Consider the following 72,089-nt stretch of genomic DNA (forward strand, 5'->3'; position numbering starts at 1 on the left):
GGATTAACCGTGTTATCGACTCTTGCCGTAGATATTCACGATCCACGGATTCACAAGGGTCTCCCTTACCCCGTCATAGTCGTTAGTGAGGTGGGTGGGGGGGTGACCTTAAGAGACTGGTCAGTGCTGATTGGTGTGCAGGTTGTCGGATGGGAAGCCAGCGGTCACTTGATAAAGCCTAATAATTCGGACTTTTAGAATTATTTTTTTTATTAATTATGCTGCGCTCCTATATATTTTTTGTTTTTGCACTATTTGCTGTTGTAACTCGCCGACCCGCCCATATTAGACGTGTAAAGTGAAAGAGCTTCATTGCTCATCGGATTCCTCCAGTCCAAATAAAGATTATAATTCTGAATATCGCTCGCACGAATTTAAGACCTCACTATAAATGACCGGGTGACAGGTTGATGTTAGAACGTTGATTAAATGATATCCTTGTCTTCGCCTATACATAATCATAATTATAGTAACAAAATGTTAATTGCTGTGTGGGTTTAGGAATTAAAACGCAGTGTGGTAAAGCGTTCGAAATAAAATGTACATTTTCCGAATAGATAAAAATCTCCAATGTTTTTTTTTATTTTAAGAACCAGACAAATATGTTTAGCAAACTAAAATAAATGCACATTTCCATGCCCACGTGCTCTAACAAAACAATAAATGACACAAAGACAAAGAAACCCCCATTGCCTTTGTAAAGAGGCAAGTGTTGTCAGCAAGCACCTACTTAGGCCGGTGCTGCGCACGATGAGTTGTTGGGGGGTGGCAAGGATCACCCCCGGTTGCCTTTGTCTCCCCATTTGTGATGCTTCCACACCGTGCAAGGGTACACACACTTTTGGCTGAGTCAACCTAGGGGAGGCCTGGAACCGGTTCAGAAGATCACGCGCCACTCATGCTAGCCGCGGCTGGTAATCGAACTCACGTTGCCAGATTCCGAAGAGCAGTGCGCTGACCGCTACGCATCCGCTCGCACAAAGAGTCAGTGGTCCCCTTTTACAAAGACGAAGATCCCCCGTATAGCCTTCAACAGACTGTTGGGGCAGATGCTGTTTGCGAGCACCTATAAAGGCCGACATTGCACGCGAGGGAGGTGGGTGGCCACTATATACAAACATAAACATCGCCTGCAAAGACTTAACGGACATTGTGGGCAAGTGCTGTTAGCGAGCACCTATTATGGCCGGAACGGCACACGAGGAGGTGGAGTGGCCAGATTGCACACACGCACACTTACATTTGCTTGGTACATGATCTAGGTCTGCACACGTATTCGTGAAGGGTACAAAGAAATGAAAGCCAATTTTAGGGCAAAGCCGTGCCGATAGAAAACACATTCCGCACACAAGCTCCTGGCTATATCCCCTCCTGTTTGAGAAACGGCACATATTACCAAGTGGAACGCATTTAATCTATATTTTTACGGTGGTCTCACCGAAATTTCATTGGAAAAATACGCGCAGGTGTGTGTGTGTGTGTTTATATATATGCACGTGCATATACACGATATATAAAACATCCGTTTGTTTCATTACCCACACGCACAGATGACATTGCACGCGGCGCTGTAGCCTATACAGTACGCTGTAGGTGATGATAATGATGATAGGCCATCTCAACAACAAGAAGTGTCTCTCGCGCGAATTACATCTTAACATCTGCCCGGGATGCGCTCTCTTTCGACTCCTTTTTTTTTAATTTGCACTAATCTCCGTGGCATTACTTTTTTTTATGTCGGCCTGAAATACACACGCTCTGCGTGGGACCCGGCGGTAAGCTGCCGGTGTATATGGCGTGTCAGGAGGTGTTTCAAATTTCTCCACGGTGCATAACCCCAATTGTAAAACTATGGGAGCGTATGAAGTTTTAAAAAACGTCCTTGTGCTAAACCCGCGCTGCGTTTTCATCCCGTTCCTTTTAAGGCGCTGGGGGGTATGGAGGGGGCTGTGTCCCCCCCCCCCACCCCGCGTAACTCTACCTTGGCGTCCTCCTGACTCGCAAGTGCAAGCAATAAAATTTTATTTTATATATATAAATATAAGTTATAAAATAAAAATACACGTGAAATTGGCCAGACACGTTCTCGAATATGATGCCCAAAAACGGTGGCTGTGGTGGTGGTTGCGGTGGTTGTTGTTGTTATTGAGATGGAGGGCTGCAGGGTGGTTGATTCCCTGTTTTGTGGTTAGCACGCTGAACTTCAATCTCACGGCAAGGTTGTTTGAGCTATGCCGTGGACAATTTTCTTAAATCGTCCCCCCCCCCCCCCCCCCCGCTCTATTTAGCCAAAAATCCAACCATGTCCACCCGGAAGCATTCATGGTTAGTCGATTGGCCGGTCTCGTTCGGTAGGGTCAAATGTGGGTACTCTCACTTATTCCAAAAACGTCTGGCCACTGTGGAAGAGTAGACCAAAATACCATCCAGAGGGGCTCTCTCCAACGCTCTCTTGTGGAGGGGTCTTCCACCAGCAGTAAAACGTGAGAAACTAATTGCAGGGCTGCGCCTTTGCATTAAAAAATCTACGCAAACGTGAATCTGATGAGATGTTCGCACAGAGGTTGCCCCATCGCCGTGGAGGACGCGATATTGATGCGGTGCCGGGGTGGATGTGGCCGTAGTGGTGGTACAGTGCCAGGGTGGACGTGGTGGTGGAGCGGTTAGCGTGCTGCGCTATGAACCCGGCCACCCGAGTTCGATTCCCGTTCACGGCCAACACCAGTGACAATGATCTAAACCGGTCCTGGGCCTCCCCCAGGTCGACTCAGCGTCAAATGAGTACCTGGTGCAGTCTGTAAATATCGCCACTAGGGAGGCAAAGGCGGCCGGGCGTGGTGCTGACCACCCACTGCCTCGTGTGCCGTGCCGGCCTACAGAGGTCGGCCTAGGGGAGGCTCAGGACAGGTTCAGAAAATTATTAATGGTGTTGGCCGTGAGCTGGAATCAAGCTGGAATCGAAGTGGGTCGCCGGGTTCGTAGCACAGCGCGCTAACCGCTGCGCTACCGCCTCCGTAAATAAAAAGACAAAAGATCTCCTTATAACAGCACTTGCCCCAACAGTCTGTTTTGGCTATACGGGGGATATTTGTATTTGGTGGTGGAGTGGCGTGGTGGACGTGGAGGTGGTGGGCTTGGTGGTGGTGATGGTTGCAGTGCCGTGGTGGTTATTTAGTTTGTTGTGTTTGCAGTAGAGATGTATGCTGCCTTCCCAAAGGTATACTGCGCGTGCACTGCATGTAACCTGCGTGACTGCCAGGACCCCATCGCCTCTTGTGCAGGTGGCTCCAAGCTCGATCGTTTGGAATCACGGGACAATGAGCGATGGCCCGTGGCTTGGAGAGAGGCCTTCATCCAGCGATGGATAGATCACGGCTGATGATACTATTATATTATTGTGCATGGCAGCGATATGCTCAAGAATTGAATGCCATGTGTCAAGGTCTGCTGGCCACAACGAGAGGGCTTCAGCAGAGAGAGGGAGAGAGAGTTCGTGTCGTTCTTCTGTTCCTCCTCCTCCGTTGAAGGAGCGCAGACCACATTGGGTTTACTATTCGGTCTATGGTCTGGGTTTGCATGGTGACATCCGCATTGCCGTGGCTCATGCCTTAAATTCCCCAACCGATGTTGCTGCTGGCCGTGAATGGATGCGACGCGCGTGGTGTCGACGGTTCGCGCCTCTTCAATCGGAGTGTTCGTGCGCAAAAACTGCGCTCGATGTCTCGACGCCAATGACACGGCGGGGAGTCCCAAATGCGACGTGGCGTCAACAACGCGAATCTCGTTCGAAAAACTCCCTCCTCGCCCACGACAAATAAATGTATTATTCTGCCAAGTGTTGACATTTAACTAGCAAATTGCGTCCACCTCCGAGAAAAGTCAAACTTAGCGGCTCTATAATATATTAAAATCGATTTTTCAACGTGGATAATTAAAAGGCTTTACAGAAAACGGAACTGCAAGTTGACAGTGTACGTGATAATAACAATGTAATTCGATACATTTATAGATACTACACTAATAGAGATACATTATAGATTTAAAAAATATATATTTTAAAACCTCTACACATCTCCAACAATCTCATGTCATTTATATCAAATATCGTAACACTCTGCCAAAAAACACAGAGCTATCGATTTTCAACAATATTCAACCACGTGCAGAGAAGAAAGTAATAAAAGAGGTCGTTATAAATCAGTGGGGTATCTATAAATCAGAATCATAATACTGGAGGAATCTGATGAGCTATAAAGCTCTTTTTCACAGATGTCCAGTAGGGGCGGGTAGTAAGAAAGTTACAACAGCAAACAGTACAAACACAAGATAGGAGTACAAAGTATAGGAGGTAAAGAAATGAAAACAAATTAAACTATTTCGTAATAAACGTTCTTGGGTTAGATCGCGTAAGTATAAATGTGTTGAAACCCTTCACCACCCGACAGACAATTAGTAAGGGCTTTGTTACGTAAACAAAGCGTCGAATAGTTACTACTTCAGCCCACCAGTGTGTTGGAGAGTAAATCTACAACATCTACAATTCGAGTATTCAAATTTACATTTACTCAAATTGTAAATGTTGAGTACTCAAATTGTAACTTGTTGAAAAATCGGACTTGTATGCCGTTTTTTTTAAATTAATGTAGTGGCTTGCTTTACAATTTTTCTCTATTTTTGCACTCCCATCGTTTGTTGTTTTTGTATTGCTTGTTGTTGTTGCGACTCGCTGACCCGCCCCTACAAGACATCTATGGGGGGGGGGGGGAGCTTCATAGCTCATCGGATTCCTCCCCAGTCTAAATAAAGATGTGGTATTGCAAGAGGGCTTTGGTCACCCGTGGAGCAGAAATGGCTCTCACAAAGCCACCTCCTAAAAGTAAAATTCGCCAGCGGCAGCTGCAATTTAATTCTTCCGTCCGTTTTATTTTTAAGATTATATTTTATATATATAAAAAATGCATATCAAAGCTTTTGAAATACGATATCACCCTGTGCTTACCGCTGTCGCACAGACAACCGACTTTTATGCCCGCAATAAAAAAAAACATCAAAAAAGCGTTTCCAGATTGAGAAATCGACACCATTCTTTGAAGGAGCGTGGTCAGCCAGGTGGGGCGTTGGCTGTTGTGTTGTCCGGCTCTCTGTGTTGTGTTGCATTGTGTTTCTAAGTTTACCGTGTTTTTTCTCATTCATTCTTACCTGATGACGGTTGCTTGTGTTGCAATCGAAACGTCACATTCTATTATTATTTTATTTTCTACGTGACTTTACCGAAAGAACCAAAGAGTATTAATAATAAGTTATTAAATAAATATTTGGAAAGATGTCGCCCGTTACGTGACCGCTCACAATGTTAGCGAGCGCCTATTAAAGCCGGCGTGACTCGCGAGGGGTGTGGCCTGGCCAGCACCAGGGGGAGAATCATTGAAGGCCGAGTCGATCTCACGGTGTGGAGCCTTTGACAAGCTCACCTTCCTACGTATATTTTGTATGTATACATACACAGTATATGCTATGCGCAATGGATACATATTCTACTTGTAAATTGTTTGTGTTGTACTACCATGGGACGCCTGGTGTATGGAACGATATTGTATTTCTGTATTACCTTTAAAATAAGTCGTTCAAAGTAAGTGTTTATTTTATTTGAAATATCGCCTGCTGTTTAATTACGATGCAATTATTCTTGGAATACTTGTATGCCCTATGCCGCGAATATACAACGACATATGCAATAGTATTATTGTTGTTGAATATAGCGTTGAGTAACATTCTTAAAGCGTATTGTTTTCAACCTTTTTATAAATCCGATGCGAGATGAAGGGTTCTAGTAATCATGGCGGGGAGAGAGAGGGGGGAGGGTGTGTTTGACCATACTTCATCATGCTGGTCAGTGCGGGTTAGTGAACGGGGAAACCCAGGAGGCCGATTCAGATATCACTCGCCACTGATGTTAGCCGTGGCAGGGGAAACGACATTAGGTGGCCAGATAAACAGTTCAGTGTGCGAACCACTGCCCCACCGCTCCTCCGTAAGTCCTTAACTGCTGTAATGTATTGCCCATTGTTCTTTCACGATAATTTATTACCCATTGTTGCTTTACGGTCATATTGATATTGCGACTATTTTGTTGCAATGTTTACTGTGTCCCGGATCTCCCCTAAACAAAAAACGAGACGATTGGTCTCAATTATCCCGTGGCCAGGTGAAACGATTTACAGTATATATTACGACTGTTTGGGTGGCGATCGCAGACACGAACACATCGAGCGTAGCCTCCTCGTATAATTAACGAGGAAACCTCAACACGCATCACATTAGTCATTGAAGAAGGGCCCTTGCCCGAAACGTCACCTGTTATATATTTATATTTCCTTACAAGGACACGCAATGTTATTGACGAATGTGTTGATTTGTGTTTGCTAACTGTGTGCCACTGTCAACGCAGCAGCAGCAGCAGCGGCATCATCAATTAATTAGTTTAATATGATTTACGAGTGCTGTATACATGTAATTATTATATGTTGGGAGTGGGATGCTTAACTTGGCAACCTGAGTTCGAATCCTGGCCACGGCTCGCGTCAGAAGGAGGTGGGGGGTGATATCTGGAACCTAGCCTGGGTGTTTGCCCCCCACCCCCCGCAACTCCTCCACCACCGTCACCAACAGGCGTGGTGAAGTATGGTCAAACAACCTCGGAGAGAACCCTTTTCTCTGCAACGGCAAAAAAAAATGACAGCTGTCATGTCCATGCTCTTAACACAATCCTCGTGTACTCGAAGCACTCAAAGTAACCTGATTTTCTATGTAAGAATAAAATGCCATGGTGATGTGTATTGCGAGCTTTATTTTTATATTCTTCAGGATTTGACGAATACGCTGACAAAAGAATCACAATTAATCGGAGCACAAATTGAAAAGTTAGAGCAATTTCAATGAGCCGCGTGGTCAGTCTTCTGTATTCATTCCCATCACCACTTCGGTGTTGCCATCTATTATTGTTATTATGAATTGTCTTCCATACGTCTTCTTCCGCCGGTTCAATGCAATGTTAATTTGTTACACGAAAAATCCCGTGTAGCCAGTTACCCAGCTAGTTTCTGTGGCAACTGCCCGCAGCAGCCACGAACAACGGAGCTATTGCTGGGGGTGGCGGAGAGTAGCCCAGCCAGCCGCCAGCCAGGAAACTCGTGGCATATGTCACTTTTTACCTGCACATTATGTACTCTTTGTAATTGTTCATGGTACAAAGTCCTACTCCTCACAACCGTACCGCACCTGCAGAGTTCGTTCGAGGGGGGTCAATAATGGAAACAGTTTGAAGATTCCAACAGCTGTAAAGGGTAACGTTGCTCTTGTGCGGAATTATTACCCAAGACGACGACAACAACAACAACAAAACAACACGCTGGCGCATGTCACGTTAAGGCGCGCGTGGTCTTTGCTTAATAGGCACGGAGAAGCCCGTGACCAAACGCACTCGTTTCGCGTTGTCTTTTTGCAGAGCGCCTCGCAAATCTTTATTTTATTTTTTGGGGGGCATCAAGGCGCTTAGCCGGCCGCTAAACCGAACCACATTTGAGGGCGACGCCTACTCGCATTTATAAGCGGCTGAAATATAATTTCGCGTGGCAAAAAAATTATTGCCTTAAGATGTGACCTCCCTCCCCACCCCTATCGCCACTCTCCCCCGCGCGTATGGAGCTTAACCTATTTTTTATGCAAATTTACAGAGGGGGTGGTGGGGGGAGGTGTGTGAAATTACGATCACCGAAAAACAAATTTGGGCGTTAAGCCGGATTGTTTTCGGAGTGGGAAATGTCATTGTTTTTGTGTGTCGCTGCCTTTGTTTGACGCGCTCCGGACAGATCATGATTTTGGGGCGTAAAGAATAGCCTCCGAGGCGTCCATTACTCTCGTGCTCCTTGGCACTGCGTCTCTGCGCGCGGACTTCATTTCACACCGTATTACACACACGTAGCCTTAAAGCACATTTTCCTCGACCTGCTCGTGCCGTGCGCTGGCGGAGAGAGAAGGAGAGTTGGGGAGGGAGGGGGCGGGAGAGATGGGGGGGGGGGGGGAGAGATCAAGTAAACGAGAGAGCGAGCGTGAGATAGAGCAGCAGCAACAACAACAGCCAACCAAAAAAATCACACAAGGGGAAGGAAAGGAACCGATGAACATAAAATATATAGAGGCGCCGCCTACCACCCCTCCAACTCCCCCGAAAAAAAGAAATTTTCAATTCCAAAGCAGGCGCATTTGCCCGCGCAACCATGCAAAGCCACGCATTAAAATGAAAAGTCAGCGAGTCAGAAAGAACAAGTTAACAGTGTGCATGATGGATGGTGGTGTTATTTCTGAGGAGCGACTGCTATGACACAGCCCGTGACATCACCGCTAGATTTTGCCTTTCTATTGGCCGTGACTGACCGCGAATGTGCGTGCGCGTGTGCTTGTGCGTGTTCGTGTGTGTGCGTGTGTGTACGTGTGTGTGCTTGTGTGTGCGTGCTTGTGTGCGTGCTTGTGAGTGTTCGTGCCTGTGTGTAGTCTGTGTGTGTGTGTATGTAAACGTATGTCCGCGATTGTATGTACGCGTGTGTGCGTACGTGCGTGTGCGCTTATGTACGCGTATGTGTGTGCAGTAGGGAGCGGTATAGCGTGGTCGTTTAGCGCACTGCAAATCCGGTTAACAGCGTTCGATTCCCGGCCACGGTTAACATGAGTGGCGAGTGATACTTGAATCGGTTCAAGTATCACATCGTGAGACCGCACCTGCCTTAATAGGTGCTCGCAAATATCAATTGCCCCACACCGGCCTGTGAAAGGCTATACGGGGGGGGGGGGGGGTAGGTGGGGTGGGAGGAGAGATCTTTGTCTTTTGCGTGTGCAGAAATAAAAAGACACAAGTGTTGCTTACCCGTGGAGGGCCGCGTACAGACGCCGGCAAATGACTGCAATAGATCAGAGGCAAAAGGATGGAACGCTATTGATATTAAAACGCAACACCGCTTTACCCGAAGACTTAACTATGCTAATTAAATCGATAAACCACACAATTGGATTTATCCTCCTGCTTATAGCACCGGACGTAGTTGACCTTCAACTCAGACGCATAAAGGAGGCATTACCCAGGACCGTGCAATCAAATTAAGACCAGCCGGAGCTTCATTTGAAATTTATAATTATGGTTATTATTATTATTATTGTTGTTGTAATGGGGGAAAAAAGAGAGACTAATTTATAATTTTTAATTTTCGCTTAATTATTTGCGCGCGTAATTTTGTAAGCAAAACAGTAAATAATTGGAAGAGCTTTGACCACGGACGCGACGCAACGGCGTCGCCTTTAGTCGCGCCCGCTGCAAACACAATTCACATTGGGCGCACAATCCACGAGCATTGTACGCAGACCCGACTCAACGCTGAACAGGAATACACACACGCGCTCGCACACCACGCCTGTCACGACAACGTCCACACGCGCGCGCGCGTATTCATCGCGGCGTACGATTATCGCCAGTCACGTGGCACTTCTTAAAGCCCTCTTCCCCCTGCTGTGTGTCTAACAGCGAGGGGAGGAGCCTGCGAGGTGACCAGCAGGCGACAGTGCTGAGTGTTGTCACTCCCCTCGTTTATAGCGCGCTGTGCCGGCGCTTAATCCGGGGTACTCCGGTTCCCTCCAACACGGAGGCAAACGCCACAATTCATTGATGGAATTCATTGTCAAACACCACAGTACATTAGTGCCCTTCCGACAAAAAGGGAATCTTGATAACTGCAATACACCTCTCCTCCAGGTAAATGTTTGGCATTATTGCAGGAGGATTGTTAACCAGCTGACGGGTTCGTGGAGATTCTTAACTGCTCTCGCAAGGGAGATCTGTGTGGATCTGGCATTTTGTAGGGATAATTGGTTGGTTACTTCTGACAGTTTCGTTGTATATACTGTATATATATAACATGGTTGAACTGATACACAACGCCCCATATGTATTCACACACACACACAGATTAATTAATAATGTAGTGTGTATACATAACTTCATATGCCTGTGACCCAATAACCCGCAATGCGCCCCATCTTGCCAGATCTCGGGAAGGCAGCGTTGAGCCTGGACAATTCTTGAAGGGGCAGGTGGTCATGCATACAAAAAATAGGTGCTATCGGCTGCGAGGCTACACCCCGCTGGTCAGTACAGGTTGGGATGGGAGAGTGGAGCGAGCGGTGAAGGCAGGGCACGGTTCTGGTGTCACTCGCCACTGACGAGAGCCATGTACAGATTTCGAACTCAGGTCAACTGGCTCGTAGACACAGCGCACAATCCACTGCGCTACTGCTTAAATAATAATCGTCATGCACGCATTTCGAACTTTATTCGCACCGTGCTAATCGGAGGTGCGGCATCAGCCACGATAACCTCTTGACCTTGAGACGCAAATTCATCGATGCACCAAATGAAGTGTATTATTAAGCTCATGCTACCGGTGTTGAATCGGAGGTGCGGGGCAAGGACACGCGACCACGGGGCGGACATGCAAACTCCAAATATACAGCAGGCGTGAGGGTTGGGATCGAACCCACGACCCCCTGTACACCAGGCGAGATAGTTAACATCTCACCACCGTGGCAGTTATCATCAATAGTAGCAGCTATGATCGATCCACTGCTGAATGAAGACCTCCCTATGCAACCGCCTATACAATGTATATGCACATATATACAGGGTGATTCAAAGAGACGTTAACACTTAAATGGGACCGTCGTTTTTCATGGGAAAATGACGGATAATAAATTGTAACATGATAACAAATGTATATTAAAAGCTTCAAAAAGTCAAAGAGTCTCCCACTTGTTCGCCATCGTTGTCAACGCGTGGCCTAGAATCTTCTCCAGGTGGTCTCCAGAGCCCCCAGACACATTTCTCGTGGTTATTGTTGCAAATTTCTCAAAGTGTAAAAAAAAAATTAAACACCCTCTATATATATTTTCCTAAGTAAACACGTCCCGCCCTTACGTGGCACAGAAAGGGGCCACACCCTTCTCGCCCCGTGCCGCGCACCTCCGTAATTACAGTGAAATGTCACCTTTTTTTTATATTCCGAGCCACACTCGAGGCCATGCTGATGGCGGGGCCGGGCCGCGCGACTCCCTGGCCTTGTCTCCCTATCAATCGCTCCCCTCCGCACTCATCGTGTAGCTCTTTCCCTTTGCAATTTTCTGCTCCACAGCTCAGTGATTGGAATGTCACTCGCCTTTCGCTGGGAGAGACCACGTTTGGTGGGAGGTTGGGGTGGTGATGGTGGTGGTGGGGGGGGGGTGCGCAGCGGGGGAGTGTGGTGGGGTGCGATGGGGGAGGAGGCTGGGTGAGCACGGAGTGATGGGTGAGCTTGTTGGGCTCTACGGTGTGGAGTTGTATTCCGGGTTAGGGCGCGTTGGGTGTGTGGCCGTGGAGGAGAAGGTGGAGTTACCGATATGGGCGGGCTCCAGTGTTGATGTTTTAATGGGTGGTGTACCTATATTACACACTTATTTAGTTTGACCGGAGGGATGTAAACATGTATATATATGATCCGCATATTCTGCCCTGGTTTTTTGGAACAATAATAAACCAAATGTGTTCTGCTCTCACGCCTTGGGTAAAGAAAAAAAACGCGGTACGAATGTGTATCCATGACGCGCAAGGAAAACACTCCAACGAATATTAAGCCGGATTAGATTATTGGTAAATGGCACTGCTAAAGGGCATAATTAGACAAATAAGTATTGTAATACAAACTATTGATTCCTCCGAAAACATTAAACTGCCGTTTATGTTTGTACATTATATATAATTTTTTGTTCACGAAAGAGAATATTCGTTAATATACGGCATTTAATTACGAGAGTTATGTTTATTTGGGGGAAATTCGGCACAAATTAAATAATGATTGCGGACGAAAGGTGGAATTAAACAACTGTAATCAAACAAACCGCCACGTGGTACGGTGACGCCATCATCCAGCAGTGGATAAATTAAACTGGCTGTGCGTGTCTATGGCCAACCTGCATTACATGCCACCCAAAAAATAATTTAATGACGTGCAATGCAGACAAATAATTAATATAGTCCATCAACAACAGCACGTACACAACAAAACGATTCAAAATAATTGCATCTCAATAAAACAATGCAATTTATAGACATTACATCCATATTATTGGTTCTTTCGGTAAAGTCACGTAGAAAGGAAACAATAAAATGATAAAAATATAAAACAATACAATTCTCACGACGTTTCGACTGCAACACAAGCAATCATCATCATCATCATGTGTAAAAATCACAGCAGACCCGACTCACACCTGATGATGATTGCTTGTGTTGCAGTCGAAACGTTGTGAGAATTTTATTGTTTTATATTTTTATTATTTTATTGTTTCCCTTCTACGTGACTTTACCGAAAAAACCCATAATATGAATCCCTGCAGTCATGAAAGCTTTAAATCAAGATATTACATCCGTTACAGAGATGGAGGCTCTGTGCTGTCGTTGCAATGTTAGCGCGCATCGCATAAAGAGGACGATGGTTTGCAGAGGCCTTAATCCAGCAGTGGATAGATCACGGCTGTAGATTGTTCTAATTATTACGCAGGATGATTTTTATGCGATGTTAAATTCTCGTGTGATAAACGCGCACTGGCAGTGTAGGTACGAGTCCTTAAAAGATCGGCCTTGACTAAGATAATGTATCCGGTTTGTATGTATGCATGCATGTACATATATACACACGTTTATTTACAGGGTGGCTTAAAGGTCATGACACATCGGGTTATTATATTTATTTTAACAAATCACATAGGGTTATCTCGTTTATTTTAACAAATGTTCAAACTGACAACCATTAACGTGATTGCATGATGCATTAATTATCTTCCTAAATGAATGCAGGACTTTTATTTCCAGATCGCACGTGTCATCTTTGAACATTCAACAAATATGTTTCTTGGCCGAGGTTTGTAAACGACGCATTTGAGGTGATCCTCACATGAAGAATAAAACAAAAAAGATATAAAAACAAGGATTATAGTAAAGATGAAAGATTAACTTAATGAATAAACGATTAAAATATGTTCATGCCAGCGCTGAAATAAATTTAATAACCCTATGTGTCCCGGCGCTTGTGCCACCCTGTACACTGTACACACATGCGCTCCGAACCGAACCATCGCAGTTCGACACCCGCTCAGTGCCAACACCAGTGACGGTTATCTCAACAAAGGTCCCCCGTGTAGCCTTCACAGACCTTTGGGGCAAGTGCTGTTAGCGAGTAGAACCTATGAAGGCCGGAACGGCACACGAGGGTGGTGGGCGTTTAGGCACCACGCCCGGCCGCCTTTGTTTCCCCAGCGGCGATAATTGCACATCGCACCAGGTACTCATTTGAGGCTGAGTCGACCTCGGGGAGGCCCAGGATAGATTCAGATAATGCGTCCCAGCAATCTCGCACGCAGGGCCGCACACGCACAATTAAAATATATTGCATATAAATTACGTTTTCATTATATTCTTGGTTCTTTCGGTAAAGTCACGTAGAAGGGAAACAATGAAATAATAAAAATATAAAACAATATCGTTTCCCTTCTACGTGACTTTACCGAAAGAACCAAGAATATGAATTCCTGCAGTCACGAAAGCTTTAAATCAAAATTTACGTTTTCATTATTTATAATATTGCATTATGTGAAAGTAGTTATTGAGATGTATCACATATGTCGAGAATTATCATGCGTAAAAATGCAACAGCAATTGACACAATTATGGTTACGGTATTTATGTGTTGGTATATCCTGTGTACGTAACGTGCATTATCATCATTATCACCCATTGTCAATCTACTGCTGAATTAATGCTTCCCCAAGCCGCAGCCACCACCACCATCCTACGATGAAATAATCCACCTGAGCGCCTATACACGAACTCATAGCATCGCTCCATCTCCTGGGGAGAGAGGTGTGGGGGGGGAGGGCGTTCTATCGGACGCGTTCCATCCCTTGGCTTCCGCTCCGTTATTATCCTTGACCATCGCTGTGTATATGAATGTGTGTATGTATATTAACACATGCCCACGTGTTTATTTACTCGTGTTTCACCGTCCCTGTGGAGCTGCATATTGCATTGCCCCGCCACCCCTAGGCCATACCCAGCGTTGCTCACTCCTCATCATCACATCAACCCACGAGTGGCGCTAAATGAAATGGTGACCTCTGGCTTATAAAAATGACACAGTACACGAGCATATCTAATTTGTATTATAAAACATTAATATTAGCATCATTATTTTCGAAACGGTTCAACGCGTATCGATTAGAATTCGATTTCACAACCTCCAATCCTCGCCACCGACCACCACGATCCGTCTTTCCGCGTCGACCAATTTACTCCTCCTATTCATATACAAAAATTGACTCGTTCCACGCTGAACGCGCCCGATGATTGTTAAACACGTCCCACGTGACGCGCTAAGCAATTAACGCAGCATGCGTGAGGAGAGAGCCGCTTTAAATTAATATTGAGATCTCAGTGTGCGCGTGTATGTACACGTGTTTCGAGCGTTACACTTAATGCATACAGCGTTAATTGGTTAGCACGTCAGGTGGTATGTGTTTAACAATCATCGGGCGCGTGCAGCACGGCACGAGTTAATTTGAATGAGGAGTCAATTGGTAGACTCGGAAATACTGTCGCTTCCTTCTCCAATGCACAACGCATACATCATCATCATCAGCTATGCTTAATCCACTGCTGGATAAAGGCCTCTTCCAATCCGCCTCGCTGTCTGTCGCGATCCTGACAAGCAGTTACTCACTTCGCACCCAGTGACACACGGGGCTGATGTTATGGCTACAACGCATACAGCAGATTTAAACAATATATGTGTATACACGTGTATGTGCGGTGCTTTGGTCAATGTAGTGCCGTGTTATGGCCTCTCCCACACGCCAAGCGGGTCAGTGGGGGCCTATTTGACCAAGTAGGGTTTGCTCAGGACTGGTTCAGCTTGCGCTCGCCATTGATGTTAGTTGTGGCCAGGTTCACCGCGCAGTGTGCTAACCACTGCGCCACCGCTCCTCTCAATATACGATGAACAAACAGTATGTACTATGCTATATGTCATCGCAAGTATGACGGGACGGATAAGCTCGATGGCGTGTTTTTTAAATGCTGTTTTAAATGTTTTATCTATGAAAAACGTGCATTATTAGCCTATTGCGCAATCATAGGAAATACGTGCCGAGTTCAGAATCAGAGTATTTGGCTACTGTAAATATCCACGTGATAAGCCACTTTCGCTGAGCTATAATTTGTGATCGCCAGGTCACTGCTAAAAATAAAAAAAAACAGCTATACAGCTCAGTGGGCCTTACCCGGTAAAATAAACACACACAAAGTTGATAGTTTAGTCGTCGAAAATAAAAAAAAAACTCCTCTGTAAATGTAGCAGTTCAATTGGTGAACAGTTGCTGTGCGAAGAGACGGCGCCCGCTTGTATAAATCTATTTGTGACTCATATAAAATAGGTGTCGTGTCAGGTGGACTGGTGGCTCCGAGGTCAGAGCGCCGAGCTGGCATTGCTGCTGAGATTCTGGGATTCGATTCCAGGCAGCCGCCCGAAAAAAATAACCCAGGGTTCTGAAGTGTTCGCGAGTTCAATGGTCTTAGCCCCGGTTATCGATAAATGCAAAGACAAAGATCCCCCGCATAGCCTGAACAGACTGTTTGGGCAAGTGCTGTGAGCGAGCACCTATAAAGGCCGGCACGGCACACGAGGGGTTGGGTGGCCAGCACCACGCCCGACCGCCTTTGTCTCCCCAGTGGCGATGTTTACACATCGCACCAGATACTCATTTGAGGCCGAGTCGACCTAGGAGACGCCCAGGACCAGTTAAAATAATGGTCACAGGGTGTTGGCCGTGAGCGGGAATCGAACCCGGGTGGCGAGGTTCGTAGCACAGCGCGTTAACCGCTACACTACCGCTCCCCACCGATGACTGCATACATCCCACACACACATGCACACGCGCGTATGCGCGTGCGAAATCCCATCGCGTTAAATTTTTGGTTCTGCACTTAATTTGTCTAAATCCCAGCTCTGAGAATTAAACGATCGATTTTACTGTCACGCGATGAACATTACTCTCGATGACAGAGCGGGTGAGACGGTGCTACCCCCTACTGCGTGGTGGACAAAGAGGCCACTTGAAGTGATCTCATCGGCAGCTCTGTGATACTCACTTCCGTGGGCCGCTCTCTATCCACACGAGTGGGGTTTTCACTGCTTTGCGAGAGCTCTCAGAATGGCTTCTCCGTCTCGTCAAACGGTGCCGACAGCACAGGACCCCGTGATTACAACAACAACAACAACAACAACAATGCATATACCTGTACATATATATGTCGTGTACACTTCATGACATTGCAACAAATAAACGCTACTATGGTCCACATCACGGGCTTATACCGTACGTCAGCTCAAAGCGTCGACGCAAAGCAGCATCCGCACTTTCCTCCGCACCGTGCGCAATTTTCCGCGGCGTCTTTGCGAATGCGCCGTGCACGTCGCAGAGGGAACGCGGATTCGTGTCAGTCTCGCGCGCCGCGGCCGCCGAATGCGAGCAACGCTTCCACGGAGGGTTCAAAGGCTACGTCGCTCATAACGCGTGAATATCAACAACAACAAAAACAGCAACAAGCGAGAGCGCGCGTCCATTGATCTCGGTCAAAACGCAAGGAGCAGTTCATCTCAACTCACGGCGAGATTGCGAGGTAATAACGGGGGAATATCAAAACACAATCTGGTGCCTGACACCGCATTGCATGTTGGACATGCTGATTATTGTTACATTACTGCCAGCGTTCTCTTTGCAAATAGTCCACTGGGACCAGCGCAGCGGGGGTTGATATGTGCTGCCCAGACGAGGCCAGAAAAATAAAATAATAAAAAATACGACGTATAATATTTTTTTACTATGACAAAGAAATATACTTCCAACGTACAAAATTTCATTTTCTTCTTCTTATTTCTTTCCTATTGTGTGTCCTGATCTTATTTCAATGCTGCCATTCTGCTCAGAGACACAGCCAAATAGTATTGCCCTGGCAATTCCTCACGCAGGCCGGGCTTGCGTGAGCCCATGCGCACACAGAACACATTCTCCGCCTCTCCCCCCCCCCCTTTCTTCCCCACCATAAGGAATATAATCCCATTAGAGAAGTGCCGCCGCTCTTCGCGAACGCTCGAACATTTACGAGGAGCTTCCATCGTGGGTGTGCACACAGAACACGCAGAGCGGAGTTCACCGCACTGCGGGTCACAGAGCTTCCTCTGCCTTGCGTCGTTCTTGCCTCGCCGCCACCGCAACGATTCAGTCATTCCCAAGACAAATTGTCTCTGCCACCCCAAAGTTCGTATGGCCTTGCTCAACGCAAGAAACGTGGTTTCCATTGCAAACTTTGATAGCACTGTTTGTTGCTGACCGCCTGTCATTTTAGTCATTTGGGGCTGCGCGCAGCTACTGTAAATATATAAACACATAAATACATGTCTATGAGGATACTGTATAGACTTTCCAGACCAATATTTACAAGCAAACTCTGGGCCGGTTTTGACCTTGTGGGCCTCATCGGTAGAGTCGGGCTTGGCTTCCTGAAAATATGGGATCGATTTTCATTGGCCAGAGCACTCCATCTAAACCAGCGGTTCTTAATCTTTACTGCAGCCGTGCACCCCTTTGGTTCTCAATCGTGAAACATTGTATAATGTTAATACATACAGAGGTTTGAAGAAACAAAATAGTTGTACTTACGTGCCCGTGCTTAATTTGTGTTTCGATGATTTAACTTCAAAAAAAATAATCTAGCCATGTCTCGCACCCCCAGGGGATGCGTGCACCCCAGGTTAAGAAGCAGAACCACAGATCTAAACTATGGGACGCAAAAAGCAATGCCGTGGGTTTGTGATTCAGAATCGTGCTCTGGTCCCCCCCTCTCTCTCTCTCGCTTCCCGTGGCTCGTTCGTCGAGTGAGATTGTAAGAGAGGAAGGTGACGGTTTCGCCAAGGGGACCCAAATTCAATTCCCGCTCACGCCCAACACCAGTGACGATTATCTGAACCGGTCCTGGGCCTCCCCTAGGTCGACTCAGCCTCAAATGAGTACCTGGTGCGGTGTGTAAACATCGCCACTAGGGAGACAAAGGCGAACGGGCATGGTCCTGGCCACCGACCCCCTCGTGCACCGTTCCGGTCTTCATAGGTGCTCGCTAAGAGCACTTTCCCCAACAGTCTGTTAAGGCTATACGGGGGGATCTTTGTCTTTGTCTGGGTTCTTGTGAGCGTTAGGTTCTTGTGAGTGTTGCGTGTTGTGAGCGTTGTGTGTACTGTCAAATTGTGTTGTGAATTGTGTTGCGAGTGTTTTTATTGTGTTGTGAATGTCGTGACGACACGTCGAGGACAATATGATGGGTGCGAATTCGTCAATATTTTATTCAAATTATCAAAGAAAACGAGAGGCAGAACGCACGAAAGGTGAGGCTTGCTGAACGACGCGCACGAACATGCAGAGAGAGAGAGGTCTCTGTCAATCTCCTGCAGGATGCGGGCCACCCCATGCCATCATGATAATACACATATGCACATCACAACCACAGCGATACACGCACATATATATGTACATTATGTAATAAATATATATGTACATTATGTAATAACTGTAGCATAAAACATTTTTAAAACGATATTTTTCCTGCCACGTGTGTCACTCCGCTGCTGGTTGAAAGATTCGGTCGTGGGGTGGGGGGGGGGGGCTGTTTGACCATACTTCACCACATTGTTCAGCGTGGGCGGTTAAAGAGAGCAGGGTTGAGACCGGTTCAGATATCACTCGCCACTGACGTTAGTCGTGACGGGGAAGTCAACCTCAGCTTGCCGGGTTCAAAGGGGTTTGTGTGATCATACTTCACGACCTGGGTCAATATGCCCAGTTGGTGAATGGACCAGGTCGGGGGGGGGGGAAGGGTGATCGAAGAGAAGTTAATGCATCACTCGCCATTGACGTTATAGCAGTGGCCGGGAATCGAACTCGGGTGGCCAGGTTCGTAGTGCAGGGCGCTATACATGACGCCACCACTCCACGTGCCCCATCATCCTGCTAATGATGACAATTGATTACACAGGACAGCGTCACTGAGTCCCAATAGTCCTTTTTGCTGTGAGCTCTGCATTCGAATGTTTGGCCAATATCATTTGGGGCCATCCATTTAGTCGGTACGCAAAAATCTGTCAAAATTTGACCCCTCCCCCACTTCCTGTACGCACGCGGACTTTTTACCCCCCCCCCCCCACCTGCGTACGGACGCCTGACGCCCTCCCCCCGCCCCCCCCCCCCCACCGAATCGTATAGAACGGACGATATTTTATCCACGCAGAAACGGTCAAGAATGAATAATATTAACGTGATTCATATTCTTGGTTCTTTCGGTAAAGTCACGTTGAAGGGAAACAATAAAATAATAAAATATATAAAACAATAAAATTATCACGACGTTTCGACTGTAACACAAGCAATCATCATCAGGTGACTTTCAAGGGCCCCGCGCTAAATGCTTTCAAGCCATCAAATCCGGTTCAGTGATTCTGCACTTGCTCTATTACTATAGTACTGTACCGCCTTCAAATTTTGGTGACTGATGATGACTGTTTGTGTTACAGTCGAAACGTCGTGAGAATTTTATTGTTTTATATGTATTTTATTATTTTATTGTTTCCCTTCAACGTGACTTTACCGAAAGAACCAAGAATATGAATCACTGCAGTCACGAAAGCTTTCAATCAAAATATTAACGTGTTTAAGCAAACAGATAGTCCACCGCCGGACTATCTAACTCATTTGAAGGCCAATGTAGACAAATTATTATCGAGGCTTCACCCCCCCCCCGCCCATTTCCTATGCGTACGCGCATTGTCAGTAGACCCCCCATACGCAAGCTACGCATTTGGGCTAACCCTCCCCCTCCATGCGCACGTGCTAAATGGATGGCCCCTTTATGAGTCTTTGGCCTCGGCATTATGGTGGAATTAAGTTAATTGCATGTGTATAGGACATATATAGATTACTATCGGTATGGGGCATATATGTAAATACATTGAGGGAGCGATAAGGCAGAGTAGGTAGCTGCCCGCTGCACTACGAACTCGAGCCGTGTCGGATTCACAGCCACGCGTAACATCAGTAGCCGGTGGTATGTACGTTGAACTTCTTTCGCACCGTACGCAGCCGACCGTGATATCTGAAGCGGTCCTGGGCCCCATATTCACCAACCCGCGAATGATAAGCGTGGTCAATTATGGCCGAAGCTACATATGTAGCTACGGGCCACGTACTTTCAAGAGCCCCGCGCTAAACGCTTTCAAGCCATCAATTCCGGTTCAATAATTCTGCACTTGCTCTATTACTATAGTACTATACTGCCTTCAACTTTTACGAACGACTGGGTGTTTAATGGTAGCGATCTGTCGTATTATCTAGCTGTATAGAAAATGAAAAAATACAATTACATCACTATGCAAGTGAAACATTTTATTTATTTAGGGCCCCTTTATAACATATGTTACAGGCCCCGCATTAACTTAATCTGCGTATAGACAAGACGAAGATCCCCCGTGTAGCCTTAACAGACTGCTGGGGCAAGTGCTGTGAAAGTGATTTAAAGTATAATCGTACATCTCGAAAAACTACTGCCATAATTTTTTTGAAGTAATTTTTGTGTTACTTTAGTATACATACATGTTAATTTTGATTCATATGTTGTTGTTTAACTTTGTGTGAACAAATAAGACACAAATTCGCCCGTTTACTCATTGAAAATAATGAAATTTTAAAATTTCACTGTTCTGGTTACAAAAGCAAAGTTTGTGGGGAATAATAGCCATTTTCTGTACTTTTGAGGCATAAGCAATTAGGAAAAAACACTACTACCCAGGAGCAATAAATAAATAATTGGTACACGGTGTAATCGTTACCGGTGTTGGCCGTGAGCAGGAATTGAACTCGGGTACCCGGGTTTGTAGCGCAGCGTGCTATCCGCTACACTACCGCTGAGTGTACTGTAGGACGCACAGACAGAGCATACTGCACAGCCCACATCTCAGAACGTAATACAAATACACAGGTGCAACGAACAACAACAAAACACCCCTTGAAAACATTTCAATTTAACCGCATAACCCGTTTATACTCGAACATGAAAGCGGTCCAACCCGCCAAAACAAACGACAGAGGTGAGCTTATTGATTTAAAATAAAAAAAAATAACGGAATACAGCGATGGCGCAAAGTTTGCTCCAATCGCAAGGCGCTTCACGTGGCGTAATCAAATTCGAGGAATAGAGGGGGGGTGGGGGAGATGGGGAGGGAGTGTTCATGGGGAAATGTGCTGCAAGCAAGTGGAGAGTGGATGACGATGACAATGCTGCTGATGATGATAATGCTGCTGCTGATTATGATAATGTTGCTGATGATGATAATGCTGCTGATGATGATAATGCTATCCATCAATGATGATAATAATGATAATGCTGCTGATGATGGTGATGATGATGGTAATGATAATGCTGTCCATCAATGCTGATGATGATAATGGTGATGATAATGATGATGATGATAATGATGATGATAATGGTGATGATAATGCTGACGATGATAATGCTATCCATCAATGATGACGATTATGATAATGCTGCTGATGATGATAATGCTGATGATGATAATGCGGATGATGAGAATGTTGGCCATCAATGCGGGCAACAGTCCTCATTGTGCCGGTGGTGGCGGTGGTGGTGATGGTGGTGATGATAATGATGATGGTGATGATGATGGTGATGATGATGGTGGAGCGGTGGCTACGAACCCAGCGGAAGCGAGTTCGATTCCTGCTCGCGACCAACACCAGTGGCGATTATTGAAACCAGTCATGGGCCTCCCCTAGGTCGACTCAGCCTTACTGGTGCGGTGTGTAAAACCATCGCCACTGGGGAGACCAAGGCGATCGGGCGTGGTGCTGGCCACCCACTCCCTCGTGTGCCGTGCCGACCTTCATAGATTCTCGCGGAGCACTTGCCCAAACAGTCTGTTAAGGCTATACGGGGAGTCTTCGTCTGTTTTTGTTTCATGGTAATGGTGATGATTGTTTCTTTCGCTGAGAAAAATGGTCAAGGGCCCCCGAAAACGCCGGACGACCAGCAACAACCGGCACTGTCGAATATGTATTTGGGTTAATACGCGTCTTGCATTGAGCGATGTATGAACTTGTGGGAAAAGAGATGATAGGAGGCAATTCCAAAGTATGAATGGTTATTTGTTGAATGTATTTCACACCGTGCTAATAGGAGGTGCGGGGGAAGGACAACAAACTAAACACAAAGAAGCAGGACCTAAATAAATTAGTTTTTCAATCTCGATTATTTAAAAGTTGCATAGTTCCCAGTGGTTTCATAATATCGTAAGGAAGAGCGTTCCAGACGGCCGCAGAAGTGCGAGGAAAGACGAGGTAGAGACTTGCGTTGACTGCAGCGTTGGCGGCTGAGCAGAGTGTGGATGGTGATCACGATTGGGACGCGTTGCTGGGACTAAGGCTGGGGGAGAGATAATGGCGGAGGTGAATCGAGTTTACGATTATGAAGATTACAATAACAGTAATTAATAATGTCAACCTCTCACTCTCGAGAGGACGGCTCAGAGGCGCGAGCGACAACAGACGAGGGCAAAGGCAGCAGGCGGGCTGTGAGCCGGTTCAAAATAACAAATTCCCAAGCTCTGCGGTCCTCTAAATATTAAGGTGTTTTCTAGTGTGCATACAAGCAGGAGGACGCCGGAGAAACCCGGATAAACTTTACACGCGTGCGAGAGGACAACTCTCCATCCCATACAGACGGAAGAGATGATGAACATTAGTCCACGTTGTTTTGTCCATCGCCTTCCCCTGCGAAACCACCATGGTATGTGGCTCCTCGTCCACAGGGGGGGGGGGGGGCGGGGTGGGGGTTCTGTTTGACCCACCAACCCTAGGAGCATTCAGCAGTGCTGAATCACAGCCTCGCAGAGTCTCAAGTCTCTCTTTCAGGCGGGTCCTGCTCCACTGGGACGTTTGGTAAATTACAGTAAGTGGTGGATTGACGTCGCGTGCGAGATGACCGGAGGAGCCAACATAAACGCGACCACGCACACGAGGTGGGGAGGAGGGGAGGGGGGGAACACTCAGCACTGCCATCTCATCACCAATCACACACCTACAACACCTGGCAAGCCCTGGCGATCATCATCCAAAAACTCACCAGCCTCCAGCCGGGTTAACCACCCACACCTGACCAGATTGCCACATTTAAGCCGATTTGTGTGTAGGATAAGGATGACTGTGGTGATGATGATGATGAGCTGAGTGTCTGAGGCTATAGAGCTGTGGGGTAGTGGCAGTGGTGGCGATCTGCTGGTGTCGGTGGGAGTGCGGGGAGCGGTACTTTCGTGGTTGGCGCACTGCGCTTCAAACCCGAAGTCCCGAGTTCGATTCCCATTCACAGCAACCAGGTGTTGGGCTTCCCCTAGCTCGGCTCATCTTTTAATGAGTACCTGGTGCGGTGTGTAAGCATCTTCAACACTGGGGAGACAAGGCGCCCGCGCGTGGTGCTTACCCCCCTCTCCCCACCCACTCGTGTGCTGTTCCAGCCTTCTAAGATATTCGCTAACAGCACTTCCTCCAACAGTTCGTTAAAAGTTACAGGGGGCATCTTTGTATTTGGTTGTGGTGGTGGTAGTCGTGGCGATAGTGGTGGTGGTCGTAGTTGGTGGTCGTGGAGGCGGTTTGTGAGCGATGCAGCGGGGTAGGATACGGGGATTTGCCGAGGCTTGAGCTGAGAGGGCTGTCGGGTGGGGGCGGTGGCTGCGCTCACGGCCACCAACACCGGTGAGGATTATCATTATCCGAAGCGGTCCTGGACCTCCCCCTAGGTCGACTCAGCCTCAAACGAGTACCTGGTGCGATGTGTAAAGATCGCCACTAGGGAGACAAAGGCGGCCGGTGGTGGTGTTGGCCATCCACCCCCTCGTGTGCCGTGCTGGCCTTTATAGGTGCTGCTCGCTGACAGCACTTGCCCCTGCAGTCTGTTAAGGCTATACGGGGGCTCTTTGTCTTTGTGGTTGCAGTGGTGGGGGAACGGCGCTAACCGCTACGCTGCCCTAGGAACCTAACGACCCAAGTTCGATTCCCGCTCACGGCCAACCCCAGTGACGATTATCTGAACCGGTCCTGGGCCTCCCCTAGGTCGACTCAGCCTCAAATGAGTACCTGGTGCGGTGTGTAAACATTGCTACTGGGGAGACAAAGGCGGTCGGGCGTGGTGCCGGCCTTCATAGGTGCTCACGAACAGCACTTTCCCCAACAGTCTAATAAGGCTATACGGGGGATCTTTGTCTTTGGTGGTGGTGGTGGTGGTGCGAAGCAGGGGTTGGGAGGCTCCTCTCCCTGCCCCCCCCACCCACCACACCACTTCCCAGCACCACCCCAACACCAACCGCCTCCCCTCCCCGCTCGAGTCGCAGGCATTGTCTGAAGCTGCAAGCACCGCGCAGGCAAAAAGAGTCATCCATCATCCGCGTGCTGACATGCCTTAATTACTTCGGCGCGCCCGGGGCCCGCCCTCGCTCCATTTGTCTCATCATCGGCCGCTTTATCGCATCATCGAGCGCGGGTGTCGGCGCGGGGCAGGCGACCGTCACTGGGGCTACGGCCGAGGAGGAGGAGGGGGACGTGGAGGCGGTGGAGGGCGAGGGGTGGGTGGGTTGGGTCGAGTCGAAGGGATGGAGACGGGAAAGATGAAGGGGACTTGGACAGATGAAGACCTTGCGCGCACGCGCACACGCGTACAGACGCGCGCGCGCGCATACGTCCAGCAAAGACAAAGATCCCCCCTATGGAATTAACAGACTTGGGGCAAGTGCTGTTCGCGAGAAGCAATATTAAGGCCAGAACGGCACACGAGGGGGTGGGTAGCCAGCACCCACGGCAGCACGTCCGCATTTGTCTCCCTAGTGGTGATGTATACAAAACCGCGCTAGGGTACTCAGTCGAGGCTGAGTCGACCATGGGGGGAAGCCCAGGACCTGTTCAGATAAATTGTCACCGTGAGCGGTGGTCGAGTTCGGATCGTAGCGCTCGTAGGAAAAAGCGCGCTAACCGCTGCGCCACCGCTTCCCACTCGTATATACACAGAGACGCGTGCAGGTGCGGGCGGACACACAGAGACGCGTGCAGGTGCGGGCGGACACACAGAGACGCGTGCAGGTGCGGGCGGACACACGCGCCCGCAGGGAGCGTGTCCGGAGGACAATGAGATGCCCCGCGGGCATATATTTGTTCGGGCGGCCTGACACGTGTGTCCTGCTTTAGTGACTTGAGTGGCAGATAGTGACAGTCGTCGCTTGTCTGCAGCAGCAGCAGCCCACAGAGGCTGATGATGCGACTGGTGATAATTAGCAGCGGTATAATCTCCATCATGAAATATTGTGGTTCATTATCATGATCACTTGCAGCATTGTGTACAATTCCCCAATTATGATAATGATCAAGGTACTGCTGCTGATTAGCGGTATCATCAGCATCCCTACGCTTATTATTCATCAACTTTTCATCGGCATCATTATCGCCTCTACTGCCCATACGTCAAGGCAGCGGGAACACATCACGCAACTCTGTTTCCGATGTCATTACCCCTAATTGCTGGCTGTTACCCACATCAACACAATTATAATTCGAATCACCGATGTCGCAATCACCATCATAGTCAACAATACCAATACTAATTCTACAATGACCATTTCCAATATCACAATCAGGTATCGCAATGCGTGCGTCGTCCATTCAGGACGATCGTCGACATCTACGCGATCACGAACATATCGGGCGTGGCTTCGTCATCGCGAAGTGTACGAGACACCAAACGCCACTCCACCCATCATCCCAGACTCTCGTTTCTGAATCAATCATTTACGCATCACGTCGATGCGCGAACTATCCGCACCCCCCTCCATCCTCACCCACAGCCCTCGCTCTCCAACCTTTGCACCGCAATAAACGAGCGCCGCAGCCATCCCATTATGCCCCCCACCCCCCACCCATCCCAACCCGTCACTGCCCCCCCACCACACCCCCGCTGCCCCCCGCTGCCCCTCGCCGCCCATCCCATCACCCGGACCCAATCCCCCCACCCCCTCTTCACCACCCACACCGCCCCGCCCCTCGGGGGAAGAGACCCCGGGTTTGTCGGGAGAAGGCGACGCGGCTTCCGCGCGCGTCGCCGCGTGAGCACCAGATGTTTGCGCGTTTAATGGCGTTGTTAATTTAGCCACCTTGGTGATTAGTGGATGTGTCGCGTTGATGGACTACGGCGTCGTTTTCTCTCCCCCCCCCCACCCACCCACCCACCCCCACCGCCTAACCGCTCCCCCACCCGCCCCGGTGCACCCCTACACCTCCAAGCCCACCTCCCCACAAAGGCCCCATCCTCTCACCCCACCATCCGCCCTCCCGTCCCCACTTACACCCCTCCAACAACCCCCACCGCCACACGAGCCACGGAGCCCAATCTCCTCCAATCCCCACCCCCAATGCCATCTCACTCTCCGGCGTGGTGGGTGAGGAGCGGATGAGCAGCCCCTGTCAGCCCATCGTGTGACTTGTGGGTTAGCGAGGGGAATAGAGGATGCGCGGGGGGGGGGGGATGGTGGGAGAGAGAGAGAGTGGCGTGAAAGGGATGGTCGAGGGCGAGAGGCAGAAATACATTTTAATAATAGACTCATCATCAGCTATGGTCAATCCACTGCTGGATGAAGGCTTAGGATGCAGTCCATACTCTACACTGTTCCTGGAATCGGCTCTGGCAGACCCATACAAGCAATGTGCTCGTTTGTGATCATAAACAAATACACATCGATCATTGTATTTACTATACACGGTACATGGCTTGGATAAGGTCCTGCAAGAGCCTGGGCCTCTAGGACCCAGGACTGCATCCTAGTAGCTGGGGTAGAGATGAAGAAAGGAGCAGGTAATGAGATGAATCTGAAGGGAGAGGGAGGAAGACAGCACATTGTGGGAGAGACACGGGGAGAGGAGCGAAAGTTGAAAGGGGAGACAGGGCATGGAACAAGGGCCAACGGCTACGCGAGAGTTGGAAGGGAAATACTTTTTAGAAAGTGCACGGAAAAATAGACCCGATGCGTTAGATCAATCAATGGCCTCGGGGTTTTTCTCGTCATTTAGTCATCGTCTATCTGGCGAGGGAAATCACTTTCAAGCTTAGCGTGCATTCCAAGGCTCATCTATTCACGTAGACGTGTATACGTCAATGTAAATACACACACATGTTTGATATTGGCAGATTTATTTTCATCAACCAAGTTTAGATAAGACATAAAACATGCAAGATCATTATTATCATGTCAATGTACATACCCATTATTATTTCCCGCTCACGCCGCTACTAGCGGTAAAGGGCCTCCAATAGAGGGAGCTCGAGTAGAGACACTTCGAGAGGGGGTACTTGGCCTACTCTTTCACGCTGGGCACACAATACAGGTTTCCCTTGAGACGCACTTCGCTGACGATCTGTACCGTGACAATGAACACTCGGGCGTCATGAGAATTGTGCTAACGTTAAAACAATTTTACGTTAAAAATATTTCGCAGAAAAGAAATGCAAATGCGTCACGTAACTTATTTTAAAGTTGCATTCCTGCCTAAAGTTGGTAGAGTTAATTTTGAGTTTCCAAATTGTGTTCATCCTCGTATTCACGACAAAGCATATATTTTCAATTCGTTTGGAAATGCCTGTATATTACATTACATTAAATCACGCCCAAACGTGGTTTAGTGTTCCACTAGGGGGTGCATACAAAGAATATGATGTGTGTTTCAATGTAAATATAATGTCGAGGCGCTGTCTTGGTAGTGGCGTACACGCACAAAGCACAATAATAGTAAGTTATGTCACTCAGTACTTTGGAATATACAGCCCCATCATCAATCTACTGCTGGATAAAGCCTTCCCCATGCCGCTTCGGTCGTGGAGGTTGTTTGGTCATACTTCACCACGCTGATCAGTGTTGCTTGGTGAAGTGGGGGTGTCTTGGATCGGCTTCGATGCAACTTTGCTCCCGATGTTCGCTGCCACTGATGGTAGTCGTGGTGGGGTGTCGAGATCAGGTCTGCCGAGTTCATATCGCAGTGCTGCTAACCACTGCACAAGCGCTCACCGAAACACTGCCTCGAACATTCTATTTTACGTTTACGTTTCAGGCAATGGCCCTTCCTCAGAGCGGAGGGAAGGGCTGACAGATGGAGTGGCACAGCTGGAGACTGAGCGTGTTACACTGCGATGTCCTGAGAGGACTGGGGAACTTTTATTCCACATATCGGTTATACATTTACATACTCTATGGACATATCACATTTTTAGACTGAGTTGCAAACACATGTTGTATATATGTGCATAAATTAAATAAACAAAAGTTAAAAGATCGAAGGTGGGTGAAAATATATACATCATGGAATTGTTCACTTTCCAACAATGAAATTCTTCAGTCAGGTGATGATTTTTTTATTTTAATCAGGTCATGTGCATATTTGATTACTTCTCATGAGTGTCCTCTGTACTCAGTGTCTATGATAATACGAATAAAACATGTGCCAATTACAAAATGGGGTTTTTTAATTATTAACTTTATTAAAATCGCCCAGTTGTGTTATCTGGGCAACAAAATGTATAAAAAATCATAACCAACAATGTATCTGCTTGTTCTTTCTGCCCTCGAAAATTCAGAGTGTAGCACACAAACCAATGTGCCACCACTCCACCCGCAACGGGACTGTCCAGTACACTCGAAGATAAATTACTTTGCCACGCACGCATTGCTCTTGAGACGCCCATCAGGTGCCGAAGAATCGCTTGTGAAAGTTTCCAGCGACACAGGAACGCGTGCGCGTTTCCTCGCAGCGGATTTTGGCCATCGAACGACAGACGGTTGCCGTATCGCGCGCTTTCAGAAGCGCCTCTGCGGCCGTCTGGAACGCTCTTCCTTCCGGTATTAGGATGCCACTGGGGCTACGCACTTTCAAATAATCTAAATTGAAACCTCATTTAGAACGGCGTTTTGTGTTTAGTTTGATGTCCTTTCCCGCACCTCCGATTAGCGCGGTTGGCTATGTACGGCGTGAAAGAAGCTCAAAATCCATACGTAGGGTGATTCTTGACTTAAAGCTTTCGTGACTGCAGGATTTCATATTCTTTGGGTCTTTTGGTAAAGCCACGTAGGTAAAAAAATAATAAAACTATCACGACGTTTCGATCGAAACACAAGCAATCATCATCTGGTGAAAAAATATGGCGGTCGAAACGTCGTGATAACTTTATTATTTTTCTACCTAGGTGGCTTTACCGAAAGACCCAAAGAATACACGTAGGGTGTTTAGAAATCCCTCCAAAATACAGTTTGGCCTTTATTGTAAAGACGCAACAGAGACCCCACATCTTCGGCGCCCACTTCCCAGCACATCCCACTCAAATCAGCCGGAGAGGGCCCTTCTCGAGCTGCCACACCGCACCTGCCAAGCCCCCTCCCGCCCCCCACAAAACCCGTACCCCCCCCCCTGATTCCACACCCACCCCAAGCACCACGGGCTCGCAAGCAGGTGCGCAGGGCACGGGGAACAGCCGTGCCCCGTGCACAAGAGGCGGCGAACCCTCGCCAGCCATCGGGGCGGGGGGGGGGGATAGCGGTCCCGTCTTTGGCCCTGTCTCGGTCGCCTGGTTCCGGTCGCCTACCCGCAGCGGTGCCGTGACCTCGACGGTCCAGTTGGGTCTCCCCCTCCCTCCCCTCTCCCGTGGTGTCGGACGGCTGTGAGGAGCTGCCCACACACAACCCCCCCCCCCACACACACAACCTACCCCCCACACCCCCCCCCCACACACACACAACCTACCCCCCACACACACACAACCTACCCCCCACACCCCCCCCTCCACCCCCACACCGTTGACGGGAGAATGACCCCGGCCACCACCGCCACCCCCCCCCCCCCGTGCTGGAGGTGACGGTGCCGCTGAGAGGCGTCAGCCCCGGCCCGTCAACGCGACCGCTCATTATCCGCAGTAACCAACGCAGCGGCACTTAGGAGGAGGAGGAACATCGCGACTGTGCCGAGCTGAGTGAGGGTTACGGAGTGGTGGGGGGGGGGGATGTAAAAGTATAAATATATACACGTGTGTGTGTGTGAAAACTGCAACCATGGCAGAATGATCTTGAATACAATGTCCTTTTAGTTGTATAACCTTACGGACACCCACTGGGACTTGGTTGTATTTCTGCAAGGAAGATTACTTTTGCGTGAGAAGTATGACTTTGGCTGTTGTCGTTTTTATATATATGTACACACGTGTATTTATAATATTGTATGGAGATGCACAAACATAAATAACAAAAAAGAAGTAACCGCGGGTCATCATTAACATTGCCGTATAAAATGAGATACAGGTACGTGTGTGTGTCTGTGTGTGTATATATAGAATAAAGAGTAGCCCAAGGCGTCATATAGAGAACTAACTTCGCAGTGCTTCACACAGAAGCCTGCTCCGACACATGCACACCAAATCACTTTGTATCCACGGGACAGCCAGGGCACAGTGCTTACTACCCCAGGTCTCCCTTGAATAAGAAGATACTTTAAGTCTCAATTGACTCTCACCTGGCATTCAAATAAAACAATGTAGAAGAAATGAGTGACCCAATGACCGAATGAAACAACAAGACCATTGCATTTATATGGAGACAAATGCCTTACAAGGTGAACAATCCAAAAGCAAAGTACGTAGCAACCATCAAACAAGACGGGCAGGAAGAAAATTCAACAATTTTGAACAGCACATTATTTGGTGGTGGTGATGCTGCTGGGTTAGCTGTGGTGCACAAACACACACAACAAAAATAACTCAACACATTCGTCAATAACACTGTGACCTTAACAAGCAATGCATATAATAAGGGGATATGCATATAATAAGATTTCGGGGCAATGAAGAAGGACCATTTCTCGAAACGTCGGCTGTTATCTAATTTTTCTCACTGCTGATAAATTAAGTGCCCTTTATTTAACCCAAAAGATGAAACGTAGACCAGGTGAGACGCATGAAACACGATGCATTGCCTAGTTTTCCGGGGCGACCTGGGGTTGCATAAAAGTTGTTTCGAGTGTACACAGAATATCTGACACATTCAAAGATAGCAAATTTATACTCAAATGTATATCCATTTAAATGTTATATTGCATTGGTAAAAGCCTACATTGATTAGACATGTCTTCAGGTGCGATTTGAACACGGGCAATGAACCGGCAGATCGTACTGACAGTGGTAGGGAGCTCCAAAGGTTGGGAGCATCAAAAGAGAAGGATCCATCATGCATCGTGAACCGAGGATCAAACTCGGCTCGTTTAACCCAGGAAAGTCTCGTCCAATCTCGCAACTCTTTTTTTTTCACGAGGAACGTGCAAAGTTTTCTCTTGAAGGGGGGGGGGGGGGGTGACGATTGCGATGATTGCGATGTGAATGAGTCATTTGCAGCGCCAATTTCCAACTTTGGCAGATTTTGGACCATGACGCCAACACGTGATGGCCTACGCTTGCGAATCCATCATGGGACCTTTAACGTCCATCAGGGCGGCCGTTGGATTCGAGCCGTGAACCTCTGCAACAAGCGGCAAATGCATTACCGCTGGACCACATCGCCACCTTCATTCTTACTTCAGTACATTATAGATATAAGCACACAATATAAGCACAGTTTTAATAAGAGCAACACATGCTTACATTACACTGGGAGGGTGGGGAGTGGAATTACAAACTGTATTTTTTGATATTTATTTAGACTGGAGGAATACGATGAGCTATGAAGCTCTTTTTCACTGATGTCCAGATGTACAAGGGCAGCTCTTCATACAATCGCGCTACTTCTCACACAGGCACACACGGCATTGCTCCTGAGCGGTGTGCTCATTTGCAGCTTCTGCTGCCGTCCAGCATTTGTCGGAGCAGAGCCGAGAATGCTGCGCACGAGATCCGAAATTCGGAAGGAAGTTTCAAATTCGGGCCGACTCTGGCGCCCGCTCACCACACCATTGCAAATGTTTCCACGGAGTCGCTAATGTTTATTCGGCTGCAGACGGCGCTTTCGCCACCATCCCCCGCCTCCCCCCGCGGTAATTACCAGAGTCCACCCGTCACATCGGTGCGAAGAGGCTCTGCGTGGCGGACGTGCCGACAGGAGCGGCCGGCCAGCTGCCCCAACACCAGCGGTCGCATCGTCCAACACAATCGGTCGAGAGGATGGGAGCGGTGGCGCAGTGGTTAGCGCGTGCCGAGGGGCTCTGAAACCCAACGGCGACGCGAATTACATTGCCCGCCGCCTGCTGATAAATAACTTCAGTGGCGAGCAAGTGTCTGCATAGGGCTTGGGCCCTGCCCCCTTCGTCAAACCACCCAATAACCGATGAGGTGAAGTACGGTTTTAACCCCCCCCCCCCCCATGACTGACACGGCATGGAAAGACCTTCATCCAGCAACTGATTCCAAAGGACTGTAAATAGCAATGGAAATGTTATACACGTATGTATATATAATAACAATAATAACTTAGAGACCTCTGTCAATCCGCTGTTGAATAAAGCCCCCCCAACCCATGCTTTGTCAGTCAGTGGGGTCATTTGACGATGCTTCACAACACCGGGCAGTGCTAAACTAAACTATTTTTTTATTTTACTGGCTACGACCCACTGAGCTACGTCGCTCTTTTTCAGAAGCAACCTGGCCGTAAATGATTGCTCGACGAAGTGGCTTATCACGTGGAGATGTATAGCAGCCGATTATACTCTCAACGCATAGCTGATTTAAATGTGAAGGGGAAAACAGGAAGACCCAGAAAATAATCCACGCGACAACAGGGAGAGAGACATGCAAACTCAAAATATACAGGCGTCGGGGTCGGGATCGGGATCGAACCCACGACCTCCTGTGTACCCGGCACGGCAGTTAACATCTCCTAGCCACTGCAGCGCCCCTGAATTGAAGGACAGCACCTCGCCAACCGACGTTAGCCCTGACCAGGAATCAAACTCAAGACGCAGGATTCATAGCATAGCACGCGATGAATCTAACCACTGTGCCCCCCCCCCCTGCCCCCACCTCCAGCCCCCCCCCCCCCCAAAAAAAAAAACATTGTTTATATTTTATTTTTAATAGAACCCATTTAATGCTTTTCACAGACGTCAGCTGAAAAGGTCCACTTTTGCTGTCACCGTATACATTCGCAAATTAAGAGGGGGGGAAATGTGAGATGTTTGCAAGTGGCGTGTTTCGGCTGGCAGCGAGCCGGGCCGCGCTCGGGAGCCAATTACGCGGCAGCGCGGGCCGGACGGAGCATCGAGGACAGCTGCAGGCAACAGCGCCACTTTGCATAAACCCCGTGGCGATGGCTGTCCAAGCACAATTTACTATAATAGATCATTATATATTATACTTTCATTTCTACCCGCCCTGTTACCCGATGACTGTGTAAACTAGGCGTTTTATAATCCCGCCTCGGCGCAGCGCAATAAAAAAAAGGTATTTTGAGCGGCCTTGCGACGCTTGCTAATGAGTGTTTGTTTGGTAAATTGTATTTTTGACAGTTTCATTTATTTTCAGGTCAATCTAAAAATCGGCTATCGTAATGGAAAAACAACCCAGAATTCGTACGTTTTAATGTGTTTAATAATTTGATCAAAGTTCACACCATATTAATTGATTAATTCATCAACTCTGTTGAAACCGGGTGAAAGTTACGTTAACTAAAAGGTATCTTTCTCAAGCGAGACCTGGATCACGAAGCGATGCGGTGTACAGCACATGCAAAACTAACGGTCAACCACAGCATCGCCCAAGCTTATTACAATAAGGAAAAACATTCAACGATCGATCGTGAAAGGGTCACTTTTCATAAATGTCATTCCAACCCGAATGGAGTACATTTCAGCCGTATGTGATACATTAAACATTTAACGAAATACTATTTGAAAACGTTACATTTCAAAGCGTAACTTAAATTGCAGGAAATATTTGATCTCCATCGTGTATGGTTTAAAAGTGGCACAGCAATGAATTTGATTCTGTATTTAGACTTTACTTGGAAGGATTAGTTCGTAAATATAATCGAGATGCGACACTTTTCCCCGTAAGAGGAGCACATCTTGACCAAACGAACAATTTCTAACTTTAGCGTTTGCTCTTGGGGCGTAACATGGGAAATCTGAGGATCGTCTAAAATCACTCGAATTTTAACGTGGGATCAATAAACCAGACAGTCTTGGCAGTAGTTTCTTAGAAAACCTTCAAGACATAAATAACACAAAACATAGACAGTATACGTGTGCCATGAAGGTACCATCCATTGTGAAATAATATTAATCAAGACGGCATTTTGAAACACGTGGTTAATATGAAGGAAAGTTATTTCTTGTATACTGAAGGTTTTTTATTTTGTTACTGCCAAGCTCAAATGATATACAGCAGCGCACACAACGGAAGGATCCGTAACAATCGCAGGCGCTGTGGCGGCCAACTCCTGGCGCTATCTCCCATTCTGACACAACTTGTGTTGCGCCAAAGCCAAGGCAGACACGTGGTGACTCATACGGTGGCATCTTCACACAAACAAGTGCGTGTGTCGTGGTGCTGTGCAAGCTCTTCCTTCCGATATGAGGAAGTCACTGGACATATACACTTTCAAATCATCTCGATTGAAAACTCATTTCTTCATAACTACGTTTTGTGTGACCTTTGTTACCAGTATCAAAGTATAAGAATAGGTGTTACGCTTTCTGGCAATAAACAGGTGTTAAGATGTTTAAACACCAAACAGAAGCCTGTCTCAGGTGTAGACCAATCAGTTTCTAAGACAATGCATCTATTACCAGAGCGTGTTTTTGTTTGCACGTTCACCACAAGTTTTTGTGGTGAATTCAGACTTGATTCCTTGCAAACGATTTCTGTTGTGTTCGTATGTCGTCCTTCCCCCTCACCTCCGATTAGCACGGTTGCCTAAGTACGGTGCGAAAGAAGTTCAACGTACTTACATGTCTAGCTATAATTCTTAATTGATGGATGATGCCTTCATAGATACCTTTCATATCCACGTGCAAAATTAAGGCTCAACATAAACAAGATATTAGCATCGGGTTTTTTTTGTTACATTTCCATTTCATTATTTCACGAGCCAAAATGTCGATTTTAACACCAATTACAGATGTATATTAAAACATTTTTTCAAAATAATACATTATTTAATATTACCATCAACATGATAATACAGCAAGAAAACATGTAACGTTAATTTTTTTGAAAATCTATGTATATATACGTAAGTTTGATGCAGCGTTACTGTGGCAATAACTTTAGATCTAAGAACGTACAGTGAGGGAAAAAAGTATTTGAACCCCTGCTGATTTTGTACGTTTGTCCACTGACAAATACATGATCAGTCTATAATTTTAATGGTAGGTTTATTTGAACATTGAGAGAAAGAATAACAACAACAAAATCCAGAAAAACGCATGTCAAAAATGTTATGAATTGATTTGCATTTTAATGAGGGAAATAAGTATTTGACCCCTCTGCAAAATATGACTTAGTACTTGGTGGCAAAACCCTTGTTGGCAATCACAGAGGTCAGACGTTTCATGTAGTTGGCCACCAGGTTTGCACACATCTCAGGAGGGATTTTGTCCCACTCCTCTTTGCAGATCTTCTCCAAGTCATTAAGGTTTCGAGGCTGACGTTTGGCAACTCGAACCTTCAGCTCCCTCCACAGATTTTCTATGGGATAAAGGTCTGGAGACTGGCTAGGCCACTCCAGGACCTTAATGTGCTTCTTCTTGAGCCACTCCTTTGTTGCCTTGGCCGTATGTTTTGGGTCATTGTCATGCTGGAATACCCATCCACGACCCATTTTCAATGCCCTGGCTGAGGAAAGGAGGTTCTCACCCAAGATTTGACGGTACACGGTCCCGTCCATCGTCCCTTTGATGCGGTGAAGTTGTCCTGTCCCCTTAGCAGAAAAACACCCCCAAAGCATAATGTTTCCACCTCCATGTTTGACGGTGGGGATGGTGTTCTTGGGGTCATAGGCAGCATTCCTCCTCCTCCAAACACGGCGAGTTGAGCTGATGCCAAAGAGCTCCATTTTGGTCTCATCTGACCACAACACTTTCACCCAGTTGTCCTCTGAATCATTCAGATGGTCATTGGCAAACTTCAGACGGGCATGTATATGTGCTATCTTGAGCAGGGGGACCTTGCGGGCGCTCCAGGATTTCAGTCCTTCACGGCGTAGTGTGTTACCAATTGTTTTCTTGGTGACTATGGTCCGAGCTGCCTTGAGATCATTGACAAGATCCTCCCGTGTAGTTCTGGGCTGATTCCTCACCGTTCTCATGATCATTGCAACTCCATGAGGTGAGATCTTGCATGGAGCCCCAGGCCGAGGGAGATTGACAGTTTTTTTGTGTTTCTTCCATTTGCGAATAATCGCACCAACTGTTGTCACCTTCTCACCAAGCTGCTTGGAAATGGTCTTGTAGCCCATTCCAGCCTTGTGTAGGTCTACAATCTTGTCCCTGACATCCTTGGAGAGGTCTTTGGTCTTGGCCATGGTGGAGAGTTTGGAATCTGATTGATTGATTGATTGCTTCTGTGGACAAGTGTCTTTTTATACAGGTAACAAGCTGAGATTAGTAGCACTAACTTTAAGAGTGTGCTCCTAATCTCAGCTCGTTACCTGTATAAAAGACACCTGGGAGCCAGAAATCTTTCTGATTGAGAGGGGGTCAAATACTTATTTCCCTCATTAACATGCAAATCAATTTATTACATTTTTGACAAGCGTTTTTCTGGATTTTATTGTTGTTTTTCTGTCTCTCACTGTTCAAATAAACCTACCATTAAAATTATAGACCGATCATTTCTTTGTCAGTGTGCAAACGTACAAAATTAGCAGGGGATCAAATACTTTTCTCCCTCACTGTAGATAGAGAGAGACAGAGTGCTTGAAAAGTGGAACCCACCTAGTGGGAGCAAACGCCCAGGACAAGTCGCAGCAGCCAAGATTTGATGTCATTGTGTAACAACAACAAAAAACCCAACGAAAAATCTGTTAATAAAATCGTTGCGGCACCAGAAGCACAGAGTGGGTCTGGGTGCGGGCGGGTAGGAGGGGGTGGCACGGTTTTATTTCTGTTCATTTAGCATTTGTCAGAGTCACTCACCGTGGCGCCAAAAATACGCGGAGGGGGAACACGGGTCGTGAACGCGGTCGGGAACGCGCCACCCCGCGCTGGGCGCGTGGCCACGAGGGGCCGCAGGCGTCGCGGGGAGGCGGCGGCGGGCGCCCCGTGCGACCGGCCGCGTGACCTCGGGCCCACGGATGGCGCCACCACCACCACCACCACCGGCACCACCGCCACCACCACTGCAACCGCTACCAGCGCCGATTTTACTGTAAGTACACTGCCAATGATACAAACACAACCGTCACCGCTGATTCTGAACACCACGACCACCACCACTGACACTACAACATGATACGACCGGCACTGACACGCACACCACCACCACCACCACCACTCATACCAACCACAATTATAACACAACCAACACCACTGATACCAACACTCTGACCGCAGTACGAACACACAACCACGATAAATGCAAAAAACACACCACCCCTACCGCTCACATCAACTCTTATCGCCAATGCACCGGGCTGTCTTCACCGTTACCACGACCGCCGCTTACACGGTGAACGTCTCCGCCACCACCGCTGCCATCGGCATCACAACAATCACGATCGACATCGCCACCACCATTACTGCCACCACTGCCGCCATTACGACCGCCATGGCCAAATACCTCAACAATATTGGCGATGGCTGTAAAACTACGCTCTTATGAGATATTTTGCATCTTTAGGCAGAAAATGATGATGGGGGGAGAATGGAAAAAACAGAAAACGCTTAAAAAATCCTTTAAAAGGCACGATCGCATTGCACGCCACACCATAACTCCGTTACGGAAGCATTAGTTGAACAAACAAAAGTTAAGCGAAATAAGTAGACACTTCTGAGTAATTCACGCTCCGTCCTTTTCGACGCTGCCGCATTAGATTTGCGGCCAAAACGAAATATCGTACGGCGCCAAACACTGTAATGTTACAGTTCCACTTAAACATGCCGCGGCGTTTTTTTCTCTCCGAGGCAAAAGAAAATCAGATCGCGTTGCACTTTTCTGCTACTTCTACCCCCGTGGCGACACCGAATCGTGGACTCCAGCGCCGCGGCGCGGAAACATCGGAGAGGCGACAGGCGCAACCTCCCGCCGACGGGGGCCCTCGCTCCCAACCACACAGCGACGAGCAACGCTCTCTTTCTCGACGGTTTTTTTTTTACTAATTTTTGCTGATGAGATTTGGCAAGGGCGGTAATGGTCGGTAAAGGTGCAGGCCCAGCAGTATCCTGCTCACGCCGCTGTTGGCGGGAGGGCCTCTGCTTGAGGAGCTCCAGAGAGGTCCTCGACCTTTCTGGCCCCGTCGACCACTGCCAGCCGCCACAAACATTTTTTGCAGACCGCCATGCACCAATAATGTTTCTAAAATTAAAACGACTCTGAAAGGGTAGCGTCTGCAACAGTTCCTCGGACCACTTCCCCCACGGCCTTACGGTACACGGGTGGTCCGGGAACCACAGGTTGAGAACCACTGCTCTAGCGGCATATTTGGCCTACTCTCCACGCCAGTCAGAAGTGGAAGGGCCCACACTTTTACCCCAGCACACGTGACCTGCCAATCAACTTCCTGTGGTTGTCCCCATTTATACTGCTGGATGGACATGGGCTATGGGATTGTAGAAACCTGCCCAATTGTTTCAATTGCCACACCGGGAGGATAATTTAGCCAAGAGAAAAAAATAGCCTGTGAGATGAAAATGTCTCAGTTCAGGTTCTCATCTTAATGGGCGATTGCTTTAGAAGATGTTTTATAAAAATATGCCAATGTAACCATCTTCAATGGTGGAACAAACTGCCGAGGGATTTTGTTCTATGTGTTTATAGGTTATCCAGGCGATGTCCGGCTAAGAGATACTGAACAGAATCATGGACATTTACAAAGACAATGGAACAAAGACTGAAAAGTGAGTCCAGATGAGAGACAACAAAAGAACACAGATGATTAAAACACCGTAAAATGAAACCCTGCACTAACGAGAATATTAAAGTATAGTCAAACAAACCAACGTGACCAAATTTGGTACAAAGAAATGACTAATAAAGGGCCAAAAATTATATGAAGACAAGATGATACGAAAAAAAGATGCGGTTGAAAACGATAAATTGCTGCAATGCTAAAACACTGGGTAATTGTTTGCACATTTTTTGCCTGACTTGACATTAAAATGTCTGTGGTACGCTGCACTGCAGATTCCATCCAGGTAGCTTGTCCTGCGTGTGCGTATACTGTACCTCGATCCGCAGAAGCAGACTGTTCAGCGATCATCTTGACGCTGGGGACTGGCAAGAGGCCCTCTGAGACCACAGCAACTGACCGGAAGAGAATGGATACACATGGGAAAGCTGGGAATATTGATGACAACAAGTTGAGGAAAACCAGATTTCTGCTTCACAAGTGAAACAGCGTCATCCCCCCACCCCACTTCCCAGCCCCTCTTCCCCTTCCTCCCTGTTATGGGCTCTGTTCATACTTCGGCTCATCGTTTCTTGAGTTTTCGTGCCAGCTGGGCAGGATTGAGCAGGGACATGGGCCCCCAACACTTCCCACGCAGGCGACAGGAGAGCCGAGCCTTAGATTTTCCTTGACTCATCACTATAACAACAAACAAACAAACAATTACGCATGTTTAAGAACGCACATGTAAATATGTAAAACAACTTAAAACCCCATCAATGATTCTCATACTGCCTGGGACACTCACGATGGCAGATTTTCAGATTTTTGGATAGAAATAATTGTTACAAGCTGGATACAATTAATTATTTGTTACAACCCTTTGCCAATCCACTGCTGGACGAAGACTTCTCCACACCGAAGTTGTTGATCAAAACACTTTACTTCTCATGCATCTGTGCTCGGCACACGTTGGCTGTGTTCTCATTTCGCTAGTTAGCCTCTGCAAATTTGAGTCTCTGCCACAATGACGCAGACTTGTGACGGCGAGCCAAATTCAATTCACGTAATGTTCAGCCCAGTCCAGTGATGAATGGGGTGCCGCGGTGGCGAGATGTTAACTTCCTCGCCTAGTATGCAGGAAGTAGTGGATCCGATCCCAATCCTGACGCCTGCTGCTGTATATATGGAGTGTCACGTGGAGTCCTCGGGGTTTCCCCCTCCACATGTCGTATTTGCCTGCTGTAAGTGCCCACACGGTGAGCCACTTCTTTGAGCTATCATTGGTGGCCAGGTCGCTTCTAAAAACACATTCCTGCGGAGGGAGCTAGTAGGAACGTTGGGTTGCTCGGTCAATGGCCAGGGTCAACGGCGGCGTGGTGTATTCCGCAAATATGCCCGACTGTGAGGGCGGGCACAAGCCGGCGTGAGTAGGTTAAACGTTGAGTTTTATAAGGGCACCACGGAGTGACCAGCCCCTCCCCACCCAGCCCCTCCCCACCCACCCCCCACCCAGCCCCTCCCACCCCACCCAGCCCCTCCCCACCCTCCCTCTCCATCCAGCCCCACCCCTCCCATTTTTGGATGCACGACGGACGGACGGACACAATAATCCCCTGTGGGCTGGTGTAACCAGGAGGTTCCTACCAGTAAAAGAGCTACGTAGCTGAGTAGGCCTTACCTGGGAAAATAAAAATATTTTTTTAGAATGAGGGTCTCCACCAAAACACGTTGGGCAACTATTTTGCCTGATTTCCCTTGCTATCGCTCTCTTGTAACGTCGGTCTCGATTATTCCGTCCGGTTTGTTGTCTCGTTCGTGCCGTTAGGCTACAAAATAAACATTTTTATATCACCCTCTTGAATTGAAAGTAGACTGATTAAAATACCAAGAAACAACTTTATTTGGTGCGTCGATGAATCTGCGTCTCAAGATCAAGAGGCCAACGGGACTAATGGCGCACCTCCGATTATATTATCACGGTCGGCTACGCACGGTGCGAAAGAAGTTCAACATAAGTGCGCGATGCCGTTGATGCCACCGCAGCTCGCCATCGCTTCCCTCCTCTTTGCTCGATCCTGCAGTTGTTGAAAATTTGACACCGGACCCTTCGTGGTCTACCCTTGCAGGTTCATCATCAGCACCATCTAAAATTAGGTCTCCCCCTTGCTCGCGAACCCCTCGATGCTTGTCTACATGACCTGCCCTCCACCATCATGCATAATAACATCGTAGCCTCCTCCTATTCACAAAACACGAAGGGAGGCATCGTCACAGATGCGATACTCCACTCCCGCTACTGCTGGGGGCAATCATCAGGGCTCTACCCCCTCGATGTAAATGTCCAGCTGCTGCTGCCCCGCATCAACAGCAGCCACACAAAGATGAAGAAAACTCTCCTTTTATCGACAACATCTGCAATGCTTTCTTGCCACGGTCTATTATGAAACATACACGTTGATTACCCTGTCCTTAAAATTCATGGCGTCCTACGCATCCACCCGGGATTATTTTCTAGATACCTTGTTGAAAGTCTAAGTCTTTGACTCTTAGAGTATCACTGCAACCTCAAACACCCTTCTTTTATTAATTCAAAGTTCGTAATTGAGTGTTAGGAACCCTCCAGCACCTAACACAGCCAAATCAATTATGGGCACAAGCGTTTAACGTGCGAATAATTGCAGTCATGAATGCTGCAACGAGTGACGGTGACTCTTAAAGTTACCGGCGGTGAGCTGGAACGATAATAACTGACACGTCATTAAACGCTCGTACACCGAGGGCCGTTGAATCTGCTTGGCTCTATCGGGTGGTGGAGCATTCCTGACGGCACAGATTGAAGCGACGACATCGTTACGTGGACTAACCCCCCCCTCCCCCCCAAAAAAAAAATCTAGCGTAAAACATAACGCTGGCAGCAAAAACCCGACATGCACGGAGGCTTTCTTTTGCAAGTCGTTCATGCGTCCCATCAAAAAATACCCCCGACCTACTAATGCAACACGTCGCTTGCTTTCCCCTTGCTGATACGAGTGGATAGACACGGAACACATGGATCAGAGAAGAGAGAAAGAAAATCCGAATCGGAGACATCATATTTACTGTAAAGGAAGTTGTGCTTTGTCAGGACGCACGCCGCTCGCACTCGGCACCACATCCACCATCGGCTCGTGGCAGAACTCTTCCACGGCGGCGTGACTCACAGGCTGCCTCGTCCTGTGTGTGCATCCAGGACCAGAGACTGTCACTACCGGGGGTGTCGATTCTCCGTGGCAGCCCCCCCCCTTCCCCAGCCATCTGGAACGTGGGCCATCACCGTCTCAATGCCGCTTTCACATTCTCACCAGCGGCGTTCACGCTCCAAACTCCTTCAGGAGACACTTTAAAGGCCCCCAGACCATTTTCCCTCTTCCGGCTTTCGAACGACACTTCCCTTGGCTCCGTGCCCCCGAGTCACTGTCATTCCCACCTGTGAAATATTGCGCGCGTTACAAATTGCGTCGTCGTTGTTGTTGTTGTTATGATGGTTACTACGAACACCGTAATACGTTGGCCGCGCGCGATGAAAGCATGCGAGGGTTGGTAGATCACACTTGCAAACCGTGTGAGCGAGGCATCTACTTTCAGAGGTAGCAAAAGACCCATAGAAGGCTGCAAACAAGCAAAGCAGGCCCGCTGACTTATCACTCCGGCCTTTGGCACATTTACAAAAAATATAAATATTGAAAAAAGAGAATGGCCCATGCATCAAATAAATAATTGGCCTAGAATTCTCACCCGAGTCTGCCAGCATGAGTCACGAGGTCTATAATGCGCTAAGCAACACTTCTTTATTTATTTAGTTTTGTTCACTTGGACAGGCCCCTTAAAAAAACTCACGGGGCGGTTACCGACCTGGCGCGAACATTTTTTTTTTATCTGAATAGTTAGGACTGGAGGATGAATCCGATGAGCTACGAAGCTCTTTTTCACAGATGTCCGCTGTGGGCGGTTCAGAGAATTACAGCAGCAAGCATTGCGAAAAAGGTAAAAGCCGGTCACTAAATATAAGCAATGCATTACTTGACTATATAATAACATGTAATAATTCACATGACATGCAACTGTCACTCCTTTACGGACGTGACGGCAACACGTAAATCGCAGGATATCCGCATCACCTTTTGCAACGAAATTCCACCGCGTTTCAAGACGCTGCGCAAAGTAACTCTAATTTATATTCGTGGGGGGGGGGCGGTGCAAAGTTACAAGGCCCATGGGTTTGGAGTTTGTAGTCGCAGTCACGCACAGGCAGAGAGAGTCTCTTAATGTCCACCTGTTCATTTGGTGTCCACGTATTTCGTGGTTTGAGACGGATCCGGTTCAGCGCGAGCCCATTGTTTGCGACATACATGCCAGGGCGGTGCGCTTCCGCAGTTTTCCGATTCTCCGAGTACTCTAAAGGTTAAATCAGTGAGCGGTGAGCACTGACTCTCTCTCTCTCTCTTATAGTTGCTCTCTGTAAGGTTATACGAGCAAATACGAGGGGAGAGGGATTTTGGCTTTGTCATGCGAAGAAAAAAAGACAATAGTGTGGTGTGGTTGTGGATGAAGACACTACGCCGTGGAGAATAAACAAAGTCGTAGGCAGTGGCAAAACGTCAGGGGTATCTGCAGAGCGGACGGCCAGGGTGGGGGAGGGCATTCCAGACCGCGTGACAGCAGCAGCAGCAGGAGCGGCAGAGAAGGAGCGACCGCCCATCGATCGAGCGAAGGTCACCCGGAGGTTAAGTGGAGGCTTCGGCGGTTACGTAAACGTGGCTAAACATTGCGGAGAACGAGCACGCCGAAGACGACCGACCGGCGTGCGGCGGCGGCGCCGGTAAACGCCAAGCGAGACGTTGTGTAAAATAGCGAACAGGTGGCGAACCTGGTGAATGTTCGGGGGGTTTCATTTAGAACGATGGCTGTACCAAATTCCCAGCTGCGCGTTTGAAGTAGCAGCGCGCTTGATGCCGAAAGATTCTAGGACCCAAACCATAAATCAGCTGGCCTCTTGCCAACGACTGCTATAAAGCCGCCACGGGTTCGTTTTTTTAGAGAGAAGTACACTTTGGAGAATTTCAACTCGCGTTGAGTAATGTTTAATGAGCGCAATTATTACGCGGAGCTGCTGAAATCTGCCTAAATGCTCCGCGCGCAACCCGACGAACCCATCTGTGCTGGCACCACTCCACTGTTATAATTAAGACGGGGATTCCGTTTGGATATTATTACATATTTATGGTCATTAATGCGTTAAAGCACCGCACTGTTGAAAAACACAGGAGCGATGCAAAACTTTCTTTTTTAGTTTTTTACCGGTGCTGTTACATTTTGTTGTTGACTATAACTAATTAGTAATTGTAACCCTTTGCCAATAATCCACTGCTGGATGAAGACCTCTCCACACAGAAACTGTCTTCTAATTTCCACAGCGAAATTTGAGCCTGTGCCGCAATGATATGGTGATGACAAGCTAAAATTAATCTCCATAACATCCTGCCCATCGTCAATCCATTGCTGGACGAAGACCTCTCTCCATACCGCGGTCAATGGTCCGGGATTTTGACCATACTTCACCACACCGGTCAGAGCGTGGGTTGGTGAAGGGGGAGGTTGTGGAGGGGGGGGGGGAGGTGGGGAGGGTTGTGGGAGCTCGACCGACTTGCGAGTAGAACAGAGAGAGGGGGCAGAGAGAGAGAGAGAAACAGAGAGGCAAAACTACTTTTCAAAGTTTATCGTGTGACGTGGCGAGCGAGCGATGGTCGGGGCGTCCCAACGCGGCGCGCGTTAAAGAGAGGCCCCCTGAAAGATTCATCGGCGTGTTTGTGCACGTGGGGGGAAACGCGCGATGGATCGCCGGTTAACGGGCGAGGGTGCAGCGGTCGTCGTTTGAGGTGATGACACGCAAACCCCAGACGCTGCTGGACAGCGCCGGCAGGAAGGTGGAAAAAAAAACTGAAAGAATGATTAAGATCCCCCCCCCCCTACCACCACCACAACCGTGTAGCCTTAACAAGCTGTTGGGAGCAAGGGTTGTTAGCGGTGGCGAGATGTTAACTATCTCGCCTGGTGTACAGGAGGTCGTGGGTTCGATCCCTGACGCCTGCTGCTGCTGCTGTATATTTGGAGTGTGCGTGTCTCTCTCCCCGTGGGCGTGTGGATTTTTCTCGGGGTTCTCCGTTTTTTTCCTCCACATTTAGACTGAACGTGCGTTTAGAGAAGTTGGCTGCTGTACATTCCCACGTGATAAGCCACTTCGTTGAGCTATTATTTGTGGTCAGGTCGCTTCTTAAAAAGAGCTATATAGCTCAGTGGGCCTTACCTGGTAGAAACAAAAGTAGCGGAATAGTTTAGTGAGCGCCTATGAATATGGGAACGGTGAACAAGCTGTGGCGTGTGTGGCGTGACCATAACCACGGCCTCGTGCTGACTTTGCGCCCCCCCCCGCCAACCCACGTGCTCATCTAAGGCTGAGTCGATCAAGGGGAGGCTCTGGACCGATTCGGATAATCACCACTGATGTTAGCCGTGGCTGAGAGTGGAACACAGATTGCGGAATTTGTGATGCAGTCTGCTCATCGCTGTGTTACCTCTCCCTACAAAATACAACTTAGACTACTTTAAGATAAAAAAAACCATAAAGTTGAAAATCCCCCATATAGCCCTTCAGGCTGCTGGGGGCAAGTGATGTTACTGCACGCCTATGAACAGCAACGGCTGTTAGCGAGCGCCACACGGACAAAGACGCACACACACAGGCAAACACACAATCCACAACAACAACAAACACTAACGTAGCCATCGCTGAGCCTCCACCCTCCCTCCCGTCCCCCCCCCCCCCGCCATGTCCTCCCTCTCCCCCTTGACAGGTCTTTGGAGTTTCGAGACCTTGACCCACGACCCCGTGACCCCGAAGGAAATGCCAGGTGACATATCGCGGTGCTGAGCAATCCCTTAAAAAAGTCTCGTCCGGGCCGAGGACAGGTCGGGCGAGGTCAGGAGTTACTGAGAGAGTTTTGGAGAGATGATCGGGCAGGATTGATGGGTAGCTTGTTTTCTTTCTCGTGCACGCAAGTGACCTTGTCCTTTGCCACGTTTTGACCTGCGAAGCGACGTGGATCGACGTACGTTGAGTTCGCGCCAGCCGCTCACGAAAGCGAGCGGCGAGGTTTCGAACGCGCGCTCCGTTTGTGTTTTTTTGTTGTTGTTGTTGCGAAGATTGAATGCAGACGGAGGTGGCGACCATGGCGGCGGCCCTGGTTTTTTGGTTCTCCTTGAGGGTTCTAATCGCAAGCCGTTGTGGTGGTGGTGGGTGGATGGGTGGGGGGGTAGTAGTAGTAAATTTCCGTTAAGCGAAATTGATGGCACGTGACTTAAGCTTTCATTACCACCACGCGATGTTAGATGCTTCCTAATCTGAGCAACGCGAAAATAAATGCTCGTTAATTAATTTAATCAATCTTGATTTGAAGCTTTCGTGAATGCAGGAATCCATACTGTTTGGTTCTTTCGGTAAAGTCACGTAGGTAGAAAAATACAAGAAATACGATTATTTTTTATAAACATTATTTTTCATTTTATTTTTCCTACCTACGTGACTTTACCGAAAGAACCAAAGAGTAATTAATGTAATCGTTACGTTGATCGTAGAACATCTCTAAAAATGGCCAGCCAATGTACAACGGTTGACTAAATAATATATAAATAAGCGGGGGGGGGGGCGTGGTGGTGATGGGGGGGAGCAGTGAGTTGATACACGCCTAAAGCAGAGCATTCATCAATGAATGAAGCAGCTCTTTGTCTCAATTGGCTCTCGTGTAAAGGTCTATATAAAGGTCACCAAATCATTCCATCATTAGGATTATTTTTAGCACAAGTCAATGTTATATATAAAAAGCCCCCCCCCCCCAAATGATGTTTGTAAGCTTTTGTGTGCAGTCCAAGGGCTCAAATTAAAATGTGGTTTCCCAAAAGGGGAAAAATCGTTAGTAAGTGCAATGAGTAAGTTGTGAAGGTTGAAGCAGGGCTGAGCAGCGGCGCAGCAGTTAGTGCACTCTGGTATAACACCAGCGATCCAACTTTCATGATTATTATTATTACTTACGGCTATCGTCAGCTGCGAGTTTTTACCTGAACCGGTCATGGGCTCCCTCTTCGCCATCCCGCACCCACAGCTGACCATCAGTATGGTCAAATATCCCCCGTCACCTCCACAGCTTGGGGGAGGCCTTCAGCTAGCAGTGGATTGAACGGGGGGGTGGGGGCAATACATCATTAACGTTATTGCCGTGTACGAATTGTTAGCGCCTAAGCCTGGCTTGCCCGTTGAACAATAGTGGCAATTTAACTACACCGGAATCAACAACAACAACAACAAGCTCCATCTCACGGAAGGCGGTTACAGCTCTGCGTAGAACATCGAGATACACAAACATATCCCTGCTAGACTTGGCAATAACAATCCGGCGCGTTTTTTTATTGTTTGTAGTTTTTTTTTCTACGTAACACGCGCACGCCCGCATGCACACACCTGCGCGGCGTGCTATTTAGAAGACGTACAAGGCGCGCGTTCGCGTTTCGCAAGCAATTTTGCGGTAATGAGAAAAAAGCAAAACAGCTCGGCTGAGCCTGAACGCCGTCGCGGTTGCGCTGCCGTTCGGCGCGCTGGGAACATTACGGCGAGAGGTGGCGCAACCGCCGGCGACGAGATCGTCGATCAAAGGGGCAGCGCGACGGGAAGTGGAGATCTCCTGCCAGCACGACGGGGAAAAGGTCATCGGTGGGGGGGGAGGGGGGGCAGGATGGGCTCGATGGCGGAGGGAAGAGCGACGCGAGACGCCAACATCGGCGCTGCCAAGTGGGCTCGGGTTGGACACGTAGCTAGAAGCGATGACGGCCAGTGGTCGAGGTTAATGATAAAGAGGCAGCCGTCGGTGATGGAATGCGGCCAGCAGGGTGGTGCGTCCGCCACGGAGATGGAGCGACGAAAGCAGCTCGCATTCAGGTGCTATATGGGCCGCTGCATCGCGAGACTGTCAGGTGGTGACCGCTTACGGAGGCCTACATCCAGCAGTGGGCAGATCATGTCTGGTGATGGTACGGCATGAGTAACCGAATCATTCACGTGTCCCCCTGTGCAGCCATTAGCAGCCACTATTAAATTCACCACTTGAGTAAAAAAAAAAACATATGACAGTGTCTTGAAAGGAAACTTGACAATTCATCGAATCACCGGGTGGAGGAACCTGAATTGCTACACCTATACTGCGAAGCCTCACACTGGGAGAAGCTAAATGAAGGAGATACAAGTTTTTATCGCATTAACGCCAACACAGAGGGAACTTAGCGAGAGGCGGGGAGGGAGCTGGCAAACGAGAAAAAGAGAGAGAGAGCGAGGGGAGAGAATTGGGGAGAGTGCCAGATCGCACCGCTCCGTGACATCACCGTTATTTTTCTTAAACGAGATCAAGAGGTAGGCCAGGTCAGTGGCTAAACACTGTGGGAAACCGCTTCCAGAAGGGGCCATTCCAGTGACTTTAGCTCATTCCCCAGCTCTCTCTCTGCACCCCTCAATCCTGCCCGTCTCCCTCTCCCCCTCTCTCTCCCGACGAAAGGGGCGCATGATTTATTCGCGCAGAGATGGACGGAAGTCGTGCCCGGACCTGCAAACGCTCTCGCCGGCGCGGCCGAGGATGGCCTCGGTGAAGCATGGGAACGCTTCGGAATGCTCGAGTCAATTACGGCGCGGCGCGCCGTCGGTGCCAAGCGGCCGATTCGCAGCGGCGGCGCGGGGTTCTGCCGGAGCCATTTCGACCGCGCACGTGCGTGCGCCGGGTTCAACTTATTTAGCCTCACCCCCCCCCCCACCTCCACGGCCCCGCTAAGCACCGCTCGGGTCCTGCCAACCCCCGCCCCGTCGCCAGAACCGATCGTGCCGCTCCCTGTGCGTTTTGCGCGGCAGAAGCGGCGGGTAGGTCCCACCTTGCCCGGTGTGGCCCACCCTGGCAAATTTGCCGTAGCGTCAAAGGCTACTTCCGTCGCGTACTTTGGCGGCTAGCGGCGGCAAAACTGGCTGCGGGCTCGCTGGTGAGTTTTCAAGAGCGTGTCGTATTGCGCCACTGGCATTTGGGAAATTATCGGGCGGATATAATCGCCATCAGCTCTGATATATCCACTCCTGGACGAAGTCCCCCCCCCCCAAAACCGTAGCTCTCCCTCTCTCTCTAAGGGTCGCGCAATGCAACAATGAATCTATCCCCCGGCACGCCGTTCCAGCTCTATCTGAGGAAGAGTCTTAGACCTTGGCTGCCACCGGCAATCATCCCTGGTCAAGCAGCGAGTGCTGGCCGAGCAACCTACTGTCCCTGACGGCCAACAGGGACGTCCACGTGGTGACGAATGCACCGTGGAGATGCAGAGATGGACAGGGGTGGAGTCATGGGGGAGGGGGGCTGGGGGGCTTAGCCCCTCCTGAAATTTTTGGAAAGTCGGTAATCGGGATAACCGGATATCCGGCTGCTGCAAAATGCTGCTGGCTGCCACCTTGTGCTGCCCTGCAGGCTGCTTGAGCGGCAGCCTTTCAAACTTATCGAACTTATTAGCCACATCAGAGGCTCCGACCTATTAATAAACTCCGTGTTCAAATCCAATCAAATGTGTTTTATTCATTTGTGGCGCCCATTGGAAAACATACACTGGATATCTCAGAATATTGAAGTCAGCCCCCCTAAAGTCAAAATCCTGGCTCCGCCCCCTGGAGATGGAAGATCTGAAAATTAACGCATTGGTGGTACTACGGTGTGCGGAATAAAAAGGAGCACATTTTTCACAATCATTATTTATTTTCCCACGATTCACAACCCCGGTCAGAACATTTTACGAGGTGGCGGTGCGTCAAAATCAGTTATCGTGATGTCAAAGCAGTCGGAAGGCGAATGTCAGTTCAAATGTTCATTATAGACTTTTATGAGGACCGGTGTGGTATGCTGCACTGATGTACTGCCAATGCGTCCAAATGCCATTGTGATGGCATACTACGTGAAAAAAAAAAGCCTGTGGCGTATAATTGGAGGGATTCCAATTCTACTTTAATATCACGATCTCAACAGACTGTCTCGCTGTTTGTAATGCACAGCCCTTTGTCAAGCCACTTCTGGATGAAGGCCTGCCTGCTCCCTGTGGTTCACAGGGGTTGTTTGACTTTCTTTCGGTGCATCTCACCGTTTACGAAGCGTGTAACGCCGCGCCGATTCGCCAGTGAACATCGAATCGCATGCGTCAAATGCGTGCGTCAATTCATGCATGTGAATTTAAATATTTTTATTTGTGCGTCAGCCGGTCAGTCGCAGCATGCACTTGAGTAATTAAATTATTGTTATTCTTAGCTCTTTCGGTAAAGTCACGCTGAAGGGAAACAATAAAATTATAAAATATATATAAAACAATAAAAATTCTCACGACGTTTCGACCATAATGCAAACGGTCATCATCAGGTGTGAAAAACCAACGGCAAGAAACATTTGAAAGAAGTGGCGGTTCACATTTATTTATTTACTTAGTTTTAAAAGGTTTATTTATTTTAAAAAAACGTTAGCGCCACGGGCAGCGATTTGGCAGTTTATTTAGAAGGACGAGTCCATCTATGTTCTGAAAAGAGGAGGGGCGCTAACGTTTTTTTAAATAAATATAACACCGTTTAAAAATAAATAAATACATGCGAACCGCCACTTCTTTCAAATTTTTCTTGCCGTTGGTTTTTCACACCTGATGATGACCGTTTGCATTATGGTCGAAACGTCGTGAGAATTTTTATTGTTTTATACATATTTTATTATTTTATTGTTTCCCTTCAACGTGACTTTACCGAAAGAGCTAAGAATATGAATTACTGCAGTCACGAAAGCTTTAAATCAACATTTTAATTATTGTTGTACAGAGCCGACAAAGCGATGATTTTTACCGCGAGAAACCAAACACAACACTCGAAACAAAACATGTTCACGATGCTAATCTTACAGGGCTGTAGAAACCTCCAAAGCTAAAAATATGAACTCCAAAGTCTCCAGTCAAATTGCTCTAATCCTGATTCCTGTAAGGGTTTAGTTGACCTGACGGTTGGGAATAATTATAATCCGTGTGTCCGGGTTGTACTGCGGATTGCTCTTCAGTTCCTGCTGAAGTACGTTGAGCGAGACTAAAACTAAACTAAATTATACAAAAAAATATTTTACCAGGTAAGGCCCACTGATCTATATTAGAAGCCACCTGGCCACAAATGATGGCTTAACGAAGTGGCTTATAATGTGGAATTTTAAAGCAGCAAAAATAGTTTCTTTGAACCTATCTACGTGACTTTACCAAAAGACCCAATGAATATGAATTCCTGCAGTCACGAAAGCAGACAAATACTCTAAACGCGTGTTGATTGTAAATGTAGAGGGAAAAACTCGAGGACCCGGAGAAAAATCCACACGACCACGTGGAGAACGCGCGAACTCAAAATATACAGGCGTCAGAGTCGGGATCAAACCCACGACTTCCTGCACACCGGGCGAGATAGTTAACATCTCGTCACCATTGCGCACGCTTCGTCCGCGCCACCGCGGAGAACTCCTAAGCGGTGAGCATCGTCTCGTGAAAAATCCTTCAAGATGTCTATTTGCTTTCACCCCCTGCTCGGAACGGCAGCGGCAGAGCTCTGGAATTGGCTCGCGTTACGAAGCAGACACCTGCACAGGTCAGCCAGGCTAAGCACACACGAGGCTGTTTGAGAAATTGTAAATCTTCGGGGGCTGAGCAGCTCGGGTTTTTTCTCCTTCCCTTCCTTTCCACGGGGCCTGTTGCCGCAGGCCCCGTGGAACAAACTCCCGTGTCTCCACAGATGTTGCTTTGTGAAGTTCGTGGAACAAAATTACGGGGTGATTTTTTTTTCCCTAGCCCTCCTGCCAACCCCCCACCCACCCTTAATTGCCATTATCAACGTGCAAAGAAAATTCAAGGGAGCGTCAAGCAGCGCGGATGACATCAGCGGGGATTTTGTTCTTCTCAAGTTAAGATGCGGAGGTGATGTGTGACTAAGAGCGCGTGTCGTTTAAGCGTACACAGTGGAGCACTCGAGATACATGAAATGATCAGACATTTGGAGCAGTACCCTCCTGGTAAGCTAGTCGTGGGATTCCGGAAGGGTTTCCTGAGTAATGATAATCACGATCGAACCGAGGTTCATCAACATCATAATCGGGATGGTCATCATCATATGGATGCTGATGATAATGGTGATCATCATCACTGTCAGTCATCTCACGTCGATCGTTGCTATCGCCATCATCATCGAAACGTTTATGATACTGGTGATCATCGTGATCATCATCATCGTCATCATTATCACCGTCACTCTACTACTGAATTTCGCAGGACACGGTGTGTACGTGCGTTGAAGATCAAGCAGGCGGCAATAATCTAACAGGAGCATTAACCACATCACAGCCGAGAAGCCGATTACGAACACAACTAAGAACATTACTAAACCATTTCGGAGTTTTTCAAAAGTCACAAAGTCGGTTTTTTTCTCCTCCCTCCCCGCCCAACAGTTCCTCCCCTCCCCACCCAGGTGACCTGCATTGCTCTTGTTCGTGTTCCGTACGGCGCTTTGAGAAGCCGGCATATTTAGGCGAACAAATAAAAGCAAATCCGTATGCTGCCTGGCAAATAAGTCAACGTTACTAAAAAAAATCCGAGCGTTCAACCGCCGTGCGTTGAGGGCCCGCGGACGTTAGCACCCCCCCCCCACCCACTCCCCACACATTCCTCCAAATGAAATTGCTCAGATTTCTTTTCTTCTTCTTCTTCTTTCTTTTCTTCATCATTTCATCCCCCAGCGGTGCAAAGAGCAAACCGCCTGACGTGATCAATTCACGGCGTCCCGTTCTGACGCGCGAACACCTCTGACACCTGGAGGCAAATGACGGGAGGCCTTTTTTTTGTTGCGGAGAGCCAAGAGAGAGAGAGAGAGGGGGAGGCAGGGAAAGAGAGAGGGGGGGGGAGCAGGAGGTCGTTGGTCCACAAGTGCCGCTCACGAGGACTGCGGCTAACCGCAAAATTAAGAAATCTGGCTCGCCCGCGGTCAAAAGGTCGGACTGCAAAACGTCTCTCCGAGCGCGCGGAGGCCTCGAGTCCCCGCGCCTGGGCGCGCAGTCGTTTCTAGTCAGGGACCCCAGTCTATTAAGTGCCTGGCTGCTGTCAAATGACCACGTTTTGCCAAGTCAGGTGTTTCTCATTAAGAGGGGCCACAATTGCTCCCAGAGAGAGAGAGAGTGGTGAGGTGGAGAGAGGAGTTAGGAGGGGGGGGGGCGCAGAGAGAGAGAACGCAGAGCAGGTACACCACGTGGGTCAAGAGGGTAGAGGGGCGAGACCTTGTCGACAGGTAGGAAGGGGTAAACACAGTTAGACATATAGACAAACAGACACGTAAGCATACAGACAGGTACACATATGGTGTAGATATGTCGGCTGAGAGATAGACAAATAAACTTGCAGACATCCAAACATATATATACACACACACATAAATAAACAATTCAGCCAGCCAGACGAACACACGTATTGTTGGACAGAAACGGGCAGGCAAACGGACGGACAGACACACACACACAGAGACACTTACACATAGCGAGACTTACACACGCAGTTACACACAGAGACACACGCAGAGACAGTTACATACACACAGTTACACACAGAGACAGTTACACACATACAGTTACACACAGAAACACTTACATACAGAGACACTTACACACAGAGACACTTACACACACACACAGTTACACACAGAGACACTTACACACAGAGACAGTTACACACACACAGACAGTTACACGCAGAGACATTTACACATACACACAGAGACACTTACACACAGAGACACTTACACACAGAGACACTTACACACAGAGACACTTACACACACACATATACACACGTACACACACGTACACACACGTACACACACGCACGTGCACACACACGTGCACACACACATACACAGTTACACACACAGTTACACACACACAGTTACACACATACACAGAGACACTTACACACACACAGTTACACAGAGACACTTACACACAGAGACACTCACACACACAGAGACACTCACACATACAGAGACACTTACACACAGAGACACACACACAGAGCAGAGAGATGAACCTTGACAAAGGCGCAGCCAGACGGGAAGGGAATACAGAGGCAAAGGCAGTCAGAACGAGTGGAAGGATATATCGAGAACCTGAGAATAATTTAGATTAAAATATCAAAACGGCTGAGCGACCACAAGGCCGGGGGGGGGGGGGAGAGAGACAGTGAGCGAGGTGGCTTGGAGCCACGGAGGTGGAGACTGCGATGGGATTCCGTGGCTGCCCAGATGCGCAGGACACAGCCCCACATTAACTCTGCAGCCCTGTCAAGAGGCTACAGGAGGCTTGTAGTTAGCGCCTCGCCTTATGAAATCCTTGACATCTGCCAGGCCCGTTCTCTGTCAGCAATCGGCGATCGTGCTCGAACGCGACGTGACAGGAGCGGCACGCTCTCTCGGTCGGTCTCGTTTGGCCCGCACTGGCAAATAACGGGCTGGTCAGGCTCTAAATTGTGGGCAGGGCGCAAGTACGGAAAGTAGAGAGAGGAGAAGATTAGGAAGAGGGGGCCACGGAGATTCATGGAGTAGAAGCCAAAGAATAAAATTTCAATTACATCGGATGGCTCCAGAGCTGTGGTGGACCAGCGGGGGGCCGTAGTCTAGTCTAGGGGATTAACCATACTTCGCCTCGCCGTGCGTGGGCGCTCGGCAGATTATTACATCGCAGGATCGTGAGAGGTGGCCGGCGGCTTGGGGAGCCGTCCATCCAGCAGTGGATTGATCGTGGTTGATGACGACTACGACGACGATGAAAATTCGGAAGGAATAAAAAAAAATAAACCACATGCGGGTGTTCATAAGAGGAGCCGCTTGCCATGATGGATAGCTGTCAGAGACGGGGGCGCGAAAGTTAGCGTGACATTTGAACCGCGCGGAGCAGGCCCGGTGATGGGAAGCTCGGTCCGTCGCACGCTATTTCACTCCGCTACGAGGCGAGAAGGTCAGCCGCCCGATTGCCGATGTTGGGGCCAAGGCTCCGTGGGACCACAGATACAAATTACAGTACACCACCGCCACGACCGCTGCTGAAAGCCGAACGAATGGCAGGGGATGGCGAAGTGGCATCTCAGCCTGCCAGCCAATATGTTTAGACATGCCGGTATTATGTCGGCGTTCGCTACGAGCTAAGCGGAAAAACACAGCGGCGCGGTTAACAAGCGCGGGTATTTCTAAAAGTGTCAATCACGGCGTGCGTTTACTCGGAATGTAACCAAAGAAATTCTTACAATTTCGCTGCCAATATTCATTGCGGTGGACTTGTCCGGCGCGCGCTCCTAAGGAGCCGACGGAAGACCTACGCGATGGCGCTGCGCTCGCTTCGGACTTTTAAAAAAACGGGACCCAAAAACTGGATTACGACCAGATCGAGACGCCCTCCGACAGGTAACATCAGAAAGCCGCCGCGAAAAGCTTTAATCATGGGACAAACGCACGCGTGCGCACGTCATGCGCGCACTCGCTCGCACACGCACGCGTGCGCACGTCATGCGCGCACTCGCTCGCACACGCACGCGCGCGCGCACACACACACGGCGCGTACGCGCGATGTCACGGTAAGTTAGTTTCAGGGGAAACAAAGAAATAGAGGTGTTAAAATTTATATTGGCTCCAAGCCCGGTGTAAAAGTCAGGTCCAGAAGGGCAGCCGCAGCCATGTGGCCGACAAAAGCTACCCAGCGGTTCTGACTAGATGATTAGGTTTAAAAAGTTCAAGTGCCACTTTCTATAAGTGCCACATTTTCACAGGAACACTGCGGCGCCCGTGTGAGATTTGGCCTCGATGTGCGCATGCGTCCGGCAACTTCTCTTTGCGAAGAAGAACGTTCGCGTTCTTTTATAGTTATTCAAAAACTAGTTTACAGCCCTTTGTCACCCACTACAATATGAAGGCCTCTGCCGCGTTGTCTCGGTAATCGTTTGACCATACTTCACCGCGGTAGTCGGTGTGGGTTGGTTAAGGTTTAGGGGGGGATGGCCAAAACCGATTTAGAGATCCCCCTCCACTGACGTTATCAGTTAGCCGTGGCCAGTAATCAAACTGACGTCACTGCATCCACAGTTCAGTGTATCTACCAAGCGCAGTGGACGGACGGGTTAGTTGTTATTATAAAAGTTGTTATTATAAAAGTTGTTATTATAAAAACTATTTAGCAATCGCTGACTTAGTCGAACGGCCCCGAAAAGAGTATACACTGCACTTGCTGTTGGTAAAAAAATAATTCTGGAACCTTACAGAACGTGACATGACCATGTCTTGTGTACGTATGGACGTTGAACTTCTTTCGCACCATACGTAGCCTACCGTGCTAATTGGGGGGGGGGGGCAACAAACTAAACACAACAATCAGCTCTAAATAAATTATTTTATCTATGTACCATTGCAATAGATTATCAATATGTCGCCTATTAACCGTTTCAATCTTTACATGCCCCGCTAACCGTCCATCACAAACTAAACTTAACACGATGCATGCTGCACGCCGATCGCCGGCTTCCATGAGGCGGCCGTCAGCTTGCTCCACCCCCCCCCGTCCCCGTCCCCCTCCAACAGATCAAAACTAAAGGGCCTCAAGCACGACGTATCATTATTATTATTTTCGTACGAGCCACCGAGGTGAGCTGGCACACACCGAGACAGAGGTCACGGACGCAGTTCCACAGCCTCGCCGAAGCTGCAAAGATTCTCGAATATTTAGAGCGAGATGCGTTTGGTTTCTGTTGAGGACCGTTTAGAGGAGTGGTTCTCAACCGGCAGGTTATGCGGACCCCCTGGGTCTACCTGGCAATGTCCCAGGGGGTACGCGAGTTGATTTATCAACGTGTGAAATTATTCCATACATGAGAGTCATCGGTGAATGATCAAGTATGAATCTGCCAATAAAAAAATAACGATAACATTTAAATCCATACGGTAACCTAAAACGATATAAAAGACCTTTCTAAACTCACTCATCGTAAACAATAGCGGGTTTCTAAAAGTAACCAGCGAGCGGGAACAATTGACCTCATGCATGCAAGAGCGTTGACTTTTTTTATTATTATTGGCTTGCAGTTACTTAGCTAGTTAGGATACCGCACAAAATGTACAAATTGTTGAAATATTGCTGTTCATTATTCGTAAAAACTAAAAATAAAATCAGAATCATGTTGGGTCAGGCAAGGGGGTTTACTCGGTTGGAACAAAATTCAACAAGGGGGCGGGGGGGGGGGGGAGGTACAGTAGCCAAAACAAATGTTGAGAACCACTGCCGTATAGAACCGTTCGTGGGCTATGACCAGGACCTGTCGCGAGCACGGACGATGGCCACAGAGGTTCCAAACCACACGGAGAGGGCCGTCAACTGCCGAGAGATGAACGCTGAGAGATGGCCACCAGCTTCGGGGATGCCTTCAACTCCAGCTTACAACGCCGATACGCATGCCTCGCAAACCTCCCACGGTCGGATTTTGCAGCGGAAAGTTCAAAGCACGATGTGCTTCCTTAACCCAACAGTTGTGTTTTTCTTTTGGGGGGGGGGGGGTGGCGGAGTGCGGATCTGGTGGGGTGGGATGTTGGAGGGGGCTTGCCTTTGTAGCTGCTTTGTATCGTAGCCTCGTGCGCGTGCAGACTCGTGTAACCACGTTTGGGGGTTTTACGAGCAAAGTCCTGGAGTTCGGCTCTGCTGGACCTCATAAAACACATTAGCCGGACACGGCTTGCATAACGCAGCGAAGAACGAGAGAGAGAGAATGAGAGAGGGGGGAGCGGGTGAGGAGACGCGGCAAGCAAAAAAAATCATTACGGCACGTAGCCGTAGCAAAAGGAGCCACTTGGAGACGGTTTTAACGGTGCCGAGCCTCACGCCGGCCGGCGCTCTGCGGGCGATGTGGTTTGGAGTAATTTATGGCGCTGCCGTGGCTCCATCTCAACCATCAATCACAGCTGGAAGTGTCTGGCGCTACGAGGCTGGGCCACAGCTGGTGATCCGCGAGTGCGGCCCACGGGCCCCGCTTGCCACGAACCGACGGACCGACCGACCGACCGGCCGGCCGGCCAATCGCCAGATATGCCACAGCCCCGGGAGTGATCACGGCATCGTAGTTCATCTTCCGAAAGATCTCTTCTTAGCGAAATGTTTCTTTCTCTCTCTCTCTCCCCCCTTTCCCTTTCCCCAAACACATTCATCTCGACGGCGATTGATTCGAATGTGCCTTCAGTTTTTATGTTATTACTAACAGTGCAGGAAATGGTTTTTTAACCAGCCCACAACGCCCGCTGTCATCGCGGAGATGAAACAAGCGTGATGAAAATTTGCTTGGAATTAAGATTCGGCAGTAATCACCCGAGCGGGATGCATTTTAATCTCGGGCAAACGCTCGTAAAAAAATATATGTATTAATGCGGTGAGCTGTACTCGCGATATAGCGATGCAGAGATTCCTATCGATTCTTAAAGGGCGGGTAAGTCGTTACGTTTTACCAATTCGTGCACGACATAAGCTGTGGGTTCACATCCCCCCCCCCCTGCAGCCACCGGAGGTGTAAGCATTCAGTGCAATGTAAAAAAAGATGTAGGTTATCGAATAGAATCGCGTTCCTGAATCACAACCCTAATTCTGGCCACCCATCCAACGGGGTGGGCAGGTGGAGTCCGCTGCAGTCTATTCTCTGCCTAAACATGTTCATTGCACTCTTTGAAGGTTCACATTTCCTCTCTGGTCCTCTCCGTGTGCGATGCAGAAGGGCCATTATTCGAAAGTCGCCTATTATATACTTTTTTCTTATAAAGCCACGACGCTATTGACACAAGTGTTGAGTTTTTTTTCATAGTTGCTCTGCAATGATAGGTGAGATGTTAACTACCTCGCCTGGTATGCAGGAAGTTGTGGGTTCGATCCCGACCCTGACACCTGTATATATGGAGTTTGCATCTTCTCTTTCTCTGTCATGACGTGGATTTTTCTCCAGGTCCTTCGATTTTGCCCTCCCTTTAGAAACATGCGTTTAGAGTGTTTGGCTCCTATAAATTCCACGCGATAATTCACTTCGTTGAGCGATCGTTTGTGATGGCCAAGCCTCTTTTGAAAAAGAGCTGTAAACCTCTGTGGGCCTTACCTGGTCAAATAAAAAATCGTTTTTAAGTTTAAAGAGACAGCTGTGATCCCCATGCTCTTCTAATAATCCTCGTGTACTCGGAGCACTCAGAGTTACCTGTTTTTTTTTAATGTAATAATAAAATACCAAGATAATGTATTGTGAGTTACTTATTTTTCATAATCTGTATGATTTACAGATTATTCTAGCAAAAACAATTACAGTAAACCCTTGTTAATTCGACACCTATGGGGCTCTGGCCTTGCCGAATAAAAAAAAATATCAAAATTAGTTTTCCCAACTATTCACACAACATATGCATTGACACAGCTGCATCAATTATATCCGAAACTTTGGATATGTCTCGCAGACTAAGGGATGTATGCTTCAGTCCCTTTCTATTACTTCTTGATGTCGGTGCCGACGACATTCCTGAGAGGGTTGGCTTGCACAGAGTGCACATGAACAAGGTGAAGTCCAATGCGACAACGGGTCTGCACTGACGCTCAACATTCGTGCAGCCACTCGACCGAGTCGTTGTTTTGGTCGTGGCGCGCGACGTCGCTCCAACGTGCATGCCGAAATTGGACCATTCGCTACGGCAATTCGGCACATGGCGAATTACTAATGCTGTGTTTATGCCGAAAGCGCAGCCGTGCTGAAGTATTCCCAATTGCAAATGATCAATTAGTGAAATAACGAGGTTTTACTGTACGTTAATATAGGAGCACAAATTTAAAAGTTAGAGCTATTTCAAATGAACCGTGTGGCCAGTCTTCTGTATTCGGTACTCCCTCCGCTTCAGTGTTGTGATCTATTATTAAATCATTAGTTGCTTTTTTTTCTTCTGAACGTCTTCTTCAACTCAATGTTTAGTTGTTACACGGGAAAAAATAAAAACTATTTAGCCAGTTACCCAGCTAGTTTTAGTGGCAACGGCCCGCAGCCACTCACTCACAGCAGAGTCATTGTGAGAGTGGAGAGGAGCCCAGGCAGCAGCCAGCCAGACAACACAATGCATAGAAGACATTCCTGCAGAGGGAGCTGGTAGGAACGTTGGGTTGCTCGGTCAATGGCCATGGTCAACGGCGGCACCACGTGGTGTATTCCGCCAATATGCCCGACTTTGAGGGCGGGCACAAGCCGACGTAAGTAGGTTAAATGTTGAGTTGTATAAGGGCACCACGGGGTGACCAGCCCCTCGCCACCCAGCCCCTCGCCACCCAGCCCCACCCCTCCCACCCCCCACCCAGCCCCACCCTCTCCACCCAGCCCCTCCCCACCCAGCCCCTCCCCACCCTCCCCACCCAGCCCCTCCCCACCCTCCCCACCCAGCCCCTCCCCACTCTCCCCACCCAGCCCCTCCCCACCCTCCCCCTCCCCACCCTCCCAGCCCCTCCCTCCCCACCCAGCCCCTCCCTCCCCACCCTCCCCTCTCCACCCAGCCCCACCCCTCCCATTTTTGGATGCATGACGGACGGACAGACACACTCATCCCCTGTGGGCTGGTGTAACCAGGAGGTTCCTACCAGTATTATTTTTAATAGCAGTACGATTATAGCTGCAGAGAATGCATTAAAAAAAAACATTCCCCTACCCTCTGCCAAAACAATTCGAAACATACATTCACGCGAAAAAAACCCCAGTATTTCTTAAAAAGCTGCGGTTCAGAATAAGACTTCAGAAGACACATTGAGAACCAATCGGCTGTGTTACTGCACCCTTACGCGAAGTTCTAATTTGATTATTCTACCCGGCATTTGTGTGTTGAAGGGCAGCCAAACATGCCATTCATTGCTTGGGAAATGTTAATTGTTCGTCAGTCAAGAACGATTTCAATGCATTCACGAAAATTCCAAAACCATCCAAGCAGGCGCACTCTGAAAGTGACTCCACAGCTCAACCACTGATACCAATTTCCCAGATTTGTACAGCCTTTGGGCAAGATTGGCAACTAACAAACAAAACAGCGAGCAGCAAAGCTCTTCAATTTAAAAATCGCATTTTCATAAACTTAAAAAAATAACATTCTGTGTTACCAGCGCGTTGAGCACGCGCTCGTGTGTTTGAACACACGCGCGTGTGAGGGTATAGACTCGATAGCTGTGCACGAATGCACGAGTGATAGAGAAACCCCCAAACCCAGCGGTGCGGGACCTCGAGGCTGAGACGACCCTCGACTTCTCTTCATGGCCACTCGAGGCGTAACCCCCCCCCCCCCGCCCGCGAAGCTGCAGGCACCACAGCCGCACTAATCGGGCACTGGAGGTCGAATATGTCCGGTGATGCAAGCGGTGCGTTGATGTGCAGCTCCGCACAAAGCTATCTGAGAGTATCTGAGAGTTCTCTTTGGCCTTGGTCAACCTCGAAAAATCAGAGGCTCCCTTATTGGAGAGGATTTCGCAGCTTAAATCCAGACTGAAAACGTATTTCTTCAGAACTGCTATCCGTGCTTGGTTTGTTGTCCTTGCCCCACGCACGCCTCCGACGAGCGCGCTTGTCTACGTGCGGTTGCGAACGAGGTTCAACGTACGCGCAAGCCAACGCCCATGTGCACAGCAGAACTCGAGCGCCGTCCCGTTTCCCCTCCGCGGACGAGGCTGCCAGGCAGGGAGCGATGAATGCGGCGCGGCCGCCTTCTTTTGAAGTCGCGAACGTGCGGCACCACGCGCGCCGCTGTTGGGAGCCAAAATCCGCCGACGGACAGATTCAGGAAATAATTCAAAGCTTTGCCGAGCGGTGTTGGGCGGGCCCGTAGCCTTGGTGTCCCCTCGTCAAGAACCCGTGCCCCTTTGGGCAGCCGGACTTGCGGAAAAAAAAAACGGTGCACGCGCGGCACAAATTGGCCTTTAAAAAACAACAACTTTAGGTCCAGGGGTTAGAGAAGTTATAAGATGTTGTGTTACTGTTTAAGGGTTAGGGTATAGGACTGAGGTGAGGATTTAGGGGTTTGGCGTTTAGGATTGGGTTTAGTTTTAGTAGTTATAGATTGAGTTCAGGAGTTTGTGGTTTAGACAGCAGTGCTAGTCGGAGGTTTAAATAGCAGGAATAAACCTGCTTGGCATTCAAGATTTGTCTAGGTCGGGCACGTTTCCCAGGTTATTTAGTCAAAGGCACAGTTGGTTATATACTGCAACAAGTATACCCTATGACTTTCACTTGCATACGTAGACGAGGCTGATTAAATAATCACACGATAATTTCCAGCCCCCTGTCAATCCGCTGCTGGATGAAGACCTCACCATGACGTGTCGCCCGTGGGGGCCGATTGACCGTACTTCACCACCCCTCCTCGGCGCGGGCCGGTAAAGGGAGGAGTGCTGGCACTGGTGCGGAGAACCGCCTATCGCTGACGCTAAAGCCTTGGCCGGGAATCCAACCTCAGGCCTGCCAATGCCGTAGCTCGTTGATCAAACCATGTTCGCCACCGCCCTCACCCCCCACCCCCCCCCCCCCCCCCCATTTTTCCACATTAATGTGTGAATTCGGGTTTGTCCGACGTTTCGCCGGACGTGCTGGGAGCTTCTGCAGAGTCCAAACCGGGAGTGTATTTTTCCCAAAGTGAAACCCACTGAGCCAAGGAAATATTTGTTCAAGGGCAACTCGGCCATGCAAGCGCGGTCCCTGCAGAAGATCCCTGGCATGCGGAGCGAAACGTCGGATATCACGCCGAACAAACGCCACGCGGCACGACCCGAAATCGAATTCGTTTCGTCGAGAAACAGCTGCCAATGAACCTCGAAGCAGTTTTAATACAGAAGCCATTTTTGGAATTTCTCATTTTCCCATTCCCTGAATCGAGTGTGGGAGGAATCCCCACAGAACCGCAGAGCTTGGGCAATTGTTGGTAGCGCCAGCTCATCACGTGGCTGCCGCCCCTGCTGCTGCTGCATTCTCGCTCGTCTGTGGTTCCTCCTCCTGCTGCCTCTGGAGTCTCCGTCTCTCTCTCTCTCTCTCGCTCTCCCCGTGCCTCTGCGAGAGCGATGAGCGAATGCCGTACGGCGGCGCGTTACAAGTTGAAATTGTTTATTATTATCATCACTTGCTGTACTCTCTTCCACTAGCAAAACACATGCTGTGTGATTTCGAGTGCGGCGAAGCCAGATGGGATGGGTTTTACGTTTTATTTTTTTTAAACCGCACACATTTCAGAGCGGTAACAAAGAGGGAACACGGACAGCACAGCGCGCGCGAGCTTCTCGCACTGAGACGCAACTCGCGGTCTGCTTCCAATTACACCTCTGGCACGAGAACCCCACCCCGCCCCACCTTGACTCAGAAGCTGCAATGCTTTTGGAAGAGCAAAGTATTGTTTTTGCTTAATCAAAGCCACTTGGCCCGAATGTTTAAGTGACACCTGGCTCATTGGAACACAAAAAACTAAATGGATGAGAGGGGCACTTATCAGACGCGTCCGCCCGTGGCATCGCCGCCCGCCCAGAAACTGCACGTACAGCGCGTCCGCTGAACTTCTTTCGCACCGTACGTAGCCAACCGTGCTCATCGGAGGTGCGGTGTGTGCCTGTATATATATATTGGTATACATTTAAACCCCCACGTTCACCAAGCCGCACTGACCAGCGTGGTGAGGTGTGGTTAAAAAATAAATGCCGCATGACCGACGTGGCGTGAGGGAGGACCTTTCATCCAGCAGTGGATCAACACACATTTTTTATATTTATTTATATAGTTTCAGTCTCAGGTGTTTTTTTTTAGAAAATCACTTACTTGGAAGAGGAATCAATTTAAGGGCTATTTGTAGGACTATCGAGTCACGAAATGATTGTGTACCCATCGCATGCAGTTTACTTGTTTTAAACGACATTTTAAGAAGCGACTCCAAAGAGACCGTAAGGACGGCCACGACTGCATCGAACCTGACAAAGCAGCCCGGCGCGGCGATGCTGTCGCGCAAACAGAAACTCCGACGCTTCGGCGTCGGGTTCCACAGCGTGTGCGCGAGACACACTCGATGGATCGAGGCGGTGTGCGTGCAGCGGTACAGCAGGTATAGGTTCGAACCCAATAAATTGAGTGTTCTCTACTCCTCATACGCGTGCGTATACTCCAGAATCTCGTCAGCACAAAGAAATTCACCCTGGTGTCAGGATTTTTGTTGTTTTAAAAAGCATCCGAAGCAGCCGAAAGAATGTGACTGGGGGGCTTCGGCGAGGAATTTGGCCCATCCACGATTCGCTCGCTTCTTCCGCCCATCGCCTTTTGCCGACTGCACCGCGGACTGTGGGGGGTTCTGTTAAAACGTCGCTGAAAAGAACTGGGAGCAGGGGGAGAGGGGGCAGGGGGAGGGGGCAGGAGGAGGGGGCAGGGGGAGGGGGGCAGGGGGAGGGGGCAGATCAACTCGAATACGAAGTTAATTCAAGTTGGGCAACTCATCGTTGCCCAAAAGGGGGGGGGGGGGGGGTGAACTGTTTTGCTTTCACAGCCACTGGCGGCGTCGCGTGCCGTGTGACCGACTCGCCCACCGTGTGACTCACTCGCCCACCGTGTGACTGACTCGCCTACCGTGTGACCGACTCGTGCGTTGTTCGTACTCAAGCGTCCTGATTTTAAATTTGCACTGAGTGGAATCCGTCACGTGCGCCATATTTTGAACTTAAGGCTTGTTCTTTGGCAACATAAAAGGGACGTGTTCATATTCATATTATTGGGGACGTGTTTACTTTGTATCCATGTGTAAGTACGATAAGATACTTGGAAGGAGCCGTACAATTTGGATTCATCCCTTTCATTATCCACACTCATTCTGGTTTGAATCAATGCTATTTTGTTTTACTTCGACAAACGACTTGCTTGGTTAACACTCTGCCCCTTGCAATCAGGTTTTACTGGACACAGCGACAGAGGCGGCCGGCCTCTGCGTGCTGCTGCTGCCACGGTCCCGGTGCTGAGACCACGTGTCAGGCGCACGTGGTTCAACTTCCGATTCCGAGTGAATAGAGTTGATGATACCCTCATCCTGATTACCGATGACTGCGGGTATTAAAAAAAATCGTCTCAATGTGTTTTTTAAAATATTATTCTTGCTCCGAGACTTACACGTTTCTTGTCTTTCCAACGCACCTACCGTTTAGCACGGTTGGCTACGCACGGTGCGAAAGAAGTTTAACGCACATAGACTTTTCGGAGGCTTCAATATTTGTTATTGAATGGCACGCAACGAACGCTCTGCGGGGCACGACAAGGCGAGCCTCCGGCCCTCGTGTGGCTAAAGAGACCGACTCAACGGTGACTTGAGAAATTGTCTCGTGATATCATCTTCCGCGGACATTCCCTAACGGGGTGGGGGTGGTGCACTGCTATTTTTGGGGGCACAAATGTGTTTACAATCTCTTGGTAAGACACCAAGAGACACAAACGCAGTAAATAATGATGATTATCATTTACAGCCATTGGTCAAGCCACTGCTGTGTGAAGGCTTCCCCCATGCCGTGTCGGTCACGGGGGTTCTTTTTGACCATACTTCATCACGCGGCTCGGTCGTGGTTGAATGAAAGGGAGGCGTTGGATCGGTTCAGATAAATCGCCACCTATGTTTCCCGTGGCCGACAATGTATCACAGTCTTGATTTGAAACTTTCGTGACTGCGGGAATCCATACTCTTTGGTTCTTTCGGGAAAGTCACGTGGGTAGAAGAAAATCATAGATCACGACGTTTCGATCGCAACGCAAGCGACCGTCATCTTTCTTCCGCCGTGATGACGAAACGTCGTGATCTATGATTTCTTCTACCTACGTGACTTTACCGAAAGAACCAAAGAGAATGTATCACAGGTCATCAGGTTCAGAGTGCAGCGCGCTAACCACTGCACGACCGATCCCCAGTACACAATGAATACAAAGTACTGTAACTTGTTTAAAATATCAGGCAAGTCCCACTGAGCTATAGAGTTATATTTTAGAAGCGACCTGGCCACAAATGATAGCTCAACGAAGTGGCTTGTCACGTGAAAATGTCTAGCAGCCAAATACTCTGAACGCGTGTTTCTAAATGTGAAGGGAAATTACCGAGTACCCGCAGAGAAATCCACACGACCACGGGGAGAGAGACATGCACACTCCAAATATACAGCAGCCGTCAAGGTTGGGATCGAACCCGCGACCTCCTGCATACCAGGCGAGGTAATTAACAGCTCGCCACCGGCGGCCAGAAGTTTTGGAAGAGGTATAGAAAAGTACGCACACTTTAACCCACTACGCACACCCTGCCGATGGACTAATTGTCGTGAACGCAGTTACATTGCTGGGTGGGGTTGGGTCGTACAAACTTTCCCGTTGTTTCAACTTCCACGCAGGCAGCGGGGACCTATACGGCAACATCCCAACACAACGAATGAATGGTGAACAAAAACTGATTACAAAAAATATCAACAACAAAAAAAATGTCTACAGCAAAAGCGGAAACGGGATAACCGAGTGACCGGTGACTACCCCGACGGCGACTGCACCTCCAGCGGCCCAGCAGCGTAGCAGCGGAGAGAGCACGCGGGCACGAGACGCGAGCGGTTGCAGCCACAGCAAAGGTGGGGTGCGGTGGACGGGGGGGGGGTCTAAGGTTGGCCGCATCCATCACGCAAGATTACTTTCGCCTCGGGAGGCCCGCTCCTCCGTCCCGTCCTCCTGCGGCCCCAGCTCAGTCGCCGTAAATTCGCTCACGATTTGCAGCTGCTGCGAGCGGGCGGGCGGGCGAGCGGGCGAGCCATCGTGCGCGCGCGCGCGCGTGATGGATGGCGAATGTCGCTGAGAGGAGGAAGGGAAAGGAGGAGGAGGAGGGGGGAAATGGAGCCGAGAGTTGGCACGACGGCTCTCCCCAACAAAACGCTCCGCCTTTAAATTATTCATCGTCTGTTGCGAAAGGGGTGGGGGGGTGGTGGATGCAGGGGGGAGAGGGGGTGTGGGTGGTGGAGCGGCTTTGCTCTCACTTTTGGGGGAGGGGGGGGGGTTTGCACTTGAACGAGTGCCACTTGAGCGACGCGAGAAAAAAATGTGAAAGCCACCCGCTAAAATGCCCCCACCCCCCACCAGCTCCGAACCCGCTGCCCCCACACCACCACCAACTCACCCGTCACCGATTAGGCACTGTTGCTGTTCGTCAAATTAATGTAATAACTCGCGAACGCTGGGAAGGGGGAGGAGACCCCCCCCCCCTCCGAATCCCTGCCGAGTCCCACGGTGTCCTTAAAACCGCGAGTCGCGTTCATTTCCCCATTAACCGCGCGGCCGTCGTCCTGCGTGCGGGCGGGGAAGACCGCGTGCGGTTTTGCTTTGCCTGGTTAGTTGGTTGGTTGGTTGCTTTTTTTTACGAGCGCGGCTCGAATGGAACAAAATAGAAAACTAATAAAGTCCCCCAACGAAATCACCTGCCGGGCCCGCGTGGCCACGACGCATTCGATTAATACCGAGCGTTCGGTGCAACATGTACAATAATCGATGTGTGTGTGTTTTTCTACGCGTGCACGGTATGTTGTGTTGTATGTAATTGGTTCACGCAACCCCCCCCACCCCAGCAGCCGATAAGGGGGCGCTTACATCTGTACCAACAATCGAGAAACAAAGACCGCGATGGGAATTTAAAGCCCGAACCGCAACCGGGTTGAATCGCTACGTCTCGCTCTGCGAGTCGCGCACGGCGAATAGCTACATATCTAATTTCATTTCGTAAACAATATTCATACATACCGTAGCTATAACGTTTGGCCCCCACCCCCCGACTGTACATCTGCGAAAAATGCTTAATAGCTCATCGGATTCCTCCAGGATTAATACATATTCAGATTCTGATATAGTATTCAGAGCGTTATAAACGCTTAAGCGCCGAGTATTGCATATCGCTGTGATGATAAAGTGGGGGGGGGGGGGGCGGTGACGGGGGGCTTGCTTGAGAAACACATTTGGGCGTGACTATTAAATAAATAAAACCCTGCCCTTTTGAAAGAGCTCTCGTGCTGGAGCGCCAATGAACGCTTGTTGAGAGTGAACAAGCACTCTCAACAAGCAGCGGCGATGACACCGGATTATTGCATGCGTGCGTGTTGCTCTGATGGTACAGGGTGCTTCAAAAAAATGTTCGCACTTACATGGAACTATCGTTTTTAATGGGAAAGGAACGGATAATACACTGGAACACGATCACTAATTAATGTTAATAGCTTTCAAAAGGTCAAAGAGTCTCCCACTCGTTCGCCATCGTTGTCAACACGTGGCCTGGAATCTTCTCCAGGTTGGACTCCAGAGCCCGGAGGCAGCAGCACATGTGACGTGGTGTTGTTGCACATTTCTCAAAAGTGTTAACAGTGTTTTTTTAAGCACCCTCTATATATGTTTTTCCTAAGTAAACAGATTCCGCCCTTAGTTGGCATAGAAAGGGGCCACGCCCTTCTCGCCCCGTGCACCTCCGTAATTACAGTGAAATGTCACTTTTTTGTTTGTTAGAAAGCACCCCGTATATGCATGCATTGTCTTTGAAACGGATTGGCCCACACCAAGAGACGGCCTTCTGTCGGGCCTCGTACCACCAGTGCGATACCAGAGAGCTCCACGAGGCGAACGGTTTAGCACGTTTTGACACAAACACACACGTGTGGTTAATACAGATTGATGCCTCGCAAAAAAGTCTATCTATCTATTCTTTGGGTCTTTCAGTAAAGTCACGTTAATGGAAGAAAAAAATAATAAGAAAAAAAAGTTCAAAGAAAAGAACAAAAAACTACGACGTTTCGATCAGAGAGGGTGCTTTAAAAAAAATGTTTACACTCTCAAGAATTTGCAATAATACCACGAAAAATTTTCGTAGTTTTTGGTTATTTCCTTTGTACCTATCTACGTGACTGTACCGAAAGACCCAAATAATATGAATTCCCGTAGTCACGAAAGCGTTGAGTCAAGATTTAAGATCTATCTATGTAGGTGTTGAAATATCTTTAACACCTGCTTCATTGCCAGAACGGGTAAAGCCTAGTCTTGTTTTGTTTTCAATCGAGAGAGGGAGAAAGCGCGCGCACGCGGTAATTAATTTACAACACGTGCTGCAGAGGCCGGATCGAGGGCAGCTGCTCGTCAACAGATTACTTATATTCCCATTACCGCGCGAGCGATGGTATAGTTGCGCTCATTGGTAATCCATCAATAATCGAGTCGGTTAAATGTTGAAACAAACGCCTTCCTGTACGCGCACTGTGGGAGGTATACATCACAGGACACGTGTTTACCCCGAGACAGAGGTTACGTTAAAAAAATTTAAACAAGAAAACTCACACGTGCAGATTGTTCCAAAACGCACAAGCACGTACGCACACGGACACACGCAGGCATAGCAAAGGATTCCCCCGTTGAGATGTATCAACCGTAGGGGCCAGCGCTGTCAGCGATTACCCATTTAGACCAGTGAATATATATGTACACACGCGCAAAGGCAAAGATCCCCCGTGTAGCCTTAACAGACTGTTGGGACAAGTGCTTTTAGCGAGCACCTACGAAGGCCGCCAAGACACACGAGAGGGTGGGTGGCCGACACCACGCCCGGCCGCCTTTGTCTCCCGAGGGGCGATGTTTACACACCGCACCAGGTACTAATGTGAGGCTGAGAATACCTAGGGGAGGCCCAGGACCGGTTCAGATAATCGTCACTGGCGTTGGCTGTGAGCGGGAATCGAACTCGCGTCGCCGGGTTCGTAGCGCCACGCGCTCACCGCTGCACTACCGCTCCCCCACGGCACAACAAAAGACAAGTATCCCCCCCGTATAGCCTTAACAGACTGTAGGGACAAGTGCTGCTAGCGAGCACCTATGAAAGCCGGAACGGTACACGAGGGGGTGTGTGGCCAGCACCACGCCCGACCGCCTTTGTCTCCCCAGTGGCGATGTTTACACACCGCACAAGGCACTCATTTGAGGCTGACTCGACCTAGGGGAGGGCCTAAGACCGGTTCAAATAATCATCAGTGGTGTTGGCCGTGAGCGGAAATCGAACTCGCGTACGCCGGGTTCATAGGGCCACGCGCTTACCGCTGCACTACCGCTCCACCACACACACATTCACACACACACACGAAGACGCGCGCTAAGCGATTGAAGACATCTGTTGGAGGGATACAACTGGAAGAAGCATCAGAGTGTGTGCACCTAGGGCAGTCATTATAGATGGACCGGAATCGAAATGATGGAATGGGTGAGATGAAATGTGATGTAAGGAGGCACTTGGAGTTGCTGAGGAATCTGCGCCCCACATAAATGCTGTAAATCTCTACCCTTGAATAAAGAGGCAGAATTAGAGCAGGCTGGGGTTCTTTTATGAACCTGAATTTGAGAACGAAAAGCGTCGTGTCCATGTGCCTCGAAGAATAACGTGTTTAACTGGCGTATTTTTTCACCTCACATGACTTGCGGATTAGCAAGATGGGCATGGACAAAGAAAATTAAAGGAAAATTTGAAAAGCGTGGAGAGATGCGCGACTTCAAATGACAATTCGAGAAGGAGAGAGAGGAACGCCTGGATCAGAGAACATACACAAATTGGAGACATCGTGATGATCATTAGGAAGAGTGAGTTGGGCATGGGCAGGACACGTCGCGAGAAGGGACGACGCCCGGTGGTCGAGACTAACGACGGAGTGGCAGCCAAAGGAGTGAACGCGCTCGAGAGGAGTACGTCCATCGCGGAGATGAGCACGTGTGCAGGAGCTCGATTGATTGCTGCCTCTCACAGCCATCATCATATCTGCTCGCCGGGATCTCAGCGCAGCACGTTAACCGCTACCCTACCGCTCCCCCCCCACACAGGCGCACACGGCACTTACACGCGGCGTAAGGACGCACACACTCACACCGCACAAGCGCACACGCGTGGGTGGTGCCCGTACGCACACAGCTGCAACATCTGCGCGGGGTGATTAGCCGTGGTGGGTTGGGTTTTTTTTATCCCCCTTCCCCCGGCAAGTCCCGGCTCAAGGTGACGAGCCAAGTCTTCGCGCAAACGAGATCTCCCTCCTGAAAGGTTCCAGCGAACCGCAGGGAGATGCGCATCCAATTAATTACGAAGAGAAGTGCGGAAACAGCAGACAGCGGCTTCACCTTCCACCTCGAGGAGTCTCGGTGCGATTCCAGGCCAGGTGGGAACGCGTGAAAGCCACGCTCCTCTTGCCAAACCCCCCAGTTCGGATGTTGCTCATTAACCTCAAACCCGCTAGAACACACTGGAGCGCACGTTGTGGGCATGCCGCTTAAACACTCATAACATTTTTTTTCCCTTCCGCCGACCAACTCTCACTGCTCCAAACCGCCTCCATCCTCTCCCCCCTTAATCCCTCCGTGCTCCCCCCTCGCCTGGCTGAGCTGTTGCACAGTTTGTGTAGTTTTTTTTGGGTGGGGGAGCGATGGGGGGTTGTTATACAACGCAGAGCAGGAATTGTCCGTGCCCGGTTCTGAGGACGCCAT

The 72,089-nt window shown here is 48.8% G+C and overlaps 3 long non-coding RNA genes across 3 annotated transcripts; 1 reads left to right on the forward strand and 2 right to left on the reverse strand.

The window, feature by feature from the left end:
* Positions 1 to 36,450: 36,450 nt before the first annotated feature.
* LOC116940556 (uncharacterized) lies at positions 36,451 to 40,042 on the reverse strand. Its single transcript, XR_004402560.2, has 3 exons — positions 39,922 to 40,042; positions 39,683 to 39,760; positions 36,451 to 37,675 (listed from the first exon to the last, which is right to left on the reverse strand). It is a non-coding gene; the product is annotated as an uncharacterized LOC116940556 (long non-coding RNA).
* On the forward strand, positions 37,580 to 39,928 carry LOC116940555 (uncharacterized). Its single transcript, XR_004402559.2, has 3 exons — positions 37,580 to 37,666; positions 39,275 to 39,354; positions 39,695 to 39,928. It is a non-coding gene; the product is annotated as an uncharacterized LOC116940555 (long non-coding RNA).
* Positions 40,043 to 63,162: 23,120 nt separating the features above from the next.
* LOC142924155 (uncharacterized) lies at positions 63,163 to 67,454 on the reverse strand. Its single transcript, XR_012941319.1, has 3 exons — positions 67,241 to 67,454; positions 66,897 to 66,963; positions 63,163 to 64,914 (listed from the first exon to the last, which is right to left on the reverse strand). It is a non-coding gene; the product is annotated as an uncharacterized LOC142924155 (long non-coding RNA).
* Between the last annotated feature and the right edge of the window lie 4,635 nt (positions 67,455 to 72,089).

Source organism: Petromyzon marinus, chromosome 9 (assembly GCF_048934315.1).
Source record: "Petromyzon marinus isolate PM22_M1 ecotype Great Lakes invasive population chromosome 9, UKy_Petmar_22M1.pri1.0, whole genome shotgun sequence".
NCBI classification, from domain to species: Eukaryota; Metazoa; Chordata; class Hyperoartia; order Petromyzontiformes; family Petromyzontidae; genus Petromyzon; species Petromyzon marinus.